Source organism: Atractosteus spatula, chromosome 6 (assembly GCF_055471065.1).
Source record: "Atractosteus spatula isolate fAtrSpa1 chromosome 6, fAtrSpa1.hap1, whole genome shotgun sequence".
NCBI classification, from domain to species: Eukaryota; Metazoa; Chordata; class Actinopteri; order Semionotiformes; family Lepisosteidae; genus Atractosteus; species Atractosteus spatula.
The window spans coordinates 17465028-17537116 of NC_142711.1; positions in this window are offsets into that span (position 1 = coordinate 17465028).

Here is a 72089-nt window from a genome sequence, read left to right on the forward strand (position 1 = left end):
GTGCTTTAGGATGTATTTGCAGTGCAGGAAAAGTGTTGTTTTGCTGTTTCCTCGAAAAACAAATTTGACCCAATTTTGCCGTATTTGCGAAGCCGCGCGGCTATCGAAAATGGTCGAAAATCAAAATTCTCAATCCACACTATGAACATGCTAAACTTTCTTCTTTTCTATTTTTAATACTAGAGGAAAGAACAATTTTGGCCCAACCTTTCTGGTAATTGTAATGCTCACGTGACAACCACTCGATAATGGCATATTTGAAATGTCTTTCCAGCAACAGTTTTGTAAAAAAAGCAATGCCACAGAATTGAAACCCTTTCAGTCTAGATGCATTAAACAATAACTGTGAACTGGTAATTGACATGATTCTGACTAATTGGGAGTTATTTTGGACTGTTTTGAACACAGTTTTTAAAGCAGGGATTTGGAAGTCTGTTCCAAAAGTGTTCGAGGTAGGGTTAGGGTTAGTGTTGGAACAACACGTACAGATTTTCTAATGCATTTGCTGTGCTTTAGGATGTATTTGCAGTGCAGGAAAAGTGTTGTTTTGCTGTTTCCTCGAAAAACAAATTTGACCCAATTTTGCCGTTTTTGCTAAAACGCGCAACTGTCGAAAATGGTCAAAAATCAAAATTCTCAATCCACACTTTGAACTTGCTAAACTTTCGTGTTTTGTATTTGAAAAACTAGAGGAAAGAACAATTTTGGCCCAGCCTTTCTGGTAAGTGTAATGCTCACGTGAAAACCACTCGATAATGGCATATTTGAAATGTCTTTCCAGCAGCAGTTTTGTAAAAAAAGCAATGCCACAGAATTGAAACCCTTTCACTCTAGATGTATTAAACAATAACTGTGAACTGGTAATTGACATGATTCTGACTAATTGGGAGTCATTTTGGACTTTTTTGAACACAGTTTTTAAAGCAGGGATTTTTTAAGTCTGTTCCAAAAGTGTCCGAGGTAGGGTTAGGGTTAGTGTTGGAACAACACCTACACATTTTCTAATTGATTTGCTGTGCTTTAGGATGTATTTGCAGTGCAGGAAAAGTGTTGTTTTGCTGTTTCCTCGAAAAACAAATTTGACCCAATTTTGCCGTTTTTGCTAAGCCGCGCGGCTGTCGAAAATGGTCGAAAATCAAAATTCTCAATCCACACTTTGAACATGCTAAACTTTCTTGTTTTCTATTTGTAAAACTAGAGGAAAGAACAATTTTGGCCCAACCTTTCTGGTAATTGTAATGCTCACGTGAAAACCACTCGATAATGGCATATTTGAAATGTCTTTCCAGCAGCAGTTTTGTAAAAAAAGCAATGCCACAGAATTGAAACCCTTTCACTCTAGATGTATTAAACAATAACTGTGAACTGGTAATTGACATGATTCTGACTAATTGGGAGTCATTTTGGACTTTTTTGAACAAAGTTTTTAAAGCAGGGATTTGGAAGTCTGTTCCAAAAGTGTCCGAGGTAGGGTTAGGGTTAGTGTTGGAACAACACCTACACATTTTCTAATGCATTTGCTGTGCTTTAGGATGTATTTGCAGTGCAGGAAAAGTGTTGTTTTGCTGTTTCCTCGAAAAACAAATTTGACCCAATTTTGCCGTTTTTGCTAAGCCGCGCGGCTGTCGAAAATGGTCGAAAATCAAAATTCTCAATCCACACTATGAACATGCTAAACTTTCTTCTTTTCTATTGTAAAACTAGAGGATAGAACAATTTTGGCCTAGCCTTTCTGGTAAGTGTAATGCTCACGTGAAAACCTCTCGATAATGGCATATTTGAAGTGTCTTTTCAGCAGCAGTTTTTAAAAAAAGCAATGCCACAGAACTGAAACCCTTTCACTCTAGATGCATTAAACAATAACTGTGAACTGGTAATTGACATGATTCTGACTAATTGGGAGTCATTTTGGACTTTTTTGAACACAGTTTTTAAAGCAGGGATTTGGAAGTCTGTTCCAAAAGTGTCCGAGGTAGGGTTAGGGTTAGTGTTGGAACAACACCTACACATTTTCTAATGCATTTGCTGTGCTTTAGGATGTATTTGCAGTGCAGGAAAAGTGTTGTTTTGCTGTTTCCTCGAAAAACAAATTTGACCCAATTTTGCCGTTTTTGCTAAGCCGCGCGGCTGTCGAAAATGGTCGAAAATCAAAATTCTCAATCCACACTTTGAACATGCTAAACTTTCTTCTTTTCTATTTTTAAAACTAGAGGAAAGAACAATTTTGGCCCAACCTTTCTGGTAATTGTAATGCTCACGTGAAAACCACTCGATAATGGCATATTTGAAATGTCTTTCCAGCAGCAGTTTTGTAAAAAAAGCAATGCCACAGAATTGAAACCCTTTCACTCTAGATGCATTAAACACTAACTGTGAACTGGTAATTGACATGATTCTGACTAATTGGGAGTCATTTTGGACTTTTTTGAACACAGTTTTTAAAGCAGGGATTTGGAAGTCTGTTCCAAAAGTGTCCGAGGTAGGGTTAGGGTTAGTGCAGGAACAACACCTACACATTTTTTAATGCATTTGCTGTGCTTTAGGATGTATTTGCAGTGCAGGAAAAGTGTTGTTTTGCTGTTTCCTCGAAAAACAAATTTGACCCAATTTTGCCGTTTTTGCTAAGCCGCGCGGCTGTCGAAAATGGTCGAAAATCAAAATTCTCAATCCACACTTTGAACATGCTAAACTTTCTTGTTTTCTATTGTAAAACTAGAGGAAAGAACAATTTTGGCCTAGCCTTTCTGGTAAGTGTAATGCTCACGTGAAAACCTCTCGATAATGGCATATTTGAAGTGTCTTTTCAGCAGCAGTTTTGTAAAAAAAGCAATGCCACAGAACTGAAACCCTTTCACTCTAGATGCATTAAACAATAACTGTGAACTGGTAATTGACATGATTCTGACTAATTGGGAGTCATTTTGGACTTTTTTGAACACAGTTTTTAAAGCAGGGATTTGGAAGTCTGTTCCAAAAGTGTCCGAGGTAGGGTTAGGGTTAGTGTTGGAACAACACCTACACATTTTCTAATGCATTTGCTGTGCTTTAGGATGTATTTGCAGTGCAGGAAAAGTGTTGTTTTGCTGTTTCCTCGAAAAACAAATTTGACCCAATTTTGCCGTTTTTGCTAAGCCGCGCGGCTGTCGAAAATGGTCGAAAATCAAAATTCTCAATCCACACTTTGAACATGCTAAACTTTCTTGTTTTCTATTTGTAAAACTAGAGGAAAGAACAATTTTGGCCCAACCTTTCTGGTAATTGTAATGCTCACGTGAAAACCACTCGATAATGGCATATTTGAAATGTCTTTCCAGCAGCAGTTTTGTAAAAAAAGCAATGCCACAGAATTGAAACCCTTTCACTCTAGATGCATTAAACAATAACTGTGAACTGGTAATTGACATGATTCTGACTAATTGGGAGTCATTTTGGACTTTCTTGAACACAGTTTTTAAAGCAGGGATTTGGAAGTCTGTTCCAAAAGTGTCCGAGGTAGGGTTAGGGTTAGTGTTGGAACAACACCTACACATTTTCTAATGCATTTGCTGTGCTTTAGGATGTATTTGCAGTGCAGGAAAAGTGTTGTTTTGCTGTTACCTCGAAAAACAAATTTGACCCAATTTTACTGTTTTTGCTAAGCCGCGCGGCTGTCGAAAATGGTCGAAAATCAAAATTCTCAATCCACACTTTGAACATGCTAAACTTTCTTCTTTTCTATTTTTAAAACTAGAGGAAAGAACAATTTCGGCCCAGCCTTTCTGGTAATTGTAATGCTCACGTGAAAACCACTCGATAATGGCATATTTGAAATGTCTTTCCAGCAGCAGTTTTGTAAAAAAAAGCAATGCCACAGAATTGAAACCCTTTCACTCTAGATGCATTAAACAATAACTGTGAACTGGTAATTGACATGATTCTGACTAATTGGGAGTCATTTTGGACTTTTTTGAACACAGTTTTTAAAGCAGGGATTTGGAAGTCTGTTCCAAAAGTGTCCGAGGTAGGGTTAGGGTTAGTGTTGGAACAACACCTACACATTTTCTAATGCATTTGCTGTGCTTTAGGATGTATTTGCAGTGCAGGAAAAGTGTTGTTTTGCTGTTTCCTCGAAAAACAAATTTGACCCAATTTTGCCGTTTTTGCTAAGCCGCGCGGCTGTCGAAAATGGTCGAAAATCAAACTTCTCAATCCACACTATGAACATGCTAAACTTTCTTCTTTTCTATTTGTAAAACTAGAGGAAAGAACAATTTTGGCCCAGCCTTTCTGGTAATTGTAATGCTCACGTGAAAACCACTAGATAATGGCATATTTGAAATGTCTTTCCAGCAGCAGTTTTGTAAAAAAAGCAATGGCACAGAATTGAAACCCTTTCACTCTAGATACATTAAACAATAACTGTGAAGTGGTAATTGACATGATTCTGACTAATTGGGAGTCATTTTGGACTTTTTTGAACACAGTTTTTAAAGCAGGGATTTGGAAGTCTGTTCCAAAAGTGTCCGAGGTAGGGTTAGGGTTAGTGTTGGAACAACACCTACACATTTTCTAATGCATTTGCTGTGCTTTAGGATGTATTTGCAGTGCAGGAAAAGTGTTGTTTTGCTGTTTCCTCGAAAAACAAATTTGACCCAATTTTGCCGTATTTGCGAAGCCGCGCGGCTATCGAAAATGGTCGAAAATCAAAATTCTCAATCCACACTATGAACATGCTAAACTTTCTTCTTTTCTATTTTTAATACTAGAGGAAAGAACAATTTTGGCCCAACCTTTCTGGTAATTGTAATGCTCACGTGACAACCACTCGATAATGGCATATTTGAAATGTCTTTCCAGCAGCAGTTTTGTAAAAAAAGCAATGCCACAGAATTGAAACCCTTTCAGTCTAGATGCATTAAACAATAACTGTGAACTGGTAATTGACATGATTCTGACTAATTGGGAGTCATTTTGGACTTTTTTGAGCACAGTTTTTAAAGCAGGGATTTGGAAGTCTGTTCCAAAAGTGTCCGAGGTAGGGTTAGGGTTAGTGTTAGAACAACACCTACACATTTTCTAATGCATTTGCTGTGTTTTAGGATGTATTTGCAGTGCAGGAAAAGTGTTGTTTTGCTGTTTCCTCGAAAAACAAATTTGACCCAATTTTGCCATTTTTGCTAAGCCGCGCGGCTGTCGAAAATGGTCGAAAATCAAAATTCTCAATCCACACTTTGAACATGCTAAACTTTCTTCTTTTCTATTTTTAAAACTAGAGGAAAGAACAATTTTGGCCCAACCTTTCTGGTAATTGTAATGCTCACGTGACAACCACTCGATAATGGCATATTTGAAATGTCTTTCCAGCAGCAGTTTTGTAAAAAAAGCAATGCCACAGAATTGAAACCCTTTCACTCTAGATGCATTAAACAATAACTGTGAACTGGTAATTGACATGATTCTGACTAATTGGGAGTCATTTTGGACTTTTTTGAACACAGTTTTTAAAGCAGGGATTTGGAAGTCTGTTCCAAAAGTGTCCGAGGTAGGGTTAGGGTTAGTGATGGAACAACACCTACACATTTTCTAATGCATTTGCTGTGCTTTAGGATGTATTTGCAGTGCAGGAAAAGTGTTGTTTTGCTGTTACCTCGAAAAACAAATTTGACCCAATTTTACTGTTTTTGCTAAGCCGCGCGGCTGTCGAAAATGGTCGAAAATCAAAATTCTCAATCCACACTTTGAACATGCTAAACTTTCTTCTTTTCTATTTTTAAAACTAGAGGAAAGAACAATTTCGGCCCAGCCTTTCTGGTAATTGTAATGCTCACGTGAAAACCACTCGATAATGGCATATTTGAAATGTCTTTCCAGCAGCAGTTTTGTAAAAAAAAGCAATGCCACAGAATTGAAACCCTTTCACTCTAGATGCATTAAACAATAACTGTGAACTGGTAATTGACATGATTCTGACTAATTGGGAGTCTTTTTGGACTTTTTTGAACACAGTTTTTAAAGCAGGGATTTGGAAGTCTGTTCCAAAAGTGTCCGAGGTAGGGTTAGGGTTAGTGTTGGAACAACACCTACACATTTTCTAATGCATTTGCTGTGCTTTAGGATGTATTTGCAGTGCAGGAAAAGTGTTGTTTTGCTGTTTCCTCGAAAAACAAATTTGACCCAATTTTGCCGTTTTTGCTAAGCCGCGCGGCTGTCGAAAATGGTCGAAAATCAAACTTCTCAATCCACACTATGAACATGCTAAACTTTCTTCTTTTCTATTTGTAAAACTAGAGGAAAGAACAATTTTGGCCCAGCCTTTCTGGTAATTGTAATGCTCACGTGAAAACCACTAGATAATGGCATATTTGAAATGTCTTTCCAGCAGCAGTTTTGTAAAAAAAGCAATGGCACAGAATTGAAACCCTTTCACTCTAGATACATTAAACAATAACTGTGAAGTGGTAATTGACATGATTCTGACTAATTGGGAGTCATTTTGGACTTTTTTGAACACAGTTTTTAAAGCAGGGATTTGGAAGTCTGTTCCAAAAGTGTCCGAGGTAGGGTTAGGGTTAGTGTTAGAACAACACCTACACATTTTCTAATGCATTTGCTGTGTTTTAGGATGTATTTGCAGTGCAGGAAAAGTGTTGTTTTGCTGTTTCCTCGAAAAACAAATTTGACCCAATTTTGCCATTTTTGCTAAGCCGCGCGGCTGTCGAAAATGGTCGAAAATCAAAATTCTCAATCCACACTTTGAACATGCTAAACTTTCTTCTTTTCTATTTTTAAAACTAGAGGAAAGAACAATTTTGGCCCAACCTTTCTGGTAATTGTAATGCTCACGTGACAACCACTCGATAATGGCATATTTGAAATGTCTTTCCAGCAGCAGTTTTGTAAAAAAAGCAATGCCACAGAATTGAAACCCTTTCACTCTAGATGCATTAAACAATAACTGTGAACTGGTAATTGACATGATTCTGACTAATTGGGAGTCATTTTGGACTTTTTTGAACACAGTTTTTAAAGCAGGGATTTGGAAGTCTGTTCCAAAAGTGTCCGAGGTAGGGTTAGGGTTAGTGTTGGAACAACACCTACACATTTTCTAATGCATTTGCTGTGCTTTAGGATGTATTTGCAGTGCAGGAAAAGTGTTGTTTTGCTGTTTCCTCGAAAAACAAATTTGACCCAATTTTGCCGTTTTTGCTAAGCCGCGCAGCTGTCGAAAATGGTTGAAAATCAAACTTCTCAATCCACACTATGAACATGCTAAACTTTCTTCTTTTCTATTTGTAAAACTAGAGGAAAGAACAATTTTGGCCCAGCCTTTCTGGTAATTGTAATGCTCACGTGAAAACCACTAGATAATGGCATATTTGAAATGTCTTTCCAGCAGCAGTTTTGTAAAAAAAGCAATGGCACAGAATTGAAACCCTTTCACTCTAGATACATTAAACAATAACTGTGAAGTGGTAATTGACATGATTCTGACTAATTGGGAGTCATTTTGGACTTTTTTGAAAACAGTTTTTAAAGCAGGGATTTGGAAGTCTGTTCCAAAAGTGTCCGAGGTAGGGTTAGGGTTAGTGTTGGAACAACACGTACACATTTTCTAATGCATTTGCTGTGCTTTAGGATGTATTTGCAGTGCAGGAAAAGTGTTGTTTTGCTGTTTCCTCGAAAAACAAATTTGACCCAATTTTGCCGTTTTTGCTAAGCCGCGCGGCTGTCGAAAATGGTCGAAAATCAAAATTCTCAATCCATACTATGAACATGCTAAACTTTCTTCTTTTCTATTTGTAATACTAGAGGAAAGAACAATTTTGGCCGAACCTTTCTGGTAATTGTAATGCTCACGTGAAAACCAATCGAAAATGGCATATTTGAAATGTCTTTCCAGCAGCAGTTTTGTAAAAAAGCAATGCCACAGAATTGAAACCCTTTCACTCTAGATGCATTAAACAATAACTGTGAACTGGTAATTGACATGATTCTGACTAATTGGGAGTCATTTTGGACTTTTTTGAACACAGTTTTTAAAGCAGGGATTTGGAAGTCTGTTCCAAAAGTGTCCGAGGTAGGGTTAGGGTTAGTGTTGGAACAACACCTACACATTTTCTAATGCATTTGCTGTGTTTTAGGATGTATTTGCAGTGCAGGAAAAGTGTTGTTTTGCCGTTTCCTCGAAAAACAAATTTGACCCAATTTTGCCGTTTTTGCTAAGCCGCGCGGCTGTCGAAAATGGTCGAAAATCAAACTTCTCAATCCACACTATGAACATGCTAAACTTTCTTCTTTTCTATTTGTAATACTAGAGGAAAGAACAATTTTGGCCGAACCTTTCTGGTAATTGTAATGCTCACGTGAAAACCACTCGAAAATGGCATATTTGAAATGTCTTTCCAGCAGCAGTTTTGTAAAAAAGCAATGCCACAGAATTGAAACCCCTTCACTCTAGATGCATTAAACAATAACTGTGAACTGGTAATTGACATGATTCTGACTAATTGGGAGTCATTTTGGACTTTTTTGAACACAGTTTTTAAAGCAGGGATTTGGAAGTCTGTTCCAAAAGTGTCCGAGGTAGGGTTAGGGTTAGTGTTGGAACAACACCTACACATTTTCTAATGCATTTGCTGTGCTTTAGGATGTATTTGCAGTGCAGGAAAAGTCTTGTTTTCCTGTTTCCTCGAAAAACAAATTTGACCCAATTTTGCCATTTTTGCTAAGCCGCGCGCGGCTGTCGAAAATGGTCGAAAATCAAAATTCTCAATCCACACTTTGAACATGCTAAACTTTCTTCTTTTCTATTTTTAATACTAGAGGAAAGAACAATTTTGGCCCAACCTTTCTGGTAATTGTAATGCTCACGTGACAACCACTCGATAATGGCATATTTGAAATGTCTTTCCAGCAGCAGTTTTGTAAAAAAAGCAATGCCACAGAATTGAAACCCTTTCAGTCTAGATGCATTAAACAATAACTGTGAACTGGTAATTGACATGATTCTGACTAATTGGGAGTCATTTTGGACTTTTTTGAGCACAGTTTTTAAAGCAGGGATTTGGAAGTCTGTTCCAAAAGTGTCCGAGGTAGGGTTAGGGTTAGTGTTAGAACAACACCTACACATTTTCTAATGCATTTGCTGTGTTTTAGGATGTATTTGCAGTGCAGGAAAAGTGTTGTTTTGCTGTTTCCTCGAAAAACAAATTTGACCCAATTTTGCCATTTTTGCTAAGCCGCGCGGCTGTCGAAAATGGTCGAAAATCAAAATTCTCAATCCACACTTTGAACATGCTAAACTTTCTTCTTTTCTATTTTTAATACTAGAGGAAAGAACAATTTTGGCCCAACCTTTCTGGTAATTGTAATGCTCACGTGACAACCACTCGATAATGGCATATTTGAAATGTCTTTCCAGCAGCAGTTTTGTAAAAAAAGCAATGCCACAGAATTGAAACCCTTTCAGTCTAGATGCATTAAACAATAACTGTGAACTGGTAATTGACATGATTCTGACTAATTGGGAGTCATTTTGGACTTTTTTGAGCACAGTTTTTAAAGCAGGGATTTGGAAGTCTGTTCCAAAAGTGTCCGAGGTAGGGTTAGGGTTAGTGTTAGAACAACACCTACACATTTTCTAATGCATTTGCTGTGCTTTAGGATGTATTTGCAGTGCAGGAAAAGTGTTGTTTTGCTGTTTCCTCGAAAAACAAATTTGACCCAATTTTGCCGTTTTTGCTAAGCCGCGCGGCTGTCGAAAATGGTCGAAAATCAAAATTCTCAATCCATACTATGAACATGCTAAACTTTCTTCTTTTCTATTTTTAATACTAGAGGAAAGAACAATTTTGGCCCAACCTTTCTGGTAATTGTAATGCTCACGTGACAACCACTCGATAATGGCATATTTGAAATGTCTTTCCAGCAGCAGTTTTGTAAAAAAAGCAATGCCACAGAATTGAAACCCTTTCAGTCTAGATGCATTAAACAATAACTGTGAACTGGTAATTGACATGATTCTGACTAATTGGGAGTCATTTTGGACATTTTTGAGCACAGTTTTTAAAGCAGGGATTTGGAAGTCTGTTCCAAAAGTGTCCGAGGTAGGGTTAGGGTTAGTGTTAGAACAACACCTACACATTTTCTAATGTATTTGCTGTGTTTTAGGATGTATTTGCAGTGCAGGAAAAGTGTTGTTTTGCTGTTTCCTCGAAAAACAAATTTGACCCAATTTTGCCGTTTTTGCTAATCCGCGCGGCTGTCGAAAATGGTCGAAAATCAAACTTCTCAATCCACACTATGAACATGCTAAATTTTCTCCTTTTCTATTTGTAAAACTAGAGGAAAGAACAATTTTGGCCCAGCGTTTCTGGTAATTGTAATGCTCACGTGAAAACCACTAGATAATGCCATATTTGAAATGTCTTTCCAGCAGCAGTTTTGTAAAAAAAGCAATGGCACAGAATTGAAACCCTTTCACTCTAGATACATTAAACAATAACTGTGAAGTGGTACTTGACATGATTCTGACTAATTGGGAGTCATTTTGGACTTTTTTGAACACAGTTTTTAAAGCAGGGATTTGGAAGTCTGTTCCAAAAGTGTCCGAGGTAGGGTTAGGGTTAGTGTTGGAACAACACGTACACATTTTCTAATACATTTGCTGTGCTTTAGGATGTATTTGCAGTGCAGGAAAAGTGTTGTTTTGCTGTTTCCTCGAAAAACAAATTTGACCCAATTTTGCCATTTTTGCTAAGCCTCGCGGCTGTCGAAAATGGTTGAAAATCAAAATTCTCAATCCACACTTTGAACATGCTAAACTTTCTTCTTTTCTATTTGTAAAACTAGAAGAAAGAACAATTTTGGCCCAACCTTTCTGGTAATTGTAATGCTCACGTGACAACCACTCGATAATGGCATATTTGAAATGTCTTTCCAGCAGCAGTTTTGTAAAAAAAGCAATGCCACAGAATTGAAACCCTTTCACTCTAGATGCATTAAACAATAACTGTGAACTGGTAATTGACATGATTCTGACTAATTGGGAGTCATTTTGGACTTTTTTGAGCACAGTTTTTAAAGCAGGGATTTGGAAGTCTGTTCCAAAAGTGTCCGAGGTAGGGTTAGGGTTAGTGTTGGAACAACACCTACACATTTTCTAATGCATTTGCTGTGCTTTAGGATGTATTTGCAGTAAAGGAAAAGTGTTGTTTTGCTGTTTCCTCGAAAAACAAATTTGACCCAATTTTGCCGTTTTTGCTAAGCCGCACGGCTGTCGAAAATGGTCGAAAATCAAAATTCTCAATCCACACTTTGAACATGCTAAACTTTCTTCTTTTCTATTTGTAAAACTAGAGGAAAGAACAATTTTGGCCCAACCTTTCTGGTAATTGTAATGCTCACGTGACAACCACTCGATAATGGCATATTTGAAATGTCTTTCCAGCAGCAGTTTTGTAAAAAAAGCAATGCCACAGAATTGAAACCCTTTCAGTCTAGATGCATTAAACAATAACTGTGAACTGGTAATTGACATGATTCTGATTAATTGGGAGTCATTTTGGACTTTTTTGAACACAGTTTTTAAAGCAGGGATTTGGAAGTCTGTTCCAAAAGTGTCCGAGGTAGGGTTAGGGTTAGTGCTGGAACAACACCTACACATTTTTTAATGCATTTGCTGTGCTTTAGGATGTATTTGCAGTGCAGGAAAAGTGTTGTTTTGCTGTTACCTCGAAAAACAAATTTGACCCAATTTTGCCGTTTTTGCTAAGCCGCGCGGCTGTCGAAAATGGTCGAAAATCAAAATTCTCAATCCACACTTTGAACATGCTAAACTTTCTTCTTTTCTATTTTTAAAACTAGAGGAAAGAACAATTTGGGCCAGCCTTTCTGGTAATTGTAATGCTCACGTGACAACCACTCGATAATGGCATATTTGAAATGTCTTTCCAGCAGCAGTTTTGTAAAAAAAGCAATGCCACAGAATTGAAACCCTTTCACTCTAGATGCATTAAACAATAACTGTGAACTGGTAATTGACATGATTCTGACTAATTGGGAGTCATTTTGGACTTTTTTGAGCACAGTTTTTAAAGCAGGGATTTGGAAGTCTGTTCCAAAAGTGTCCGAGGTAGGGTTAGGGTTAGTGTTGGAACAACACCTACACATTTTCTAATGCATTTGCTGTGCTTTAGGATGTATTTGCAGTAAAGGAAAAGTGTTGTTTTGCTGTTTCCTCGAAAAACAAATTTGACCCAATTTTGCCGTTTTTGCTAAGCCGCGCGGCTGTCGAAAATGGTCGAAAATCAAAATTCTCAATCCACACTTTGAACATGCTAAACTTTCTTCTTTTCTATTTTTAAAACTAGAGGAAAGAACAATTTTGGCCCAACCTTTCTGTTAATTGTAATGCTCACGTGACAACCACTCGATAATGGCATATTTGAAATGTCTTTCCAGCAGCAGTTTTGTAAAAAAAGCAATGCCACAGAATTGAAACCCTTTCACTCTCGATGCATTAAACAATAACTGTGATCTGGTAATTGACATGATTCTGACTAATTGGGAGTCATTTTGGACTTTTTTGAGCACAGTTTTTAAAGCAGGGATTTGGAAGTCTGTTCCAAAAGTGTCCGAGGTAGGGTAAGGGTTCGTGTTGGAACAACACCTACACATTTTCTAATGCATTTGCTGTGCTTTAGGATGTATTTGCAGTGCAGGAAAAGTGTTGTTTTGCTGTTTCCTCGAAAAACAAATTTGACCCAATTTTGCCGTTTTTGCTAAGCCGCGCGGCTGTCGAAAATGGTCGAAAATCAAAATTCTCAATCCACACTTTGAACATGCTAAACTTTCTTCTTTTCTATTTGTAAAACTAGAGGAAAGAACAATTTTGGCCCAACCTTTCTGGTAATTGTAATGCTCACGTGAAAACCACTCGAAAATGGCATATTTGAAATGTCTTTCCAGCAGCAGTTTTGTAAAAAAAGCAATGCCACAGAATTGAAACCCTTTCACTCTAGATGCATTAAACAATAACTGTGAACTGGTAATTGACATGATTCTGACTAATTGGGAGTCATTTTGGACTTTTTTGAGCACAGTTTTTAAAGCAGGGATTTGGAAGTCTGTTCCAAAAGTGTCCGAGGTAGGGTTAGGGTTAGTGTTGGAACAACACGTACACATTTTCTAATGCATTTGCTGTGCTTTAGGATGTATTTGCAGTGCAGGAAAGTGTTGTTTTGCTGTTTCCTCGAAAAACAAATTTGACCCAATTTTGCCGTTTTTGCTAAGCCGCGCGGCTGTCGAAAATGGTCGAAAATCAAAATTCTCAATCCACACTATGAACATGCTAAACTTTCTTCTTTTCTATTTGTAATACTAGAGGAAAGAACAATTTTGGCCCAACCTTTCTGGTAATTGTAATGCTCACGTGAAAACCACTCGAAAATGGCATATTTGAAATGTCTTTCCAGCAGCAGTTTTGTAAAAAAGAAATGCCACAGAATTGAAACCCTTTCACTCTAGATGCATTAAACAATAACTGTGAACTGGTAATTGACATGATTCTGACTAATTGGGAGTCATTTTGGACATTTTTGAGCACAGTTTTTAAAGCAGGGATTTGGAAGTCTGTTCCAAAAGTGTCCGAGGTAGGGTTAGGGTTAGTGCTGGAACAATACCTACACATTTTTTAATGCATTTGCTGTGCTTTAGGATGTATTTGCAGTGCAGGAAAAGTGTTGTTTTGCTGTTACCTCGAAAAACAAATTTGACCCAATTTTGCCGTTTTTGCTAAGCCGCGCGGCTGTCGAAAATGGTCGAAAATCAAAATTCTCAATCCACACTTTGAACATGCTAAACTTTCTTCTTTTCTATTTTTAAAACTAGAGGAAAGAACAATTTTGGCCCAACCTTTCTGGTAATTGTAATGCTCACGTGACAACCACTCGATAATGGCATATTTGAAATGTCTTTCCAGCAGCAGTTTTGTAAAAAAAGCAATACCACAGAATTGAAACCCTTTCACTCTCGATGCATTAAACAATAACTGTGAACTGGTAATTGACATGATTCTGACTAATTGGGAGTCATTTTGGACTTTTTTGAGCACAGTTTTTAAAGCAGGGATTTGGAAGTCTGTTCCAAAAGTGTCCGAGGTAGGGTTAGGGTTCGTGTTGGAACAACACCTACACATTTTCTAATGCATTTGCTGTGCTTTAGGATGTATTTGCAGTGCAGGAAAAGTGTTGTTTTGCTGTTTCTTCGAAAAACAAATTTGACCCAATTTTGCCGTTTTTGCTAAGCCGCGCGGCTGTCGAAAATGGTCGAAAATCAAAATTCTCAATCCACACTATGGACATGCTAAACTTTCTTCTTTTCTATTTTTAATACTAGAGGAAAGAACAATTTTGGCCCAACCTTTCTGGTAATTGTAATGCTCACGTGACAACCACTCGATAATGGCATATTTGAAATGTCTTTCCAGCAGCAGTTTTGTAAAAAAAGCAATGCCACAGAATTGAAACCCTTTCAGTCTAGATGCATTAAACAATAACTGTGAACTGGTAATTGACATGATTCTGACTAATTGGGAGTCATTTTGGACTTTTTTGAGCACAGTTTTTAAAGCAGGGATTTGGAAGTCTGTTCCAAAAGTGTCCGAGGTAGGGTTAGGGTTAGTGTTAGAACAACACCTACACATTTTCTAATGCATTTGCTGTGTTTTAGGATGTATTTGCAGTGCAGGAAAAGTGTTGTTTTGCTGTTTCCTCAAAAAACAAATTTGACCCAATTTTGCCATTTTTGCTAAGCCGCGCGGCTGTCGAAAATGGTCGAAAATCAAAATTCTCAATCCACACTTTGAACATGCTAAACTTTCTTCTTTTCTATTTTTAATACTAGAGGAAAGAACAATTTTGGCCCAACCTTTCTGGTAATTGTAATGCTCACGTGACAACCACTCGATAATGGCATATTTGAAATGTCTTTCCAGCAGCAGTTTTTTAAAAAAGCAATGCCACAGAATTGAAACCCTTTCAGTCTAGATGCATTAAACAATAACTGTGAACTGGTAATTGACATAATTCTGACTAATTGGGAGTCATTTTGGACTTTTTTGAGCACAGTTTTTAAAGCAGGGATTTGGAAGTCTGTTCCAAAAGTGTCCGAGGTAGGGTTAGGGTTAGTGTTGGAACAACACCTACACATTTTCTAATGCATTTGCTGTGCTTTAGGATGTATTTGCAGTGCAGGAAAAGTGTTGTTTTGCTGTTACCTCGAAAAACAAATTTGACCCAATTTTGCCGTTTTTGCTAAGCCGCGCGGCTGTCGAAAATGGTCGAAAATCAAAATTCTCAATCCACACTTTGAACATGCTAAACTTTCTTCTTTTCTATTTTTAATACTAGAGGAAAGAACAATTTCGGCCCAACCTTTCTGGTAATTGTAATGCTCACGTGAAAACCACTCGAAAATGGCATATTTGAAATGTCTTTCCAGCAGCAGTTTTGTAAAAAAGCAATGCCACAGAATTGAAACCCTTTCACTCTAGATGCATTAAACAATAACTGTGAACTGGTAATTGACATGATTCTGACTAATTGGGAGTCATTTTGGACTTTTTTGAACACAGTTTATAAAGCAGGGATTTGGAAGTCTGTTCCAAAAGTGTCCGAGGTAGGATTAGGGTTAGTGTTGGAACAACACGTACACATTTTCTAATGCATTTGCTGTGCTTTAGGATGTATTTGCAGTGCAGGAAAAGTGTTGTTTTGCTGTTTCCTCGAAAAACAAATTTGACCCAATTTTGCCATTTTTGCTAAGCCGCGCGGCTGTCGAAAATGGTCGAAAATCAAAATTCTCAATCCACACTTTGAACATGCTAAACTTTCTTCTTTTCTATTTTTAAAACTAGAGGAAAGAACAATTTTGGCCCAACCTTTCTGGTAATTGTAATGCTCACGTGACAACCACTCGATAATGGGATATTTGAAATGTCTTTCCAGCAGCAGTTTTGTAAAAAAAGCAATGCCACAGAATTGAAACCCTTTCACTCTAGATGCATTAAACAATAACTGTGAACTGGTAATTGACATAATTCTGACTAATTGGGAGTCATTTTGGACTTTTTTGAGCACAGTTTTTAAAGCAGGGATTTGGAAGTCTGTTCCAAAAGTGTCCGAGGTAGGGTTAGGGTTAGTGTTGGAACAACACCTACACATTTTCTAATGCATTTGCTGTGCTTTAGGATGTATTTGCAGTGCAGGAAAAGTGTTGTTTTGCTGTTTCCTCGAAAAACAAATTTGACCCAATTTTGCCATTTTTGCTAAGCCGCGCGGCTGTCGAAAATGGTCGAAAATCAAAATTCTAAATCCACACTTTGAACATGCTAAACTTTCTTCTTTTCTATTTTTAAAACTAGAGGAAAGAACAATTTTGGCCCAACCTTTCTGGTAATTGTAATGCTCACGTGACAACCACTCGATAATGGCATATTTGAAATGTCTTTCCAGCAGCAGTTTTGTAAAAAAAGCAATGGCACAGAATTGAAACCCTTTCACTCTAGATACATTAAACAATAACTGTGAAGTGGTAATTGACATGATTCTGACTAATTGGGAGTCATTTTGGACTTTTTTGAACACAGTTTTTAAAGCAGGGATTTGGAAGTCTGTTCCAAAAGTGTCCGAGGTAGGGTTAGGGTTAGTGTTGGAACAACACGTACACATTTTCTAATGCATTTGCTGTGCTTTAGGATGTATTTGCAGTGCAGGAAAAGTGTTGTTTTGCTGTTTCCTCGAAAAACAAATTTGACCCAATTTTGCCGTTTTTGCTAAGCCGCGCGGCTGTCGAAAATGGTCGAAAATCAAACTTCTCAATCCACACTATGAACATGCTAAACTTTCTTCTTTTCTATTTGTAAAACTAGAGGAAAGAAAAATTTTGGCCCAGCCTTTCTGGTAATTGTAATGCTCACGTGAAAACCACTCGACAATGGCATATTTGAAATGTCTTTCCAGCAGCAGTTTTGTAAAAAAGCAATGCCACAGAATTGAAACCCTTTCACTCTAGATGCATTAAACAATAACTGTGAACTGGTAATTGACATGATTCTGACTAATTGGGAGTCATTTTGGACTTTTTTGAACACAGTTTTTAAAGCAGGGATTTGGAAGTCTGTTCCAAAAGTGTCCGAGGTAGGATTAGGGTTAGTGTTGGAACAACACCTACACATTTTCTAATGCATTTGCTGTGCTTTAGGATGTATTTGCAGTGCAGGAAAAGTGTTGTTTTGCTGTTTCCTCGAAAAACAAATTTGACCCAATTATGCCATTTTTGCTAAGCCGCGCGGCTGTCGAAAATGGTCGAAAATCAAAATTCTCAATCCACACTTTGAACATGCTAAACTTTCTTCTTTTCTATTTTTAAAACTAGAGGAAAGAACAATTTTGGCCCAACCTTTCTGGTAATTGTAATGCTCACGTGACAACCACTCGATAATGGCATATTTGAAATGTCTTTCCAGCAGCAGTTTTGTAAAAAAAGCAATGCCACAGAATTGAAACCCTTTCACTCTAGATGCATTAAACAATAACTGTGAACTGGTAATTGACATGATTCTGACTAATTGGGAGTCATTTTGGACTTTTTTGAACACAGTTTATAAAGCAGGGATTTGGAAGTCTGTTCCAAAAGTGTCCGAGGTAGGATTAGGGTTAGTGTTGGAACAACACCTACACATTTTCTAATGCATTTGCTCTGCTTTAGGATGTATTTGCAGTGCAGGAAAAGTGTTGTTTTGCTGTTTCCTCGAAAAACAAATTTGACCCAATTTTGCCGTTTTTGCTAAGCCGCGCGGCTGTCGAAAATGGTCGAAAATCAAAATTCTCAATCCACACTTTGAACATGCTAAACTTTCTTCTTTTCTATTTTTAAAACTAGAGGAAAGAACAATTTTGGCCCAACCTTTCTGGTAATTGTAATGCTCACGTCACAACCACTCGATAATGGCATATTTGAAATGTCTTTCCAGCAGCAGTTTTGTAAAAAAAGCAATGCCACAGAATTGAAACCCTTTCAGTCTAGATGCATTAAACAATAACTGTGAACTGGTAATTGACATAATTCTGACTAATTGGGAGTCATTTTGGACTTTTTTGAGCACAGTTTTTAAAGCAGGGATTTGGAAGTCTGTTCCAAAAGTGTCCGAGGTAGGGTTAGGGTTAGTGTTGGAACAACACCTACACATTTTCTAATGCATTTGCTGTGCTTTAGGATGTATTTGCAGTGCAGGAAAAGTGTTGTTTTGCTGTTACCTCGAAAAACAAATTTGACCCAATTTTGCCGTTTTTGCTAAGCCGCGCGGCTGTCGAAAATGGTCGAAAATCAAAATTCTCAATCCACACTTTGAACATGCTAAACTTTCTTCTTTTCTATTTTTAAAACTAGAGGAAAGAACAATTTCGGCCCAACCTTTCTGGTAATTGTAATGCTCACGTGACAACCACTCGATAATGGCATATTTGAAATGTCTTTCCAGCAGCAGTTTTGTAAAAAAAGCAATGGCACAGAATTGAAACCCTTTCACTCTAGATACATTAAACAATAACTGTGAAGTGGTAATTGACATGATTCTGACTAATTGGGAGTCATTTTGGACTTTTTTGAACACAGTTTTTAAAGCAGGGATTTGGAAGTCTGTTCCAAAAGTGTCCGAGGTAGGGTTAGGGTTAGTGTTGGAACAACACGTACACATTTTCTAATGCATTTGCTGTGCTTTAGGATGTATTTGCAGTGCAGGAAAAGTGTTGTTTTGCTGTTTCCTCGAAAAACAAATTTGACCCAATTTTGCCGTTTTTGCTAAGCCGCGCGGCTGTCGAAAATGGTCGAAAATCAAACTTCTCAATCCACACTATGAACATGCTAAACTTTCTTCTTTTCTATTTGTAAAACTAGAGGAAAGAAAAATTTTGGCCCAGCCTTTCTGGTAATTGTAATGCTCACGTGAAAACCACTCGACAATGGCATATTTGAAATGTCTTTCCAGCAGCAGTTTTGTAAAAAAGCAATGCCACAGAATTGAAACCCTTTCACTCTAGATGCATTAAACAATAACTGTGAACTGGTAATTGACATGATTCTGACTAATTGGGAGTCATTTTGGACTTTTTTGAACACAGTTTTTAAAGCAGGGATTTGGAAGTCTGTTCCAAAAGTGTCCGAGGTAGGATTAGGGTTAGTGTTGGAACAACACGTACACATTTTCTAATGCATTTGCTGTGCTTTAGGATGTATTTGCAGTGCAGGAAAAGTGTTGTTTTGCTGTTTCCTCGAAAAACAAATTTGACCCAATTATGCCATTTTTGCTAAGCCGCGCGGCTGTCGAAAATGGTCGAAAATCAAAATTCTCAATCCACACTTTGAACATGCTAAACTTTCTTCTTTTCTATTTTTAAAACTAGAGGAAAGAACAATTTTGGCCCAACCTTTCTGGTAATTGTAATGCTCACGTGACAACCATTCGATAATGGCATATTTGAAATGTCTTTCCAGCAGCAGTTTTGTAAAAAAAGCAATGCCACAGAATTGAAACCCTTTCACTCTAGATGCATTAAACAATAACTGTGAACTGGTAATTGACATGATTCTGACTAATTGGGAGTCATTTTGGACTTTTTTGAACACAGTTTATAAAGCAGGGATTTGGAAGTCTGTTCCAAAAGTGTCCGAGGTAGGATTAGGGTTAGTGTTGGAACAACACGTACACATTTTCTAATGCATTTGCTGTGCTTTAGGATGTATTTGCAGTGCAGGAAAAGTGTTGTTTTGCTGTTTCCTCGAAAAACAAATTTGACCCAATTTTGCCATTTTTGCTAAGCCGCGCGGCTGTCGAAAATGGTCGAAAATCAAAATTCTCAATCCACACTTTGAACATGCTAAACTTTCTTCTTTTCTATTTTTAAAACTAGAGGAAAGAACAATTTTGGCCCAACCTTTCTGGTAATTGTAATGCTCACGTGACAACCACTCGATAATGGCATATTTGAAATGTCTTTCCAGCAGCAGTTTTGTAAAAAAGCAATGCCACAGAATTGAAACCCTTTCACTCTAGATGCATTAAACAATAACTGTGAACTGGTAATTGACATGATTCTGACTAATTGGGAGTCATTTTGGACTTTTTTGAACACAGTTTATAAAGCAGGGATTTGGAAGTCTGTTCCAAAAGTGTCCGAGGTAGGATTAGGGTTAGTGTTGGAACAACACCTACACATTTTCTAATGCATTTGCTCTGCTTTAGGATGTATTTGCAGTGCAGGAAAAGTGTTGTTTTGCTGTTTCCTCGAAAAACAAATTTGACCCAATTTTGCCGTTTTTGCTAAGCCGCGCGGCTGTCGAAAATGGTCGAAAATCAAAATTCTCAATCCACACTTTGAACATGCTAAACTTTCTTCTTTTCTATTTTTAAAACTAGAGGAAAGAACAATTTTGGCCCAACCTTTCTGGTAATTGTAATGCTCACGTCACAACCACTCGATAATGGCATATTTGAAATGTCTTTCCAGCAGCAGTTTTGTAAAAAAAGCAATGCCACAGAATTGAAACCCTTTCAGTCTAGATGCATTAAACAATAACTGTGAACTGGTAATTGACATAATTCTGACTAATTGGGAGTCATTTTGGACTTTTTTGAGCACAGTTTTTAAAGCAGGGATTTGGAAGTCTGTTCCAAAAGTGTCCGAGGTAGGGTTAGGGTTAGTGTTGGAAAAACACCTACACATTTTCTAATGCATTTGCTGTGCTTTAGGATGTATTTGCAGTGCAGGAAAAGTGTTGTTTTGCTGTTACATCGAAAAACAAATTTGACCCAATTTTGCCGTTTTTGCTAAGCCGCGCGGCTGTCGAAAATGGTCGAAAATCAAAATTCTCAATCCACACTTTGAACATGCTAAACTTTCTTCTTTTCTATTTTTAATACTAGAGGAAAGAACAATTTCGGCCCAACCTTTCTGGTAATTGTAATGCTCACGTGAAAACCACTCGAAAATGGCATATTTGAAATGTCTTTCCAGCAGCAGTTTTGTAAAAAAGCAATGCCACAGAATTGAAACCCTTTCACTCTAGATGCATTAAACAATAACTGTGAACTGGTAATTGACATGATTCTGACTAATTGGGAGTCATTTTGGACTTTTTTGAACACAGTTTATAAAGCAGGGATTTGGAAGTCTGTTCCAAAAGTGTCCGAGGTAGGATTAGGGTTAGTGTTGGAACAACACGTACACATTTTCTAATGCATTTGCTGTGCTTTAGGATGTATTTGCAGTGCAGGAAAAGTGTTGTTTTGCTGTTTCCTCGAAAAACAAATTTGACCCAATTTTGCCATTTTTGCTAAGCCGCGCGGCTGTCGAAAATGGTCGAAAATCAAAATTCTCAATCCACACTTTGAACATGCTAAACTTTCTTCTTTTCTATTTTTAAAACTAGAGGAAAGAACAATTTTGGCCCAACCTTTCTGGTAATTGTAATGCTCACGTGACAACCACTCGATAATGGGATATTTGAAATGTCTTTCCAGCAGCAGTTTTGTAAAAAAAGCAATGCCACAGAATTGAAACCCTTTCACTCTAGATGCATTAAACAATAACTGTGAACTGGTAATTGACATAATTCTGACTAATTGGGAGTCATTTTGGACTTTTTTGAGCACAGTTTTTAAAGCAGGGATTTGGAAGTCTGTTCCAAAAGTGTCCGAGGTAGGGTTAGGGTTAGTGTTGGAACAACACCTACACATTTTCTAATGCATTTGCTGTGCTTTAGGATGTATTTGCAGTGCAGGAAAAGTGTTGTTTTGCTGTTTCCTCGAAAAACAAATTTGACCCAATTTTGCCATTTTTGCTAAGCCGCGCGGCTGTCGAAAATGGTCGAAAATCAAAATTCTCAATCCACACTTTGAACATGCTAAACTTTCTTCTTTTCTATTTTTAAAACTAGAGGAAAGAACAATTTTGGCCCAGCCTTTCTGGTAATTGTAATGCTCACGTGAAAACCACTAGACAATGGCATATTTGAAATGTCTTTCCAGCAGCAGTTTTGTAAAAAAGCAATGCCACAGAATTGAAACCCTTTCACTCTAGATGCATTAAACAATAACTGTGAACTGGTAATTGACATGATTCTGACTAATTGGGAGTCATTTTGGACTTTTTTGAACACAGTTTTTAAAGCAGGGATTTGGAAGTCTGTTCCAAAAGTGTCCGAGGTAGGATTAGGGTTAGTGTTGGAACAACACCTACACATTTTCTAATGCATTTGCTGTGCTTTAGGATGTATTTGCAGTGCAGGAAAAGTGTTGTTTTGCTGTTTCCTCGAAAAACAAATTTGACCCAATTATGCCATTTTTGCTAAGCCGCGCGGCTGTCGAAAATGGTCGAAAATCAAAATTCTCAATCCACACTTTGAACATGCTAAACTTTCTTCTTTTCTATTTTTAAAACTAGAGGAAAGAACAATTTTGGCCCAACCTTTCTGGTAATTGTAATGCTCACGTGACAACCACTCGATAATGGCATATTTGAAATGTCTTTCCAGCAGCAGTTTTGTAAAAAAAGCAATGCCACAGAATTGAAACCCTTTCACTCTAGATGCATTAAACAATAACTGTGAACTGATAATTGACATGATTCTGACTAATTGGGAGTCATTTTGGACTTTTTTGAGCACAGTTTTTAAAGCAGGGATTTGGAAGTCTGTTCCAAAAGTGTCCGAGGTAGGATTAGGGTTAGTGTTGGAACAACACCTACACATTTTCTAATGCATTTGCTGTGCTTTAGGATGTATTTGCAGTGCAGGAAAAGTGTTGTTTTGCTGTTTCCTCGAAAAACAAATTTGACCCAATTTTGCCGTTTTTGCTAAGCCGCGCGGCTGTCGAAAATGGTCGAAAATCAAACTTCTCAATCCACACTATGAACATGCTAAACTTTCTTCTTTTCTATTTGTAAAACTAGAGGAAAGAACAATTTTGGCCCAGCCTTTCTGGTAATTGTAATGCTCACGTGAAAACCACTCGAAAATGGCATATTTGAAATGTCTTTCCAGCAGCAGTTTTGTAAAAAAGCAATGCCACAGAATTGAAACCCTTTCACTCTAGATGCATTAAACAATAACTGTGAACTGGTAATTGACATGATTCTGACTAATTGGGAGTCATTTTGGACTTTTTTGAACACAGTTTTTAAAGCAGGGATTTGGAAGTCTGTTCCAAAAGTGTCCGAGGTAGGATTAGGGTTAGTGTTGGAACAACACCTACACATTTTCTAATGCATTTGCTGTGCTTTAGGATGTATTTGCAGTGCAGGAAAAGTGTTGTTTTGCTGTTACCTCGAAAAACAAATTTGACCCAATTTTGCCGTTTTTGCTAAGCCGCGCGGCTGTCGAAAATGGTCGAAAATCAAAATTCTCAATCCACACTTTGAACATGCTAAACTTTCTTCTTTTCTATTTTTAATACTAGAGGAAAGAACAATTTCGGCCCAACCATTCTGGTAATTGTAATGCTCACGTGAAAACCACTCGAAAATGGCATATTTGAAATGTCTTTCCAGCAGCAGTTTTGTAAAAAAGCAATGCCACAGAATTGAAACCCTTTCACTCTAGATGCATTAAACAATAACTGTGAACTGGTAATTGACATGATTCTGACTAATTGGGAGTCATTTTGGACTTTTTTGAACACAGTTTATAAAGCAGGGATTTGGAAGTCTGTTCCAAAAGTGTCCGAGGTAGGATTAGGGTTAGTGTTGGAACAACACCTACACATTTTCTAATGCATTTGCTGTACTTTAGGATGTATTTGCAGTGCAGGAAAAGTGTTGTTTTGCTGTTTCCTCGAAAAACAAATTTGACCCAATTTTGCCATTTTTGCTAAGCCGCGCGGCTGTCGAAAATGGTCGAAAATCAAAATTCTCAATCCACACTTTGAACATGCTAAACTTTCCTCTTTTCTATTTTTAAAACTAGAGGAAAGAACAATTTTGGCCCAACCTTTCTGGTAATTGTAATGCTCACGTGACAACCACTCGATAATGGCATATTTGAAATGTCTTTCCAGCAGCAGTTTTGTAAAAAAAGCAATGGCACAGAATTGAAACCCTTTCACTCTAGATACATTAAACAATAACTGTGAAGTGGTAATTGACATGATTCTGACTAATTGGGAGTCATTTTGGACTTTTTTGAACACAGTTTTTAAAGCAGGGATTTGGAAGTCTGTTCCAAAAGTGTCCGAGGTAGGGTTAGGGTTAGTGTTGGAACAACACGTACACATTTTCTAATGCATTTGCTGTGCTTTAGGATGTATTTGCAGTGCAGGAAAAGTGTTGTTTTGCTGTTTCCTCGAAAAACAAATTTGACCCAATTTTGCCGTTTTTGCTAAGCCGCGCGGCTGTCGAAAATGGTCGAAAATCAAAATTCTCAATCCACACTATGAACATACTAAACTTTCTTCTTTTCTATTTGTAAAACTAGAGGAAAGAACAATTTTGGCCCAGCCTTTCTGGTAATTGTAATGCTCACGTCACAACCACTCGATAATGGCATATTTGAAATGTCTTTCCAGCAGCAGTTTTGTAAAAAAAGCAATGCCACAGAATTGAAACCCTTTCAGTCTAGATGCATTAAACAATAACTGTGAACTGGTAATTGACATAATTCTGACTAATTGGGAGTCATTTGGGACTTTTTTGAGCACAGTTTTTAAAGCAGGGATTTGGAAGTCTGTTCCAAAAGTGTCCGAGGTAGGGTTAGGGTTAGTGTTGGAACAACACCTACACATTTTCTAATGCATTTGCTGTGCTTTAGGATGTATTTGCAGTGCAGGAAAAGTGTTGTTTTGCTGTTTCCTCGAAAAACAAATCTGACCCAATTTTGCCGTTTTTGCTAAGCCGCGCGGCTGTCGAAAATGGTCGAAAATCAAACTTCTCAATCCACACTATGAACATGCTAAACTTTCTTCTTTTCTATTTGTAAAACTAGAGGAAAGAACAATTTTGGCCCAGCCTTTCTGGTAATTGTAATGCTCACGTGAAAACCACTCGAAAATGGCATATTTGAAATGTCTTTCCAGCAGCAGTTTTGTAAAAAAGCAATGCCACAGAATTGAAACCCTTTCACTCTAGATGCATTAAACAATAACTGTGAACTGGTAATTGACATGATTCTGACTAATTGGGAGTCATTTTGGACTTTTTTGAACACAGTTTTTAAAGCAGGGATTTGGAAGTCTGTTCCAAAAGTGTCCGAGGTAGGATTAGGGTTAGTGTTGGAACAACACCTACACATTTTCTAATGCATTTGCTGTGCTTTAGGATGTATTTGCAGTGCAGGAAAAGTGTTGTTTTGCTGTTACCTCGAAAAACAAATTTGACCCAATTTTGCCGTTTTTGCTAAGCCGCGCGGCTGTCGAAAATGGTCGAAAATCAAAATTCTCAATCCACACTTTGAACATGCTAAACTTTCTTCTTTTCTATTTTTAATACTAGAGGAAAGAACAATTTCGGCCCAACCATTCTGGTAATTGTAATGCTCACGTGAAAACCACTCGAAAATGGCATATTTGAAATGTCTTTCCAGCAGCAGTTTTGTAAAAAAGCAATGCCACAGAATTGAAACCCTTTCACTCTAGATGCATTAAACAATAACTGTGAACTGGTAATTGACATGATTCTGACTAATTGGGAGTCATTTTGGACTTTTTTGAACACAGTTTATAAAGCAGGGATTTGGAAGTCTGTTCCAAAAGTGTCCGAGGTAGGATTAGGGTTAGTGTTGGAACAACACCTACACATTTTCTAATGCATTTGCTGTGCTTTAGGATGTATTTGCAGTGCAGGAAAAGTGTTGTTTTGCTGTTTCCTCGAAAAACAAATTTGACCCAATTTTGCCATTTTTGCTAAGCCGCGCGGCTGTCGAAAATGGTCGAAAATCAAAATTCTCAATCCACACTTTGAACATGCTAAACTTTCCTCTTTTCTATTTTTAAAACTAGAGGAAAGAACAATTTTGGCCCAACCTTTCTGGTAATTGTAATGCTCACGTGACAACCACTCGATAATGGCATATTTGAAATGTCTTTCCAGCAGCAGTTTTGTAAAAAAAGCAATGGCACAGAATTGAAACCCTTTCACTCTAGATACATTAAACAATAACTGTGAAGTGGTAATTGACATGATTCTGACTAATTGGGAGTCATTTTGGACTTTTATGAACACAGTTTTTAAAGCAGGGATTTGGAAGTCTGTTCCAAAAGTGTCCGAGGTAGGGTTAGGGTTAGTGTTGGAACAACACGTACACATTTTCTAATGCATTTGCTGTGCTTTAGGATGTATTTGCAGTGCAGGAAAAGTGTTGTTTTGCTGTTTCCTCGAAAAACAAATTTGACCCAATTTTGCCGTTTTTGCTAAGCCGCGCGGCTGTCGAAAATGGTCGAAAATCAAAATTCTCAATCCACACTATGAACATACTAAACTTTCTTCTTTTCTATTTGTAAAACTAGAGGAAAGAACAATTTTGGCCCAGCCTTTCTGGTAATTGTAATGCTCACGTGAAAACCTCTCGATATTGGCATATTTGAAATGTCTTTCCAGCAGCAGTTTTGTAAAAAAAGCAATGCCACAGAATTGAAACCCTTTCACTCTAGATGCATTAAACAATAACTGTGAACTGGTAATTGACATGATTCTGACTAATTGGGAGTCATTTTGGACTTTTTTGAACACAGTTTTTAAAGCAGGGATTTGGAAGTCTGTTCCAAAAGTGTCCGAGGTAGGGTTAGGGTTAGTGTTGGAACAACACCTACACATTTTCTAATGCATTTGCTGTGCTTTAGGATGTATTTGCAGTGCAGGAAAAGTGTTGTTTTGCTGTTTCCTCGAAAAACAAATTTGACCCAATTATGCCATTTTTGCTAAGCCGCGCGGCTGTCGAAAATGGTCGAAAATCAAAATTCTCAATCCACACTTTGAACATGCTAAACTTTCTTCTTTTCTATTTTTAAAACTAGAGGAAAGAACAATTTTGGCCCAACCTTTCTGGTAATTGTAATGCTCACGTGACAACCACTCGATAATGGCATATTTGAAATGTCTTTCCAGCAGCAGTTTTGTAAAAAAAGCAATGCCACAGAATTGAAACCCTTTCACTCTAGATGCATTAAACAATAACTGTGAACTGATAATTGACATGATTCTGACTAATTGGGAGTCATTTTGGACTTTTTTGAGCACAGTTTTTAAAGCAGGGATTTGGAAGTCTGTTCCAAAAGTGTCCGAGGTAGGATTAGGGTTAGTGTTGGAACAACACCTACACATTTTCTAATGCATTTGCTGTGCTTTAGGATGTATTTGCAGTGCAGGAAAAGTGTTGTTTTGCTGTTTCCTCGAAAAACAAATTTGACCCAATTTTGCCGTTTTTGCTAAGCCGCGCGGCTGTCGAAAAAGGTCGAAAATCAAAATTCTCAATCCACACTTTGAACATGCTAAACTTTCTTCTTTTCTATTTTTAAAACTAGAGGAAAGAACAATTTTGGCCCAACCTTTCTGGTAATTGTAATGCTCACGTCACAACCACTCGATAATGGCATATTTGAAATGTCTTTCCAGCAGCAGTTTTGTAAAAAAAGCAATGCCACAGAATTGAAACCCTTTCAGTCTAGATGCATTAAACAATAACTGTGAACTGGTAATTGACATAATTCTGACTAATTGGGAGTCATTTGGGACTTTTTTGAGCACAGTTTTTAAAGCAGGGATTTGGAAGTCTGTTCCAAAAGTGTCCGAGGTAGGGTTAGTGTTGGAACAACACCTACACATTTTCTAATGCATTTGCTGTGCTTTAGGATGTATTTGCAGTGCAGGAAAAGTGTTGTTTTGCTGTTTCCTCGAAAAACAAATCTGACCCAATTTTGCCGTTTTTGCTAAGCCGCGCGGCTGTCGAAAATGGTCGAAAATCAAACTTCTCAATCCACACTATGAACATGCTAAACTTTCTTCTTTTCTATTTGTAAAACTAGAGGAAAGAACAATTTTGGCCCAGCCTTTCTGGTAATTGTAATGCTCACGTGAAAACCACTCGAAAATGGCATATTTGAAATGTCTTTCCAGCAGCAGTTTTGTAAAAAAGCAATGCCACAGAATTGAAACCCTTTCACTCTAGATGCATTAAACAATAACTGTGAACTGGTAATTGACATGATTCTGACTAATTGGGAGTCATTTTGGACTTTTTTGAACACAGTTTATAAAGCAGGGATTTGGAAGTCTGTTCCAAAAGTGTCCGAGGTAGGATTAGGGTTAGTGTTGGAACAACACCTACACATTTTCTAATGCATTTGCTGTGCTTTAGGATGTATTTGCAGTGCAGGAAAAGTGTTGTTTTGCTGTTTCCTCGAAAAACAAATTTGACCCAATTTTGCCATTTTTGCTAAGCCGCGCGGCTGTCGAAAATGGTCGAAAATCAAAATTCTCAATCCACACTTTGAACATGCTAAACTTTCCTCTTTTCTATTTTTAAAACTAGAGGAAAGAACAATTTTGGCCCAACCTTTCTGGTAATTGTAATGCTCACGTGACAACCACTCGATAATGGCATATTTGAAATGTCTTTCCAGCAGCAGTTTTGTAAAAAAAGCAATGCCACAGAATTGAAACCCTTTCACTCTAGATGCATTAAACAATAACTGTGAACTGGTAATTGACATGATTCTGACTAATTGGGAGTCATTTTGGACTTTTTTGAACACAGTTTTTAAAGCAGGGATTTCGAAGTCTGTTCCAAAAGTGTCCGAGGTAGGGTTAGGGTTAGTGTTGGAACAACACCTACACATTTTCTAATGCATTTGCTGTGCTTTAGGATGTATTTGCAGTGCAGGAAAAGTGTTGTTTTGCTGTTTCCTCGAAAAACAAATTTGACCCAATTTTGCCGTTTTTGCTAAGCCGCGCGGCTGTCGAAAAAGGTCGAAAATCAAAATTCTCAATCCACACTTTGAACATGCTAAACTTTCTTCTTTTCTATTTTTAAAACTAGAGGAAAGAACAATTTTGGCCCAACCTTTCTGGTAATTGTAATGCTCACGTCACAACCACTCGATAATGGCATATTTGAAATGTCTTTCCAGCAGCAGTTTTGTAAAAAAAGCAATGCCACAGAATTGAAACCCTTTCAGTCTAGATGCATTAAACAATAACTGTGAACTTTTAATTGACATAATTCTGACTAATTGGGAGTCATTTGGGACTTTTTTGAGCACAGTTTTTAAAGCAGGGATTTGGAAGTCTGTTCCAAAAGTGTCCGAGGTAGGGTTAGGGTTAGTGTTGGAACAACACCTACACATTTTCTAATGCATTTGCTGTGCTTTAGGATGTATTTGCAGTGCAGGAAAAGTGTTGTTTTGCTGTTTCCTCGAAAAACAAATTTGACCCAATTATGCCATTTTTGCTAAGCCGCGCGGCTGTCGAAAATGGTCGAAAATCAAAATTCTCAATCCACACTTTGAACATGCTAAACTTTCTTCTTTTCTATTTTTAAAACTAGAGGAAAGAACAATTTTGGCCCAACCTTTCTGGTAATTGTAATGCTCACGTGACAACCACTCGATAATGGCATATTTGAAATGTCTTTCCAGCAGCAGTTTTGTAAAAAAAGCAATGCCACAGAATTGAAACCCTTTCACTCTAGATGCATTAAACAATAACTGTGAACTGATAATTGACATGATTCTGACTAATTGGGAGTCATTTTGGACTTTTTTGAGCACAGTTTTTAAAGCAGGGATTTGGAAGTCTGTTCCAAAAGTGTCCGAGGTAGGATTAGGGTTAGTGTTGGAACAACACCTACACATTTTCTAATGCATTTGCTGTGCTTTAGGATGTATTTGCAGTGCAGGAAAAGTGTTGTTTTGCTGTTTCCTCGAAAAACAAATTTGACCCAATTTTGCCGTTTTTGCTAAGCCGCGCGGCTGTCGAAAAAGGTCGAAAATCAAAATTCTCAATCCACACTTTGAACATGCTAAACTTTCTTCTTTTCTATTTTTAAAACTAGAGGAAAGAACAATTTTGGCCCAACCTTTCTGGTAATTGTAATGCTCACGTCACAACCACTCGATAATGGCATATTTGAAATGTCTTTCCAGCAGCAGTTTTGTAAAAAAAGCAATGCCACAGAATTGAAACCCTTTCAGTCTAGATGCATTAAACAATAACTGTGAACTGGTAATTGACATAATTCTGACTAATTGGGAGTCATTTGGGACTTTTTTGAGCACAGTTTTTAAAGCAGGGATTTGGAAGTCTGTTCCAAAAGTGTCCGAGGTAGGGTTAGTGTTGGAACAACACCTACACATTTTCTAATGCATTTGCTGTGCTTTAGGATGTATTTGCAGTGCAGGAAAAGTGTTGTTTTGCTGTTTCCTCGAAAAACAAATCTGACCCAATTTTGCCGTTTTTGCTAAGCCGCGCGGCTGTCGAAAATGGTCGAAAATCAAACTTCTCAATCCACACTATGAACATGCTAAACTTTCTTCTTTTCTATTTGTAAAACTAGAGGAAAGAACAATTTTGGCCCAGCCTTTCTGGTAATTGTAATGCTCACGTGAAAACCACTCGAAAATGGCATATTTGAAATGTCTTTCCAGCAGCAGTTTTGTAAAAAAGCAATGCCACAGAATTGAAACCCTTTCACTCTAGATGCATTAAACAATAACTGTGAACTGGTAATTGACATGATTCTGACTAATTGGGAGTCATTTTGGACTTTTTTGAACACAGTTTTTAAAGCAGGGATTTGGAAGTCTGTTCCAAAAGTGTCCGAGGTAGGGTTAGGGTTAGTGTTGGAACAACACGTACACATTTTCTAATGCATTTGCTGTGCTTTAGGATGTATTTGCAGTGCAGGAAAAGTGTTGTTTTGCTGTTTCCTCGAAAAACAAATTTGACCCAATTTTGCCGTTTTTGCTAAGCCGCGCGGCTGTCGAAAATGGTCGAAAATCAAAATTCTCAATCCACACTATGAACATACTAAACTTTCTTCTTTTCTATTTGTAAAACTAGAGGAAAGAACAATTTTGGCCCAGCCTTTCTGGTAATTTTAATGCTCACGTGAAAACCTCTCGATATTGGCATATTTGAAATGTCTTTCCAGCAGCAGTTTTGTAAAAAAAGCAATGCCACAGAATTGAAACCCTTTCACTCTAGATGCATTAAACAATAACTGTGAACTGGTAATTGACATGATTCTGACTAATTGGGAGTCATTTTGGACTTTTTTGAACACAGTTTTTAAAGCAGGGATTTCGAAGTCTGTTCCAAAAGTGTCCGAGGTAGGGTTAGGGTTAGTGTTGGAACAACACCTACACATTTTCTAATGCATTTGCTGTGCTTTAGGATGTATTTGCAGTGCAGGAAAAGTGTTGTTTTGCTGTTTCCTCGAAAAACAAATTTGACCCAATTTTGCCGTTTTTGCTAAGCCGCGCGGCTGTCGAAAAAGGTCGAAAATCAAAATTCTCAATCCACACTTTGAACATGCTAAACTTTCTTCTTTTCTATTTTTAAAACTAGAGGAAAGAACAATTTTGGCCCAACCTTTCTGGTAATTGTAATGCTCACGTCACAACCACTCGATAATGGCATATTTGAAATGTCTTTCCAGCAGCAGTTTTGTAAAAAAAGCAATGCCACAGAATTGAAACCCTATCAGTCTAGATGCATTAAACAATAACTGTGAACTTTTAATTGACATAATTCTGACTAATTGGGAGTCATTTGGGACTTTTTTGAGCACAGTTTTTAAAGCAGGGATTTGGAAGTCTGTTCCAAAAGTGTCCGAGGTAGGGTTAGGGTTAGTGTTGGAACAACACCTACACATTTTCTAATGCATTTGCTGTGCTTTAGGATGTATTTGCAGTGCAGGAAAAGTGTTGTTTTGCTGTTTCCTCGAAAAACAAATTTGACCCAATTTTGCCGTTTTTGCTAAGCCGCGCGGCTGTCGAAAATGGTCGAAAATCAAACTTCTCAATCCACACTATGAACATGCTAAACTTTCTTCTTTTCTATTTGTAAAACTAGAGGAAAGAACAATTTTGGCCCAGCCTTTCTGGTAATTGTAATGCTCACGTGAAAACCACTCGAAAATGGCATATTTGAAATGTCTTTCCAGCAGCAGTTTTGTAAAAAAGCAATGCCACAGAATTGAAACCCTTTCACTCTAGATGCATTAAACAATAACTGTGAACTGGTAATTGACATGATTCTGACTAATTGGGAGTCATTTTGGACTTTTTTGAACACAGTTTTTAAAGCAGGGATTTGGAAGTCTGTTCCAAAAGTGTCCGAGGTAGGGTTAGGGTTAGTGTTGGAACAACACGTACACATTTTCTAATGCATTTGCTGTGCTTTAGGATGTATTTGCAGTGCAGGAAAAGTGTTGTTTTGCTGTTTCCTCGAAAAACAAATTTGACCCAATTTTGCCGTTTTTGCTAAGCCGCGCGGCTGTCGAAAATGGTCGAAAATCAAAATTCTCAATCCACACTATGAACATACTAAACTTTCTTCTTTTCTATTTGTAAAACTAGAGGAAAGAACAATTTTGGCCCAGCCTTTCTGGTAATTTTAATGCTCACGTGAAAACCTCTCGATATTGGCATATTTGAAATGTCTTTCCAGCAGCAGTTTTGTAAAAAAAGCAATGCCACAGAATTGAAACCCTTTCACTCTAGATGCATTAAACAATAACTGTGAACTGGTAATTGACATGATTCTGACTAATTGGGAGTCATTTTGGACTTTTTTGAACACAGTTTTTAAAGCAGGGATTTCGAAGTCTGTTCCAAAAGTGTCCGAGGTAGGGTTAGGGTTAGTGTTGGAACAACACCTACACATTTTCTAATGCATTTGCTGTGCTTTAGGATGTATTTGCAGTGCAGGAAAAGTGTTGTTTTGCTGTTTCCTCGAAAAACAAATTTGACCCAATTTTGCCGTTTTTGCTAAGCCGCGCGGCTGTCGAAAAAGGTCGAAAATCAAAATTCTCAATCCACACTTTGAACATGCTAAACTTTCTTCTTTTCTATTTTTAAAACTAGAGGAAAGAACAATTTTGGCCCAACCTTTCTGGTAATTGTAATGCTCACGTGAAAACCACTCGAAAATGGCATATTTGAAATGTCTTTCCAGCAGCAGTTTTGTAAAAAAGCAATGCCACAGAATTGAAACCCTTTCACTCTAGATGCATTAAACAATAACTGTGAAGTGGTAATTGACATGATTCTGACTAATTGGGAGTCATTTTGGACTTTTTTGAACACAGTTTATAAAGCAGGGATTTGGAAGTCTGTTCCAAAAGTGTCCGAGGTAGGATTAGGGTTAGTGTTGGAACAACACCTACACATTTTCTAATGCATTTGCTGTGCTTTAGGATGTATTTGCAGTGCAGGAAAAGTGTTGTTTTGCTGTTTCCTCGAAAAACAAACTTGACCCAATTTTGCCGTTTTTGCTAAGCCGCGCGGCTGTCGAAAATGGTCGAAAATCAAACTTCTCAATCCACACTATGAACATGCTAAACTTTCTTCTTTTCTATTTGTAAAACTAGAGGAAAGAACAATTTTGGCCCAGCCTTTCTGGTAATTGTAATGCTCACGTGAAAACCACTCGAAAATGGCATATTTGAAATGTCTTTCCAGCAGCAGTTTTGTAAAAAAGCAATGCCACAGAATTGAAACCCTTTCACTCTAGATGCATTAAACAATAACTGTGAAGTGGTAATTGACATGATTCTGACTAATTGGGAGTCATTTTGGACTTTTTTGAACACAGTTTATAAAGCAGGGATTTGGAAGTCTGTTCCAAAAGTGTCCGAGGTAGGATTAGGGTTAGTGTTGGAACAACACCTACACATTTTCTAATGCATTTGCTGTGCTTTAGGATGTATTTGCAGTGCAGGAAAAGTGTTGTTTTGCTGTTTCCTCGAAAAACAAATTTGACCCAATTTTGCCGTTTTTGCTAAGCCGCGCTGCTGTCGAAAATGGTCGAAAATCAAAATTCTCAATCCACACTTTGAACATGCTAAACTTTCTTCTTTTCTATTTTTAAAACTAGAGGAAAGAACAATTTTGGCCCAACCTTTCTGGTAATTGTAATGCTCACGTGACAACCACTCGATAATGGCATATTTGAAATGTCTTTCCAGCAGCAGTTTTGTAAAAAAAGCAATGCCACAGAATTGAAACCCTTTCACTCTAGATGCATTAAGCAATAACTGTGAACTGATAATTGACATGATTCTGACTAATTGGGAGTCATTTTGGACTTTTTTGAGCACAGTTTTTAAAGCAGGGATTTGGAAGTCTGTTCCAAAAGTGTCCGAGGTAGGGTTAGGGTTAGTGTTGGAACAACACCTACACATTTTCTAATGCATTTGCTGTGCTTTAGGATGTATTTGCAGTGCAGGAAAAGTGTTGTTTTGCTGTTTCCTCGAAAAACAAATTTGACCCAATTTTGCCGTTTTTGCTAAGCCGCGCTGCTGTCGAAAATGGTCGAAAATCAAAATTCTCAATCCACACTTTGAACATGCTAAATTTCTTCTTTTCTATTTTTAAAACTAGATGAAAGAACAATTTTGGCCCAACCTTTCTGGTAATTGTAATGCTCACGTGACAACCACTCGATAATGGCATATTTGAAATGTCTTTCCAGCAGCAGTTTTGTAAAAAAAGCAATGCCACAGAATTGAAACCCTTTCACTCTAGATGCATTAAACAATAACTGTGAACTGGTAATTGACATGATTCTGACTAATTGGGAGTCATTTTGGACTTTTCTGAACACAGTTTTTAAAGCAGGGATTTGGAAGTCTGTTCCAAAAGTGTCCGAGGTAGGGTTAGGGTTAGTGTTGGAACAACACCTACACATTTTCTAATGCATTTGCTGTGCTTTAGGATGTATTTGCAGTGCAGGAAAAGTGTTGTTTTGCTGTTTCCTCGAAAAACAAATTTGACCCAATTTTGCCGTTTTTGCTAAGCCGCGCGGCTGTCGAAAATGGTCGAAAATCAAAATTCTCAATCCACACTTTGAACATGCTAAACTTTCTTCTTTTCTATTTTTAAAACTAGAGGAAAGAACAATTTTGGCCCAACCTTTCTGGTAATTGTAATGCTCACGTGACAACCACTCGATAATGGCATATTTGAAATGTCTTTCCAGCAGCAGTTTTGTAAAAAAAGCAATGCCACAGAATTGAAACCCTTTCACTCTAGATGCATTAAACAATAACTGTGAACTGGTAATTGACATGATTCTGACTAATTGGGAGTCATTTTGGACTTTTCTGAACACAGTTTTTAAAGCAGGGATTTGGAAGTCTTTTCCAAAAGTGTCCGAGGTAGGGTTAGGGTTAGTACTGGAACAACACCTACACATTTTCTAATGCATTTGCTCTGCTTTAGGATGTATTTGCAGTGCAGGAAAAGTGTTGTTTTGCTGTTTCGTCGAAAAACAAATTTGACCCAATTTTGCCGTTTTTGCTAAGCCGCGCGGCTGTAGAAAATGGTCGAAAATCAAAATTCTCAATCCACACTTTGAACATGCTAAACTTTCTTCTTTTCTATTTTTAAAACTAGAGGAAAGAACAATTTTGGCCCAACCTTTCTGGTAATTGTAATGCTCACGTGAAAACCACTCGAAAATGGCATATTTGAAATGTCTTTCCAGCAGCAGTTTTGTAAAAAAGCAATGCCACAGAATTGAAACCCTTTCAGTCTAGATGCATTAAACAATAACTGTGAACTGGTAATTGACATAATTCTGACTAATTGGGAGTCATTTGGGACTTTTTTGAACACAGTTTTTAAAGCAGGGATTTGGAAGTCTGTTCCAAAAGTGTCCGAGGTAGGGTTAGGGTTAGTGTTGGAACAACACCTACACATTTTCTAATGCATTTGCTGTGCTTTAGGATGTATTTGCAGTGCAGGAAAAGTGTTGTTTTGCTGTTTCCTCGAAAAACAAATTTGACCCAATTTTGCCATTTTTGCTAAGCCGCGCGGCTGTCGAAAATGGTCGATAATCAAAATTCTCAATCCACACTTTGAACATGCTAAATTTCTTCTTTTCTATTTTTAAAACTAGAGGAAAGAACAATTTTGGCCCAACCTTTCTGGTAATTGTAATGCTCACGTGACAACCACTCGATAATGGCATATTTGAAATGTCTTTCCAGCAGCAGTTTTGTAAAAAAAGCAATGCCACAGAATTGAAACCCTTTCACTCTAGATGCATTAAGCAATAACTGTGAACTGATAATTGACATGATTCTGACTAATTGGGAGTCATTTTGGACTTTTTTGAGCACAGTTTTTAAAGCAGGGATTTGGAAGTCTGTTCCAAAAGTGTCCGAGGTAGGGTTAGGGTTAGTGTTGGAACAACACCTACACATTTTCTAATGCATTTGCTGTGCTTTAGGATGTATTTGCAGTGCAGGAAAAGTGCTGTTTTGCTGTTTCCTCGAAAAACAAATTTGACCCAATTTTGCCGTTTTTGCTAAGCCGCGCTGCTGTCGAAAATGGTCGAAAATCAAAATTCTCAATCCACACTTTGAACATGCTAAATTTCTTCTTTTCTATTTTTAAAACTAGATGAAAGAACAATTTTGGCCCAACCTTTCTGGTAATTGTAATGCTCACGTGACAACCACTCGATAATGGCATATTTGAAATGTCTTTCCAGCAGCAGTTTTGTAAAAAAAGCAATGCCACAGAATTGAAACCCTTTCACTCTAGATGCATTAAACAATAACTGTGAACTGATAATTGACATGATTCTGACTAATTGGGAGTCATTTTGGACTTTTTTGAGCACAGTTTTTAAAGCAGGGATTTGGAAGTCTGTTCCAAAAGTGTCCGAGGTAGGGTTAGGGTTAGTGCTGGAACAACACCTACACATTTTTTAATGCATTTGCTGTGCTTTAGGATGTATTTGCAGTGCAGGAAAAGTGATGTTTTGCTGTTTCCTCGAAAAACAAATTTGACCCAATTTTGCCGTTTTTGCTAAGCCGCGCGGCTGTCGAAAATGGTCGAAAATCAAAATTCTCAATCCACACTTTGAACATGCTAAACTTTCTTCTTTTCTATTTTTAAAACTAGAGGAAAGAACAATTTTGGCCCAACCTTTTTGGTAATTGTAATGCTCACGTCACAACCACTCGATAATGGCATATTTGAAATGTCTTTCCAGCAGCAGTTTTGTAAAAAAAGCAATGCCACAGAATTGAAACCCTTTCACTCTAGATGCATTAAACAATAACTGTGAACTGGTAATTGACATGATTCTGACTAATTGGGAGTCATTTTGGACTTTTTTGAGCACAGTTTTTAAAGCAGGGATTTGGAAGTCTGTTCCAAAAGTGTCCGAGGTAGGGTTAGGGTTAGTGTTGGAACAACACCTACACATTTTCTAATGCATTTGCTGTGCTTTAGGATGTATTTGCAGTGCAGGAAAAGTGTTGTTTTGCTGTTTCCTCGAAAAACAAATTTGACCCAATTTTGCCGTTTTTGCTAAGCCGCGCGGCTGTCGAAAATGGTCGAAAATCAAAATTCTCAATCCACACTATGAACATACTAAACTTTCTTCTGTTCTATTTGTAAAACTAGAGGAAAGAACAATTTTGGCCCAGCCTTTCTGTTAATTGTAATGCTCACGTGAAAACCACTCGATAATGGCATATTTGAAATGTCTTTCCAGCAGCAGTTTTGTAAAAAAAGCAATGCCACAGAATTGAAACCCTTTCACTCTAGATGCATTAAACAATAACTGTGAACTGGTAATTGACATGATTCTGACTAATTGGGAGTCATTTTGGACTTTTTTGATCACAGTTTTTAAAGCAGGGATTTCGAAGTCTGTTGCAAAAGTGTCCGAGGTAGGGTTAGGGTTGGAACAACACCTACACATTTTCTAATGCATTTGCTGTGCTTTAGGATGTATTTGCAGTGGAGGAAAAGTGTTGTTTTGCTGTTTCCTCGAAAAACAAATTTGACCCAATTTTGCCATTTTTGCTAAGCCACGCGGCTGTCGAAAATGGTCGAAAATCAAAATTCTCAATCCACACTTTGAACATGCTAAACTTTCTTCTTTTCTATTTTTAAAACTAGAGGAAAGAACAATTTTGGCCCAACATTTCTGGTAATTGTAATGCTCACGTGAAAACCTCTCGATATTGGCATATTTGAAATGTCTTTCCAGCAGCAGTTTTGTAAAAAAAGCAATGCCACAGAATTGAAACCCTTTCACTCTAGATGCATTAAACAATAACTGTGAACTGGTAATTGACATGATTCTGACTAATTGGGAGTCATTTTGGACTTTTTTGAACACAGTTTTTAAAGCAGGGATTTCGAAGTCTGTTCCAAAAGTGTCCGAGGCAGGGTTAGGGTTAGTGTTGGAACAACACCTACACATTTTCTAATGCATTTGCTGTGCTTTAGGATGTATTTGCAGTGCAGGAAAAGTGTTGTTTTGCTGTTTCCTCGAAAAACAAATTTGACCCAATTTTGCCGTTTTTGCTAACCCGCGCGGCTGTCGAAAATGGTCGAAAATCAAAATTCTCAATCCACACTATGAACATGCTAAACTTTCTTCTTTTCTATTTGTAAAACTAGAGGAAAGAACAATTTTGGCCCAGCCTTTCTGGTAATTGTAATGCTCACGTGAAAACCACTCGATAATGGCATATTTGAAATGTCTTTCCAGCAGCAGTTTTGTAAAAAAAGCAATGCCACAGAATTGAAACCCTTTCACTCTAGATGCATTAAACAATAACTGTGAACTGGTAATTGACATGATTCTGACTAATTGGGAGTCATTTTGGACTTTTTTGAGCACAGTTTTTAAAGCAGGGATTTGGAAGTCTGTTCCAAAAGTGTCCGAGGTAGGGTTAGGGTTAGTGTTGGAACAACACCTACACATTTTCTAATGCATTTGCTGTGCTTTAGGATGTATTTGCAGTGCAGGAAAAGTGTTGTTTTGCTGTTTCCTCGAAAAACAAATTTGACCCAATTTTGCCGTTTTTGCTAAGCCGCGCGGCTGTCGAAAATGGTCGAAAATCAAAATTCTCAATCCACACTATGAACATACTAAACTTTCTTCTGTTCTATTTGTAAAACTAGAGGAAAGAACAATTTTGGCCCAGCCTTTCTGTTAATTGTAATGCTCACGTGAAAACCACTCGATAATGGCATATTTGAAATGTCTTTCCAGCAGCAGTTTTGTAAAAAAAGCAATGCCACAGAATTGAAACCCTTTCACTCTAGATGCATTAAACAATAACTGTGAACTGGTAATTGACATGATTCTGACTAATTGGGAGTCATTTTGGACTTTTTTGATCACAGTTTTTAAAGCAGGGATTTCGAAGTCTGTTGCAAAAGTGTCCGAGGTAGGGTTAGGGTTGGAACAACACCTACACATTTTCTAATGCATTTGCTGTGCTTTAGGATGTATTTGCAGTGGAGGAAAAGTGTTGTTTTGCTGTTTCCTCGAAAAACAAATTTGACCCAATTTTGCCATTTTTGCTAAGCCGCGCGGCTGTCGAAAATGGTCGAAAATCAAACTTCTCAATCCACACTATGAACATGCTAAACGTTCTTCTTTTCTATTTGTAAAACTAGAGGACAGAACAATTTTGGCCCAGCCTTTCTGGTAATTGTAATGCTCACGTGAAAACCACTCGATAATGGCATATTTGAAATGTGTTTTCAGCAGCAGTTTTGTAAAAAAAGCAATGCCACAGAATTGAAACCCTTTCACTCTAGATGCATTAAACAATAACTGTGAACTGGTAATTGACATGATTCTGACTAATTCAAAAAGTTCAAAAAAGTCATTTTAGAGTTTTTTGAACACAGTTTTTAAAGCAGGGATTTGGAAGTCTGTTCCAAAAGTGTCTGAGGTAGGGTTAGGGTTAGTGTTGGAACAACACCTACACATTTTCTAATGCATTTGCTGTGCTTTAGGATGCATTTGCAGTGCAGGAAAAGTGTTGTTTTGCTGTTTCCTCGAAAAACAAATTTGACCCAATTTTGCCGTTTTTGCTAAGCCGCGCTGCTGTCGAAAATGGTCGAAAATCAAAATTCTCAATCCACACTTTGAACATGCTAAATTTCTTCTTTTCTATTTTTAAAACTAGAGGAAAGAACAATTTTGGCCCAGCCTTTCTGGTAATTGTAATGCTCACGTGAAAACCTCTCGATATTGGCATATTTGAAATGTCTTTCCAGCAGCAGTTTTGTAAAAAAAGCAATGCCACAGAATTGAAACCCTTTCACTCTAGATGCATTAAACAATAACTGTGAACTGGTAATTGACATGATTCTGACTAATTGGGAGTCATTTTGGACTTTTTTGAACACAGTTTTTAAAGCAGGGATTTCAAAGTCTGTTCCAAAAGTGTCCGAGGCAGGGTTAGGGTTAGTGTTGGAACAACACCTACACATTTTCTAATGCATTTGCTGTGCTTTAGGATGTATTTGCAGTGCAGGAAAAGTGTTGTTTTGCTGTTTCCTCGAAAAACAAATTTGACCCAATTTTGCCGTTTTTGCTAAGCCGCGCGGCTGTCGAAAATGGTCGAAAATCAAAATTCTCAATCCACACTTTGAACATACTAAACTTTCTTCTTTTCTATTTCTAAAACTAGAGGAAAGAACAATTTTGGCCCAGCCTTTCTGGTAATTGTAATGCTCACGTGAAAACCACTCGATAATGGCATATTTGAAATGTCTTTCCAGCAGCAGTTTTGTAAAAAAAGCAATGCCACAGAATTGAAACCCTTTCACTCTAGATGCATTAAACAATAACTGTGAACTGGTAATTGACATGATTCTGACTAATTGGGATTCATTTTGGACTTTTTTGAACACAGTTTTTAAAGCAGGGATTTGGAAGTCTGTTCCAAAAGTGTCCGAGGTAGGGTTAGGGTTAGTGTTGGAACAACACCTACACATTTTCTAATGCATTTGCTGTGCTTTAGGATGCATTTGCAGTGCAGGAAAAGTGTTGTTTTGCTGTTTCCTCGAAAAACACATTTGACCCAATTTTGCCGTTTTTGCTAAGCCGCGCGGCTGTCGAAAATGGTCGAAAATCAAAATTCTCAATCCACACTTTGAACATGCTAAACTTTCTTCTTTTCTATTTGTAAAACTAGAGGAAAGAACAATTTTGGCCCAGCCTTTCTGGTAAGTGTAATGCTCACGTGACAACCACTCGATAATGGCATATTTGAAATGTCTTTCCAGCAGCAGTTTTGTAAAAAAAGCAATGCCACAGAATTGAAAACCTTTCACTCTAGATGCATTAAACAATAACTGTGAACTGGTAATTGACATGATTCTGACTAATTGGGAGTCATTTTGGACTTTTTTGAACACAGTTTTTAAAGCAGGGATTTGGAAGTCTGTTCCAAAAGTGTCCGAGGTAGGATTAGGGTTAGTGTTGAAACAACACCTACACATTTTCTAATGCATTTGCTGTGCTTTAGGATGCATTTGCAGTGCAGGAAAAGTGTTGTTTTGCTGTTTACTCGAAAAACAAATTTGACCCAATTTTGCCGTTTTTGCTAAGCCGCGAAGCTGTCGGAAATGGTCGAAAATCAAAATTCTCAATCCACACTACGAAAATACTAAACTTTCTTCTTTTCTATTTGTAAAACTAGAGGAAAGAACAATTTTAGCCCAGTCTTTCTGTTAATTGTAATGCTCACGTGAAAACCTCTCGATAATGGCATATTTGAAGTGTCTTTTCAGCAGCAGTTTTGTAAAAAAAGCAATGCCACAGAATTGAAACCCTTTCACTCTAGATGCATTAAACAATAACTGTGAACTGGTAATTGACATGATTCTGACTACTTGGGAGTCATTTTGGACTTTTTTGAACACCGTTTTTAAAGCAGGGATTTGGAAGTCTGTTCCAAAAGTGTCCGAGGTAGGGTTAGGGTTAGTGTTGGAACAACACCTACACATTTTCTAATGCATTTGCTGTGCTTTAGGATGCATTTGCAGTGCAGGAAAAGTGTTGTTTTGCTGTTTCCTCGAAAAACAAATTTGACCCAATTTTGCCGTTTTTGCTAAGCCGCGCTGCTGTCGAAAATGGTCGAAAATCAAAATTCTCAATCCACACTTTGAACATGCTAAATTTCTTCTTTTCTATTTTTAAAACTAGAGGAAAGAACAATTTTGGCCCAGCCTTTCTGGTAATTGTAATGCTCACGTGAAAACCTCTCGATATTGGCATATTTGAAATGTCTTTCCAGCAGCAGTTTTGTAAAAAAAGCAATGCCACAGAATTGAAACCCTTTCACTCTAGATGCATTAAACAATAACTGTGAACTGGTAATTGACATGATTCTGACTAATTGGGAGTCATTTTGGACTTTTTTGAACACAGTTTTTAAAGCAGGGATTTCGAAGTCTGTTCCAAAAGTGTCCGAGGCAGGGTTAGGGTTAGTGTTGGAACAACACCTACACATTTTCTAATGCATTTGCTGTGCTTTAGGATGTATTTGCAGTGCAGAAAAAGTGTTGTTTTGCTGTTTCCTCGAAAAACAAATTTGACCCAATTTTGCCGTTTTTGCTAAGCCGCGCGTCTGTCGAAAATGGTCGAAAATCAAACTTCTCAATCCACACTATGAACATGCTAAACTGTCTTCTTTTCTATTTGTAAAACTAGAGGATAGAACAATTTTGGCCCAGCCTTTCTGGTAATTGTAATGCTCACGTGAAAACCACTCGATAATGGCATATTTGAAATGTCTTTCCAGCAGCAGTTTTGTAAAAAAAGCAATGCCACAGAATTGAAACCCTTTCACTCTAGATGCATTAAAGAATAACTGTGAACTGGTAATTGACATGATTCTGACTAATTGGGAGTCATTTTGGACTTTTTTGATCACAGTTTTTAAAGCAGGGATTTGGAAGTCTGTTGCAAAAGTGTCCGAGGTAGGGTTAGGGTTGGAACAACACCTACACATTTTCTAATGCATTTGCTGTGCTTTAGGATGTATTTGCAGTGGAGGAAAAGTGTTGTTTTGCTGTTTCCTCGAAAAACAAATTTGACCCAATTTTGCCATTTTTGCTAAGCCGCGCGGCTGTCGAAAATGGTCGAAAATCAAAATTCTCAATCCACACTTTGAACATGCTAAACTTTCTTCTTTTCTATTTTTAAAACTAGAGGAAAGAACAATTTTGGCCCAGCCTTTCTGGTAATTGTAATGCTCACGTGACAACCACTCGATAATGGCATATTTGAAATGTCTTTCCAGCAGCAGTTTTGTAAAAAAAGCAATGCCACAGAATTGAAACCCTTTCACTCTAGATGCATTAAACAATAACTGTGAACTGGTAATTGACATGATTCTGACTAATTGGGAGTCATTTTGGACTTTTTTGAACACAGTTTTTAAAGCAGGGATTTGGAAGTCTGTTCCAAAAGTGTCCGAGGTAGGGTTAGGGTTAGTGTTGGAACAACACCTACACATTTTCTAATGCATTTGCTGTGCTTTAGGATGTATTTGCAGTGCAGGAAAAGTGTTGTTTTGCTGTTTCCTCGAAAAACAAATTTGACCCAATTTTGCCGTTTTTGCTAAGCCGCGCGGCTGTCGAAAATGGTCGAAAATCAAAATTCTCAATCCACACTTTGAACATACTAAACTTTCTTCTTTTCTATTTCTAAAACTAGAGGAAAGAACAATTTTGGCCCAGTCTTTCTGGTAATTGTAATGCTCACGTGAAAACCACTCGATAATGGCATATTTGAAATGTCTTTCCAGCAGCAGTTTTGTAAAAAAAGCAATGCCACAGAATTGAAACCCTTTCACTCTAGATGCATTAAACAATAACTGTGAACTGGTAATTGACATGATTCTGACTAATTGGGATTCATTTTGGACTTTTTTGAACACAGTTTTTAAAGCAGGGATTTGGAAGTCTGTTCCAAAAGTGTCCGAGGTAGGGCTAGGGTTAGTGTTGGAACAACACCTACACATTTTCTAATGCATTTGCTGTGCTTTAGGATGCATTTGCAGTGCAGGAAAAGTGTTGTTTTGCTGTTTCCTCGAAAAACACATTTGACCCAATTTTGCCGTTTTTGCTAAGCCGCGCGGCTGTCGAAAATGGTCGAAAATCAAAATTCTCAATCCACACTTTGAACATACTAAACTTTCTTCTTTTCTATTTCTAAAACTAGAGGAAAGAACAATTTTGGCCCAGCCTTTCTGGTAATTGTAATGCTCACGTGAAAACCACTCGATAATGGCATATTTGAAATGTCTTTCCAGCAGCAGTTTTGTAAAAAAAGCAATGCCACAGAATTGAAACCCTTTCACTCTAGATGCATTAAACAATAACTGTGAACTGGTAATTGACATGATTCTGACTAATTGGGATTCATTTTGGACTTTTTTGAACACAGTTTTTAAAGCAGGGATTTGGAAGTCTGTTCCAAAAGTGTCCGAGGTAGGGCTAGGGTTAGTGTTGGAACAACACCTACACATTTTCTAATGCATTTGCTGTGCTTTAGGATGCATTTGCAGTGCAGGAAAAGTGTTGTTTTGCTGTTTCCTCGAAAAACACATTTGACCCAATTTTGCCGTTTTTGCTAAGCCGCGCGGCTGTCGAAAATGGTCGAAAATCAAAATTCTCAATCCACACTTTGAACATGCTAAATTTCTTCTTTTCTATTTTTAAAACTAGAGGAAAGAACAATTTTGGCCCAACCTTTCTGGTAATTGTAATGCTCACGTGAAAACCACTCGAAAATGGCATATTTGAAATGTCTTTCCAGCAGCAGTTTTGTAAAAAAGCAATGCCACAGAATTGAAACCCTTTCACTCTAGATGCATTAAACAATAACTGTGAACTGGTAATTGACATGATTCTGACTAATTGGGAGTCATTTTGGACTTTTTTGAATACAGTTTATAAAGCAGGGATTTGGAAGTCTGTTCCAAAAGTGTCCGAGGTAGGATTAGGGTTAGTGTTGGAACAACACCTACACATTTTCTAATGCATTTGCTGTGCTTTAGGATGTATTTGCAGTGCAGGAAAAGTGTTGTTTTGCTGTTTCCTCGAAAAACAAATTTGACCCAATTTTGCCATTTTTGCTAACCCGCGCTGCTGTCGACAATGGTCGAAAATCAAAATTCTCAATCCACACTTTGAACATGCTAAACTTTCTTCTTTTCTATTTGTAAAACTAGAGGAAAGAACAATTTTGGCCCAGCCTTTCTGGTAATTGTAATGCTCACGTGAAAACCTCTCGATATTGGCATATTTGAAATGTCTTTCCAGCAGCAGTTTTGTAAAAAAAGCAATGCCACAGAATTGAAACCCTTTCACTCTAGATGCATTAAACAATAACTGTGAACTGGTAATTGACATGATTCTGACTAATTGGGAGTCATTTTGGACTTTTTTGAACACAGTTTTTAAAGCAGGGATTTGGAAATCTGTTCCAAAAGTGTCTGAGGTAGGGTTAGGGTTAGTGTTGGAACAACACCTACACATTTTCTAATGCATTTGCTGTGCTTTAGGATGCATTTGCAGTGCAGGAAAAGTGTTGTTTTGCTGTTTACTCGAAAAACAAATTTGACCCAATTTTGCCGTTTTTGCTAAGCCGCGAAGCTGTCGGAAATGGTCGAAAATCAAAATTCTCAATCCACACTACGAAAATACTAAACTTTCTTCTTTTCTATTTGTAAAACTAGAGGAAAGAACAATTTTAGCCCAGTCTTTCTGTTAATTGTAATGCTCACGTGAAAACCTCTCGATAATGGCATATTTGAAGTGTCTTTTCAGCAGCAGTTTTGTAAAAAAAGCAATGCCACAGAATTGAAACCCTTTCACTCTAGATGCATTAAACAATAACTGTGAACTGGTAATTGACATGATTCTGACTACTTGGGAGTCATTTTGGACTTTTTTGAACACCGTTTTTAAAGCAGGGATTTGGAAGTCTGTTCCAAAAGTGTCCGAGGTAGGGTTAGGGTTAGTGTTGGAACAACACGTACACATTTTCTAATGCATTTGCTGTGCTTTAGGATGTATTTGCAGTGCAGGAAAAGTGTTGTTTTGCTGTTTCCTCGAAAAACAAATTTGACCCAATTTTGCCGTTTTTCCTAAGCCGCGCGGTTGTCGAAAATGGTCGAAAATCAAAATTCTCAATCCACACTTTGAACATGCTAAACTTTCCTCTTTTCTTTTTGTAAAACTAGAGGAAAGAACAATTTTGGCCCAACCTTTCTGGTAATTGTAATGCTCACGTGACAACCACTCGATAATGGCATATTTGAAACGTCTTTCCAGCAGCAGTTCTGTAAAAAATGCAATGCCACAGAATTGAAACCCTTTCACTCTAGATGCATTAAACAATAACTGTGAACTGGTAATTGACATGATTCTGACTAATTGGGAGTCATTTTGGACTTTTTTGAACACAGTTTTTAAAGCAGGGATTTTTTAAGTCTGTTCCAAAAGTGTCCGAGGTAGGGTTAGGGTTAGTGTTGGAACAACACCTACACATTTTCTAATGCATTTGCTATGCTTTAGGATGTATTTGCAGTGCAGGAAAAGTGTTGTTTTGCTGTTTCCTCGAAAAACAAATTTGACCCAATTTTGCCGGTTTTGCTTAGCCGCGCGGTTGTCGAAAATGGTCGACAATCAAAATTCACAATCCACACTTTGAACATGCTAAACTTTCTTCTTTTCTATTTGTAAAACTAGAGGAAAGAACAATTTTGGCCCAACCTTTCTGGTAATTGTAATGCTCACGTGAAAACCACTCGATAATGGCATATTTGAAATGACTTTCCAGCAGCAGTTTTGTAAAAAAAGCAATGCCACAGAATTGAAACCCTTTCACTCTAGATGCATTAAACAATAACTGTGAACTGGTAATTGACATGATTCTGACTAATTGGGAGTCATTTTGGACTTTTTTGAACACAGTTTTTAAAGCAGGGATTTGGAAGTCTGTTCCAAAAGTGTCCGAGGTAGGGTTAGGGTTAGTGTTGGAACAACACCCACACATTTTCTAATGCATTTGCTGTGCTTTAGGATGTATTTGCAGTGCAGGAAAAGTGTTGTTTTGCTGTTTCCTCGAAAAACAAATTTGACCCAATTTTGCCGTTTTTGCTAAGCCGCGCGGTTGTCGAAAATGGTCGAAAATCAAAATTCTCAATCCACACTTTGAACATGCTAAACTTTCTTCGTTTCTTTTTGTAAAACTAGAGGAAAGAACAATTTTGGCCCAACCTTTCTGGTAATTGTAATGCTCACGTGACAACCACTCGATAATGGCATATTTGAAATGTCTTTCCAGCAGCAGTTTTGTAAAAAAAGCAATGCCACAGAATTGAAACCCTTTCTCTCTAGATGCATTAAACAATAACTGTGAACTGGTAATTGACATGATTCTGACTAATTGGGAGTCATTTTGGACTTTCTTGAACACAGTTTTTAAAGCAGGGATTTGGAAGTCTGTTCCAAAAGTGTCCGAGGTAGGGTTAGGGTTAGTGTTGGAACAACACCTACACATTTTCTAATGCATTTGCTGTGCTTTAGGATGTATTTGCAGTGCAGGAAAAGTGTTGTTTTGCTGTTTCCTCGAAAAACAAATTTGACCCAATTTTGCCGTTTTTGCTAAGCCGCGCGGCTGTCGAAAATGGTCAAAAATCAAAATTCTCAATCCACACTTTGAACATGCTAAACTTTCTTTTTTCTATTTTTAAAACTAGAGGAAAGAACAATTTCGGCCCAGCCTTTCTGGTAATTGTAATGCTCACGTGAAAACCACTCGATAATGGCATATTTGAAATGTCTTTCCAGCAGCAGTTTTGTAAAAAAAGCAATGCCACAGAATTGAAACCCTTTCACTCTAGATGCATTAAACAATAACTGTGAACTGGTAATTGACATGATTCAGACTAATTGGGAGTCATTTTGGACTTTCTTGAACACAGTTTTTAAAGCAGGGATTTGGAAGTCTGTTCCAAAACTGTCCGAGGTTGGGTTAGGGTTAGTGTTGGAACAACACCTACACATTTTCTAATGCATTTGCTGTGCTTTAGGATGTATTTGCAGTGCAGGAAAAGTGTTGTTTTGCTGTTTCCTCGAAAAACAAATTTGACCCAATTTTGCCATTTTTGCTGAGCCACGCGGCTGTCGAAAAGTGTCGAAAATCAAAATTCTCAATCCACACTTTGAACATGCTAAACTTTCTTCTTTTCTATTTTTAAAACTAGAGGAAAGAACAATTTCGGCCTAACCTTTCTGGTAATTGTAATGCTCACGTGAAAACCACTTGATAAAGGCATATTTGAAATGTCTTTCCTACAGCACTTTTGTAAAAAAAAGCAATGCCACAGAATTGAAACCCTTTCACTCTAGATGCATTAAACAATAACTGTGAACTGGTAATTGACATGATTCTGACTAATTGGGAGTCATTTTGGACTTTTTTGAACACAGTTTTTAAAGCAGGGATTTGGAAGTCTGTTCCAAAAGTGTCCGAGGTAGGGTTAGGGTTAGTGTTGGAACAACACCTACACATTTTCTAATGCATTTGCTGTGCTTTAGGATGCATTTGCAGTGCAGGAAAAGTGTTGTTTTGCTGTTTCCTCGAAAAACAAATTTGACCCAATTTTGCCGTTTTTGCTTAGCCGCGCGGTTGTCGAAAATGGTCGAAAATCAAAATTCACAATCCACACTTTGAACATGCTAAACTTTCTTCTTTTCTATTTGTAAAACTAGAGGAAAGAACAATTTTGGCCCAACCTTTCTGGTAATTGTAATGCTCACGTGAAAACCACTCGATAATGGCATATTTGAAATGTCATTCCAGCAGCAGTTTTGTAAAAAAAGCAATGCCACAGAATTGAAACCCTTTCACTCTAGATGCATTAAACAATAACTGTGAACTGGTAATTGACATGATTCTGACTAATTGGGAGTCATTTTGGACTTTTTTGAACACAGTATTTAAAGCAGGGATTTGGAAGTCTGTTCCAAAAGTGTCCGAGGTAGGGTTAGGGTTAGTGTTGGAACAACACCCACACATTTTCTAATGCATTTGCTGTGCTTTAGGATGTATTTGCAGTGCAGGAAAAGTGTTGTTTTGCTGTTTCCTCGAAAAACAAATTTGACCCAATTTTGCCGTTTTTGCTAAGCCGCGCGGCTGTCGAAAATGGTCAAAAATCAAAATTCTCAATCCACACTTTGAACATGCTAAACTTTCTTTTTTCTATTTTTAAAACTAGAGGAAAGAACAATTTCGGCCCAGCCTTTCTGGTAATTGTAATGCTCACGTGAAAACCACTCGATAATGGCATATTTGAAATGTCTTTCCAGCAGCAGTTTTGTAAAAAAAGCAATGCCACAGAATTGAAACCCTTTCACTCTAGATGCATTAAACAATAACTGTGAACTGGTAATTGACATGATTCAGACTAATTGGGAGTCATTTTGGACTTTCTTGAACACAGTTTTTAAAGCAGGGATTTGGAAGTCTGTTCCAAAACTGTCCGAGGTTGGGTTAGGGTTAGTGTTGGAACAACACCTACACATTTTCTAATGCATTTGCTGTGCTTTAGGATGTATTTGCAGTGCAGGAAAAGTGTTGTTTTGCTGTTTCCTCGAAAAACAAATTTGACCCAATTTTGCCATTTTTGCTGAGCCACGCGGCTGTCGAAAAGTGTCGAAAATCAAAATTCTCAATCCACACTTTGAACATGCTAAACTTAATTCTTTTCTATTTTTAAAACTAGAGGAAAGAACAATTTCGGCCTAACCTTTCTGGTAATTGTAATGCTCACGTGAAAACCACTTGATAAAGGCATATTTGAAATGTCTTTCCTACAGCACTTTTGTAAAAAAAAGCAATGCCACAGAATTGAAACCCTTTCACTCTAGATGCATTAAACAATAACTGTGAACTGGTAATTGACATGATTCTGACTAATTGGGAGTCATTTTGGACTTTTTTGAACACAGTTTATAAAGCAGGGATTTGGAAGTCTGTTCCAAAAGTGTCCGAGGTAGGGTTAGGGTTAGTGTTGGAACAACACCTACACATTTTCTAATGTTTTTGTTGTGCTTTAGGATGTATTTGCAGTGCAGGAAAAGTGTTGTTTTGCTGTTTCCTCGAAAAACAAATTTGACCCAATTTTGCCATTTTTGCTAAGCCGCGCGGCTGTCGAAAATGGTTGAAAATCAAAATTCTCAATCCACACTTTGAACATGCTAAACTTTCTTGTTTTCTATTTTTAAAACTAGAGGAAAGAACAATTTTGGCCCAGCCTTTCTGGTAATTGTAATGCTCACGTGAAAACCACTCGATAATGGCATATTTGAAATGTCGTTCCAGCAGCAGTTTTGTAAAAAAAGCAATGCCACAGAATTGAAACCCTTTCACTCTAGATGCATTAAACAATAACTGTGAACTGGTAATTGACATGATTCTGACTAATTGGGAGTCATTTTGGACTTTTTTGAACACAGTTTATAAAGCAGGGATTTGGAAGTCTGTTCCAAAAGTGTCCGAGGTAGGGTTAGGGTTAGTGTTGGAACAACACCTACACATTTTCTAATGCATTTGCTGTGCTTTAGGATGTATTTGCAGTGCAGGAAAAGTGTTGTTTTGCTGTTTCCTCGAAAAACAAATTTGACCCAATTTTGCCGTTTTTGCTAAGCCGCGCGGCTGTCGAAAATGGTTGAAAATCAAAATTCTCAATCCACACTTTGAACGTGCTAAACTTTCTTGTTTTCTATTTTTAAAACTAGAGGAAAGAACAATTTCGGCCTAACCTTTCTGGTAATTGTAATGCTCACGTGAAAACCACTTGATAAAGGCATATTTGAAATGTCTTTCCTACAGCACTTTTGTAAAAAAAAGCAATGCCACAGAATTGAAACCCTTTCACTCTAGATGCATTAAACAATAACTGTGAACTGGTAATTGACATGATTCTGACTAATTGGGAGTCATTTTGGACTTTTTTGAACACAGTTTATAAAGCAGGGATTTGGAAGTCTGTTCCAAAAGTGTCCGAGGTAGGGTTAGGGTTAGTGTTGGAACAACACCTACACATTTTCTAATGCATTTGCTGTGCTTTAGGATGTATTTGCAGTGCAGGAAAAGTGTTGTTTTGCTGTTTCCTCGAAAAACAAATTTGACCTAATTTTGCCGTTTTTGCTAAGCCGCGCGGCTGTCGAAAATGGTCAAAAATCAAAATTCTCAATCCACACTTTGAACATGCTAAACTTTCTTTTTTCTATTTTTAAAACTAGAGGAAAGAACAATTTCGGCCCAGCCTTTCTGGTAATTGTAATGCTCACGTGAAAACCACTCGATAATGGCATATTTGAAATGTCTTTCCAGCAGCAGTTTTGTAAAAAAAGCAATGCCACAGAATTGAAACCCTTTCACTCTAGATGCATTAAACAATAACTGTGAACTGGTAATTGACATGATTCTGACTAATTGGGAGTCATTTTGGACTTTTTTGAACACAGTTTTTAAAGCAGGGATTTGGAAGTCTGTTCCAAAAGTGTCCGAGGTAGGGTTAGGGTTAGTGTTGGAACAACTCCTACACATTTTCTAATGCATTTGCTGTGCTTTAGGATGTATTTGCAGTGCAGGAAAAGTGTTGTTTTGCTGTTTCCTCGAAAAACAAATTTGACCCAATTTTGCCGTTTTTGCTAAGCCGCGCGGCTGTCGAAAATGGTCGAAAATCAAAATTCTCAATCCACACTTTGAACATGCTAAACTTTCTTCTTTTCTATTTTTAAAACTAGAGGAAAGAACAATTTTGGCCCAACCTTTCTGGTAATTGTAATGCTCACGTGAAAACCACTCGATAATGGCATATTTGAAATGTATTTCCAGCAGCAGTTTTGTAAAAAAGCAATGCCACAGAATTGAAACCCTTTCACTCTAGATGCATTAAACAATAACTGTGAACTGGTAATTGACATGATTCTGACTAATTGGGAGTCATTTTGGACTTTTTGAACACAGTTTTTAAAGCAGGGATTTGGAAGTCTTTTCCAAAAGTGTCCGAGGTAGGGTTAGGGTTAGTGTTGGAACAACACGTACACATTTTCTAATGCATTTGCTGTGCTTTAGGATGTATTTGCACTGCAGGAAAAGTGTTGTTTTGCTGTTTCCTTGAAAAACAAATTTGACCCAATTTTGCCATTTTTGCTAAGGCTGTCGAAAATGGTCAAAAATCAAAATTCTCAATCCACACTATGAACATGCTAAACGTTCTTCTTTTCTATTTGTAAAACTAGAGGAAAGAACAATTTCGGCCCAGCCTTTCTGGTAATTGTAATGCTCACGTGAAAACCACTCGATAATGGCATATTTGAAATGTCTTTCCAGCAGCAGTTTTGTAAAAAAGCAATGCCACAGAATTGAAACCCTTTCACTCTAGATGCATTAAACAATAACTGTGAACTGGTAATTGACATCATTCTGACTAATTGGGAGTCATTTTGGACTTTTTTGAACACAGTTTTTAAAGCAGGGATTTGGAAGTCTGTTCCAAAAGTGTCTGAGGTAGGGTTAGGGTTAGTGTTGGAACAACACCTACACATTTTCTAATGCATTTGCTGTGCTTTAGGATGCATTTGCAGTGCAGGAAAAGTGTTGTTTTGCTGTTTCCTCGAAAAACAAATTTGACCCAATTTTGCCGTTTTTGCTAAGCCGCGCGGCTGTCGAAAATGGTCGAAAATCAAAATTCTCAATCCACACTTTGAACATGCTAAATTTCTTGTTTTCTATTTTTAAAACTAGAGGAAAGAACAATTTCGGCCCAACCTTTCTGGTAATTGTAATGCTCACGTGACAACCACTCGATAATGGCATATTTGAAATGTCTTTCCAGCAGCAGTTTTGTAAAAAAAGCAATGCCACAGAATTGAAACCCTTTCACTCTAGATGCATTAAGCAATAACTGTGAACTGGTAATTGACATGATTCTGACTAATTGGGAGTCATTTTGGACTTTTTTGAGCACAGTTTTTAAAGCAGGGATTTGGAAGTCTGTTCCAAAAGTGTCCGAGGTAGGGTTAGGGTTAGTGTTGGAACAACACCTACACATTTTCTAATGCATTTGCTGTGCTTTAGGATGTGTTTGCAGTGCAGGAAAAGTGTTGATTTACTGTTTCCTCGAAAAACAAATTTGACCCAATTTTGCCGTATTTGCTAAGCCGCGCGGCTGTCGAAAATGGTCGAAAATCAAAATTCTCAATCCACACTTTGAACATGCTAAACGTTCTTCTTTTCTATTTTTAAAACTAGAGGAAAGAACAATTTTGGCCCAACCTTTCTGGTAATTGTAATGCTCACGTGACAACCACTCGATAATGGCATATTTGAAATGTCTTTCCAGCAGCAGTTTTGTAAAAAAAGCAATGCCACAGAATTGAAACCCTTTCACTCTAGAGGCATTAAGCAATAACTGTGAACTGATAATTGACATGATTCTGACTAATTGGGAGTCATTTTGGACTTTTTTGAACACAGTTTTAAAAGCGGGGATTTGGAAGTCTGTTCCAAAAGTGTCCGAGGTAGGGTTAGGGTTAGTGTTGGAACAACACCTACACATTTTCTAATGCATTTGCTGTATGTATTTGCAGTGCAGGAAAAGTGTTGTTTTGCTGTTTCCTCGAAAAACAAATTTGACCCAATTTTGCCGTATTTGCGAAGCCGCGCGGCTGTCGAAAATGGTCGAAAATCAAAATTCTCAATCCACACTTAGAACATGCTAAACTTTCTTCTTTTCTATTTTTAAAACTAGAGGAAAGAACAATTTCGGCCCAACCCTTCTGGTAATTGTAATGCTCACGTGAAAACCACTCGAAAATGGCATATTTGAAATGTCTTTCCAGCAGCAGTTTTGTAAAAAATCAATGCCACAGAATTGAAACCCTTTCACTCTAGATGCATTAAACACTAACTGTGAACTGGTAATTGACATGATTCTGACTAATTGGGAGTCATTTTGGACTTTTTTGAACACAGTTTTTAAAGCAGGGATTTGGAAGTCTGTTGCAAAAGTGTCCGAGGTAGGGTTAGGGTTAGTGTTGGAACAACACCTACACATTTTCTAATGCAGTTGCTGTGCTTTAGGATGTATTTGCAGTCCAGGAAAAGTGTTGTTTTGCTGTTTCCTCGAAAAACAAATTTGACCCAATTTTGCCGTTTTTGCTTAGCCGCGCGGTTGTCGAAAATGGTCGAAAATCAAAATTCACAATCCACACTTTGAACATGCTAAACTTTCTTCTTTTCTATTTGTAAAACTAGAGGAAAGAACAATTTTGGCCCAACCTTTCTGGTAATTGTAATGCTCACGTGAAAACCACTCGATAATGGCATATTTGAAATGTCATTCCAGCAGCAGTTTTGTAAAAAAAGCAATGCCACAGAATTGAAACCCTTTCACTCTAGATGCATTAAACAATAACTGTGAACTGGTAATTGACATGATTCTGACTAATTGGGAGTCATTTTGGACTTTTTTGAACACAGTATTTAAAGCAGGGATTTGGAAGTCTGTTCCAAAAGTGTCCGAGGTAGGGTTAGGGTTAGTGTTGGAACAACACCCACACATTTTCTAATGCATTTGCTGTGCTTTAGGATGTATTTGCAGTGCAGGAAAAGTGTTGTTTTGCTGTTTCCTCGAAAAACAAATTTGACCCAATTTTGCCGTTTTTGCTAAGCCGCGCGGTTGTCGAAAATGGTCGAAAATCAAAATTCTCAATCCACACTTTGAACATGCTAAACTTTCTTCGTTTCTTTTTGTAAAACTAGAGGAAAGAACAATTTTGGCCCAACCTTTCTGGTAATTGTAATGCTCACGTGACAACCACTCGATAATGGCATATTTGAAATGTCTTTCCAGCAGCAGTTTTGTAAAAAAAGCAATGCCACAGAATTGAAACCCTTTCTCTCTAGATGCATTAAACAATAACTGTGAACTGGTAATTGACATGATTCTGACTAATTGGGAGTCATTTTGGACTTTCTTGAACACAGTTTTTAAAGCAGGGATTTGGAAGTCTGTTCCAAAAGTGTCCGAGGTAGGGTTAGGGTTAGTGTTGGAACACCACCTACACATTTTCTAATGCATTTGCTGTGCTTTAGGATGTATTTGCAGTGCAGGAAAAGTGTTGTTTTGCTGTTTCCTCGAAAAACAAATTTGACCCAATTTTGCCGTTTTTGCTAAGCCGCGCGGCTGTCGAAAATGGTCAAAAATCAAAATTCTCAATCCACACTTTGAACATGCTAAACTTTCTTTTTTCTATTTTTAAAACTAGAGGAAAGAACAATTTCGGCCCAGCCTTTCTGGTAATTGTAATGCTCACGTGAAAACCACTCGATAATGGCATATTTGAAATGTCTTTCCAGCAGCAGTTTTGTAAAAAAAGCAATGCCACAGAATTGAAACCCTTTCACTCTAGATGCATTAAACAATAACTGTGAACTGGTAATTGACATGATTCAGACTAATTGGGAGTCATTTTGGACTTTCTTGAACACAGTTTTTAAAGCAGGGATTTGGAAGTCTGTTCCAAAACTGTCCGAGGTTGGGTTAGGGTTAGTGTTGGAACAACACCTACACATTTTCTAATGCATTTGCTGTGCTTTAGGATGTATTTGCAGTGCAGGAAAAGTGTTGTTTTGCTGTTTCCTCGAAAAACAAATTTGACCCAATTTTGCCATTTTTGCTGAGCCACGCGGCTGTCGAAAAGTGTCGAAAATCAAAATTCTCAATCCACACTTTGAACATGCTAAACTTTCTTCTTTTCTATTTTTAAAACTAGAGGAAAGAACAATTTCGGCCTAACCTTTCTGGTAATTGTAATGCTCACGTGAAAACCACTTGATAAAGGCATATTTGAAATGTCTTTCCTACAGCACTTTTGTAAAAAAAAGCAATGCCACAGAATTGAAACCCTTTCACTCTAGATGCATTAAACAATAACTGTGAACTGGTAATTGACATGATTCTGACTAATTGGGAGTCATTTTGGACTTTTTTGAACACAGTTTATAAAGCAGGGATTTGGAAGTCTGTTCCTAAAGTGTCCGAGGTAGGGTTAGGGTTAGTGTTGGAACAACACCTACACATTTTCTAATGTTTTTGTTGTGCTTTAGGATGTATTTGCAGTGCAGGAAAAGTGTTGTTTTGCTGTTTCCTCGAAAAACAAATTTGACCCAATTTTGCCATTTTTGCTAAGCCGCGCGGCTGTCGAAAATGGTTGAAAATCAAAATTCTCAATCCACACTTTGAACATGCTAAACTTTCTTGTTTTCTATTTTTAAAACTAGAGGAAAGAACAATTTTGGCCCAGCCTTTCTGGTAATTGTAATGCTCACGTGAAAACCACTCGATAATGGCATATTTGAAATGTCTTTCCAGCAGCAGTTTTGTAAAAAAAGCAATGCCACAGAATTGAAACCCTTTCACTCTAGATGCATTAAACAATAACTGTGAACTGGTAATTGACATGATTCTGACTAATTGGGAGTCATTTTGGACTTTTTTGAACACAGTTTATAAAGCAGGGATTTGGAAGTCTGTTCCAAAAGTGTCCGAGGTAGGGTTAGGGTTAGTGTTGGAACAACACCTACACATTTTCTAATGCATTTGCTGTGCTTTAGGATGTATTTGCAGTGCAGGAAAAGTGTTGTTTTGCTGTTTCCTCGAAAAACAAATTTGACCCAATTTTGCCGTTTTTGCTAAGCCGCGCGGCTGTCGAAAATCAAAATTCTCAATCCACACTTTGAACATGCTAAACATTCTTCTTTTCTAGTTTTAAAACTAGAGGAAAGAACAATTTCGGCCCATCCTTTCTGGTAATTGTAATGCTCACGTGAAAACCACTCGATAATGGCATATTTGAAATGTCTTTCCAGCAGCAGTTTTGTAAAAAAGCAATGCCACAGAATTGAAACCCTTTCACTCTAGATGCATTAAACAATAACTGTTAAGTGGTAATTGACATGATTCTGACTAATTGGGAGTCATTTTGGACTTCTTTGAACACAGTTTTTAAAGCAGGGATTTGGAAGTCTGTTCCAAAAGTGTCCGAGGTAGGGTTAGGGTTAGTGTTGGAACAACACCTACACATTTTCTAATGCATTTGCTGTGTTTTAGGATGTATTTGCAGTGCAGGAAAAGTGTTGTTTTGCTGTTTCCTCGAAAAACAAATTTGACCCAATTTTGCCATTTTTGCTGAGCCACGCGGCTGTCGAAAAGTGTCGAAAATCAAAATTCTCAATCCACACTTTGAACATGCTAAACTTTCTTCTTTTCTATTTTTAAAACTAGAGGAAAGAACAATTTCGGCCTAACCTTTCTGGTAATTGTAATGCTCACGTGAAAACCACTTGATAAAGGCATATTTGAAATGTCTTTCCTACAGCACTTTTGTAAAAAAAAGCAATGCCACAGAATTGAAACCCTTTCACTCTAGATGCATTAAACAATAACTGTGAACTGGTAATTGACATGATTCTGACTAATTGGGAGTCATTTTGGACTTTTTTGAACACAGTTTATAAAGCAGGGATTTGGAAGTCTGTTCCTAAAGTGTCCGAGGTAGGGTTAGGGTTAGTGTTGGAACAACACCTACACATTTTCTAATGTTTTTGTTGTGCTTTAGGATGTATTTGCAGTGCAGGAAAAGTGTTGTTTTGCTGTTTCCTCGAAAAACAAATTTGACCCAATTTTGCCATTTTTGCTAAGCCGCGCGGCTGTCGAAAATGGTTGAAAATCAAAATTCTCAATCCACACTTTGAACATGCTAAACTTTCTTGTTTTCTATTTTTAAAACTAGAGGAAAGAACAATTTTGGCCCAGCCTTTCTGGTAATTGTAATGCTCACGTGAAAACCACTCGATAATGGCATATTTGAAATGTCTTTCCAGCAGCAGTTTTGTAAAAAAAGCAATGCCACAGAATTGAAACCCTTTCACTCTAGATGCATTAAACAATAACTGTGAACTGGTAATTGACATGATTCTGACTAATTGGGAGTCATTTTGGACTTTTTTGAACACAGTTTATAAAGCAGGGATTTGGAAGTCTGTTCCAAAAGTGTCCGAGGTAGGGTTAGGGTTAGTGTTGGAACAACACCTACACATTTTCTAATGCATTTGCTGTGCTTTAGGATGTATTTGCAGTGCAGGAAAAGTGTTGTTTTGCTGTTTCCTCGAAAAACAAATTTGACCCAATTTTGCCGTTTTTGCTAAGCCGCGCGGCTGTCGAAAATCAAAATTCTCAATCCACACTTTGAACATGCTAAACATTCTTCTTTTCTAGTTTTAAAACTAGAGGAAAGAACAATTTCGGCCCATCCTTTCTGGTAATTGTAATGCTCACGTGAAAACCACTCGATAATGGCATATTTGAAATGTCTTTCCAGCAGCAGTTTTGTAAAAAAGCAATGCCACAGAATTGAAACCCTTTCACTCTAGATGCATTAAACAATAACTGTTAAGTGGTAATTGACATGATTCTGACTAATTGGGAGTCATTTTGGACTTCTTTGAACACAGTTTTTAAAGCAGGGATTTGGAAGTCTGTTCCAAAAGTGTCCGAGGTAGGGTTAGGGTTAGTGTTGGAACAACACCTACACATTTTCTAATGCATTTGCTGTGTTTTAGGATGTATTTGCAGTGCAGGAAAAGTGTTGTTTTGCTGTTTCCTCGAAAAACAAATTTGACCCAATTTTGCCGTTTTTGCGAAGCCGCGCGGCTGTCGAAAATGGTCGAAAATCAAAATTCTCAATCCACACTATGAACATGCTAAACTTTCTTGTTTTCTATTTGTAAAACTAGAGGAAAGAACAATTTTGGCCCAACCTTTCTGGTAATTGTAATGCTCACATGAAAACCACTCGAAAATGGCATATTTGAAATGTCTTTCCAGCAGCAGTTTTGTAAAAAAGCAATGCCACAGAATTGAAACCCTTTCACTCTAGATGCATTAAACAATAACTGTGAACTGGTAATTGACATGATTCTGACTAATTGGGAGTCATTTTGGACTTTTTTGAACACAGTTTATAAAGCAGGGATTTGGAAGTCTGTTCCAAAAGTGTCCGAGGTAGGGTTAGGGTTAGTGTTGGAACAACACCTACACATTTTCTAATGCATTTGCTGTGCTTTAGGATGTATTTGCAGTGCAGGAAAAGTGTTGTTTTGCTGTTTCCTCGAAAAACAAATTTGACCCAATTTTGCCGTTTTTGCGAAGCCGCGCGGCAGTCGAAAATGGTCGAAAATCAAAATTCTCAATCCACACTTTGAACATGCTAAACTTTCTTCTTTTCTATTTTTAAAACTAGAGGAAAGAACAATTTCGGCCCAACCCTTCTGGTAATTGTAATGCTCACGTGAAAACCACTCGAAAATGGCATATTTGAAATGTCTTTCCAGCAGCAGTTTTGTAAAAAAAGCAATGCCACAGAATTGAAACCCTTTCACTCTAGATGCATTAAACAATAACTGTGAAGTGGTAATTGACATGATTCTGACTAATTGGGAGTCATTTTGGACTTTTTTGAACACAGTTTTTAAAGCAGGGATTTGGAAGTCTGTTCCAAAAGTGTCCGAGGTAGGGTTAGGGTTAGTGTTGGAACAACACCTACACATTTTCTAATGGATTTGCAGTGCTTTAGGATGTATTTGCAGTGCAGGAAAAGTGTTGTTTTGCTGTTTCCTCGAAAAACAAATTTGACCCAATTTTGCCGTTTTTGCTAAACCGCGCAGCTGTCGAAAATGGTCGAAAATCAAAATTCTCAATCCACACTTTAACATGCTAAACTTTCTTCTTTTCTATTTGTAAAACTAGAGGAAAGAACAATTTTTGCCCAGCCTTTCTGGTAAGTGTAATGCTCACGTGAAAACCACTCGATAATGGCATATTTGAAATGTCTTTCCAGCAGCAGTTTTGTAAAAAAAGCAATGCCACAGAATTGAAACCCTTTCACTCTAGATGCAATAAATAATAACTGTGAACTGGTAATTGACATGATTCTGACTAATTGGGAGTCATTTTGGACTTTTTTGAACTCAGTTTTTAAAGCAGGGATTTGGAAGTCTGTTCCAAAAGTGTCCGAGGTAGGGTTAGGGTTAGTGTTGGAACAACACCTACACATTTTCTAATGGATTTGCTGGGCTTTAGGATGTATTTGCAGTGCAGGAAAAGTGTTGTTTTGCTGTTTCCTCGAAAAACAAATTTGACCCAATTTTGCCGTTTTTGCTAAACCGCGCAGCTGTCGAAAATGGTCAAAAAGCAAAATTCTCAATCCACACTTTGAACTTGCTAAACTTTATTGTTTTCTATTTGTAAAACTAGAGGAAAGAACAATTTTGGCCCAACCTTTCTGGTAATTGTAATGCTCACGTGAAAACCACTCGATAATGGCATATTTGAAATGTCTTTCCAGCAGCAGGTTTGTAAAAAAAGCAATGCCACAGAATTGAAACCCTTTCACTCTAGATGCATTAAACAATAACTGTGAACTGGTAATTGACATGATTCTGACTAATTGGGAGTCATTTTGGACTTTTTTGAACTCAGTTTTTAAAGCACGGATTTGGAAGTCTGTTCCAAAAGTGTCCGAGGTAGGGTTAGGGTTAGTGTTGGAACAACACCTACACATTTTATAATGCATTTGCTGTGCTTTAGGATGTATTTGCAGTCCAGGAAAAGTGTTGTTTTGCTGTTTCCTCGAAAAACAAATTTGACCCAATTTTGCCGTTTTTGCTAAACCGCGCGGCTGTCGAAAATGGTCGAAAATCAAAATTCTCAATCCACACTTTGAACATGCTAAACTTTCTTCTTTTCTATTTGTAAAACTAGAGAAAAGAACAATTTTGGCCCAGCCTTTCTGGTAAGTGTAATGCTCACGTGAAAACCACTCGATAATGGCATATTTGAAATGTCTTTCCAGCAGCAGTTTTGTAAAAAAAGCAATGCCACAGAATTGAAACCCTTTCACTCTAGATGCAATAAATAATAACTGTGAACTGGTAATTGACATGATTCTGACTAATTGGGAGTCATTTTGGACTTTTTTGAACTCAGTTTTTAAAGCAGGGATTTGGAAGTCTGTTCCAAAAGTGTCCGAGGTAGGGTTAGGGTTAGTGTTGGAACAACACCTACACATTTTCTAATGGATTTGCTGGGCTTTAGGATGTATTTGCAGTGCAGGAAAAGTGTTGTTTTGCTGTTTCCTCGAAAAACAAATTTGACCCAATTTTGCCGTTTTTGCTAAACCGCGCAGCTGTCGAAAATGGTCAAAAAGCAAAATTCTCAATCCACACTTTGAACATGCTAAACTTTCTTCTTTTCTATTTGTAAAACTAGAGGAAAGAACAATTTTGGCCCAGCCTTTCTGGTAAGTGTAATGCTCACGTGAAAACCACTCGATAATGGCATATTTGAAATGTCTTTCCAGTAGCAGTTTTGTAAAAAAAGCAATGCCACAGAATTAAAACCCTTTCACTCTAGATGCATTAAACAATAACTGTGAACTGGTAATTGACATGATTCTGACTAATTGGGAGTCATTTTGGACTTTTTTGAACACAGTTTTTAAAGCAGGGATTTGGAAGTCTGTTCCAAAAGTGTCCGAGGTAGGGTTAGGGTTAGTGTTGGAACAACACCTACACATTTTCTAATGGATTTGCTGTGCTTTAGGATGTATTTGCAGTGCAGGAAAAGTGTTGTTTTGCTGTTTCCTCGAAAAACAAATTTGACCCAATTTTGCCGTTTTTGCTAAACAGCGCAGCTGTCGAAAATGGTCAAAAATCAACATTCTCAATCCACACTTTGAACTTGCTAAACTTTCTTGTTTTCTATTTTTAAAAATAGAGGAAAGAACAATTTTGGCCCAACCTTTCTGGTAATTGTAATGCTCACGTGAAAACCACTCGATAATGGCATATTTGAAATGTCTTTCCAGCAGCAGTTTTGTAAAAAAAGCAATGCCACAGAATTGAAACCCTTTCACTCTAGATGCATTAAACAATAACTGTGAATTGGTAATTGACATGATTCTGACTAATTGGGAGTCATTTTGGACTTTTTTGAACACAGTTTTTAAAGCAGGGATTTGGAAGTCTGTTCCAAAAGTGTCCGAGGTAGGGTTAGGGTTAGTGTTGGAACACCACCTACACATTTTCTAATGCATTTGCTGTGCTTTAGGATGTATTTGCAGTGCAGGAAAAGTGTTGTTTTGCTGTTTCCTCGAAAAACAAATTTGACCCAATTTTGCCGTTTTTGCTAAGCCGCGCGGCTGTCGAAAATGGTCGAAAATCAAAATTCTCAATCCACACTTTGAACATGCTAAACTTTCTTCTTTTCTATTTGTAAACCTAGAGGAAAGAACAATTTTGGCCCAGCCTTTCTGGTAAGTGTAATGCTCACGTGAAAACCACTCGATAATGGCATATTTGAAATGTCTTTCCAGCAGCAGTTTTGTAAAAAAAGCAATGCCACAGAATTGAAACCCTTTCACTCTAGATGTATTAAACAATAACTGTGAACTGGTAATTGACATGATTCTGACTAATTGGGAGTCATTTTGGACTTTTTTGAACACAGTTTTTAAAGCAGGGATTTGGAAGTCTGTTCCAAAAGTGTCCGAGGTAGGGTTAGGGTTAGTGTTGGAACAACACCTACACATTTTCTAATGCATTTGCTGTGTTTTAGGATGTATTTGCAGTGCAGGAAAAGTGTTGTTTTGCTGTTTCATCGAAAAACAAATTTGACCCAATTTTGCCGTTTTTGCTAAACCGCGCAGCTGTCGAAAATGGTCAAAAATCAACATTCTCAATCCACACTTTGAACTTGCTAAACTTTCTTGTTTTCTATTTTTAAAAATAGAGTAAAGAACAATTTTGGCCCAACCTTTCTGGTAATTTTAATGCTCACGTGAAAACCTCTCGATAATGGCATATTTGAAGTGTCTTTTCAGCAGCAGTTTTGTAAAAAAAGTAATGCCACAGAATTGAAACCCTTTCACTCTAGATGCATTAAACAATAACTGTGAACTGGTAATTGACATGATTCTGACTAATTGGGAGTCATTTTGGACTTTTTTGAACTCAGTTTTTAAAGCAGGGATTTGGAAGTCTGTTCCAAAAGTGTCCGAGGTAGGGTTAGGGTTAGTGTTGGAACAACACCTACACATTTTATAATGCATTTGCTGTGCTTTAGGATGTATTTGCAGTGCAGGAAAAGTGTTGTTTTGCTGTTTCATCGAAAAACAAATTTGACCCAATTTTGCCGTTTTTGCTAAACCGCGCGGCTGTCGAAAATGGTCGAAAATCAAAATTCTCAATCCACACTTTGAACATGCTAAACTTTCTTCTTTTCTATTTGTAAAACTAGAGGAAAGAACAATTTTGGCCCAGCCTTTCTGGTAAGTGTAATGCTCACGTGAAAACCACTCGATAATGGCATATTTGAAATGTCTTTCCAGTAGCAGTTTTGTAAAAAAAGCAATGCCACAGAATTAAAACCCTTTCACTCTAGATGCATTAAACAATAACTGTGAACTGGTAATTGACATGATTCTGACTAATTGGGAGTCATTTTGGACTTTTTTGAACACAGTTTTTAAAGCAGGGATTTGGAAGTCTGTTCCAAAAGTGTCCGAGGTAGGGTTAGGGTTAGTGTTGGAACAACACCTACACATTTTCTAATGGATTTGCTGTGCTTTAGGATGTATTTGCAGTGCAGGAAAAGTGTTGTTTTGCTGTTTCCTCGAAAAACAAATTTGACCCAATTTTGCCGTTTTTGCTAAACAGCGCAGCTGTCGAAAATGGTCAAAAATCAACATTCTCAATCCACACTTTGAACTTGCTAAACTTTCGTGTTTTCTATTTTTAAAAATAGAGGAAAGAACAATTTTGGCCCAACCTTTCTGGTAATTGTAATGCTCACGTGAAAACCACTCGATAATGGCATATTTGAAATGTCTTTCCAGCAGCAGTTTTGTAAAAAAAGCAATGCCACAGAATTGAAACCCTTTCACTCTAGATGCATTAAACAATAACTGTGAATTGGTAATTGACATGATTCTGACTAATTGGGAGTCATTTTGGACTTTTTTGAACACAGTTTTTAAAGCAGGGATTTGGAAGTCTGTTCCAAAAGTGTCCGAGGTAGGGTTAGGGTTAGTGTTGGAACAACACCTACACATTTTCTAATGCATTTGCTGTGCTTTAGGATGTATTTGCAGTGCAGGAAAAGTGTTGTTTTGCTGTTTCCTCGAAAAACAAATTTGACCCAATTTTGCCGTTTTTGCTAAGCCGCGCGGCTGTCGAAAATGGTCGAAAATCAAAATTCTCAATCCACACTTTGAACATGCTAAACTTTCTTCTTTTCTATTTGTAAACCTAGAGGAAAGAACAATTTTGGCCCAGCCTTTCTGGTAAGTGTAATGCTCACGTGAAAACCACTCGATAATGGCATATTTGAAATGTCTTTCCAGCAGCAGTTTTGTAAAAAAAGCAATGCCACAGAATTGAAACCCTTTCACTCTAGATGTATTAAACAATAACTGTGAACTGGTAATTGACATGATTCTGACTAATTGGGAGTCATTTTGGACTTTTTTGAACACAGTTTTTAAAGCAGGGATTTGGAAGTCTGTTCCAAAAGTGTCCGAGGTAGGGTTAGGGTTAGTGTTGGAACAACACCTACACATTTTCTAATGCATTTGCTGGGCTTTAGGATGTATTTGCAGTGCAGGAAAAGTGTTGTTTTGCTGTTTCCTCGAAAAACAAATTTGACCCAATTTTGCCGTTTTTGCTAAACCGCGCAGCTGTCGAAAATGGTCAAAAAGCAAAATTCTCAATCCACACTTTGAACTTGCTAAACTTTCTTGTTTTCTATTTGTAAAACTAGAGGAAAGAACAATTTTGGCCCAACCTTTCTGGTAATTGTAATGCTCACGTGAAAACCACTCGAAAATGGCATATTTGATATGTCTTTCCAGCAGCAGGTTTGTAAAAAAAGCAATGCCACAGAATTGAAACCCTTTCACTCTAGATGCATTAAACAATAACTGTGAACTGGTAATTGACATGATTCTGACTAATTGGGAGTCATTTTGGACTTTTTTGAACTCAGTTTTTAAAGCAGGGATTTGGAAGTCTGTTCCAAAAGTGTCCGAGGTAGGGTTAGGGTTAGTGTTGGAACAACACCTACACATTTTATAATGCATTTGCTGTGCTTTAGGATGTATTTGCAGTCCAGGAAAAGTGTTGTTTTGCTGTTTCCTCGAAAAACAAATTTGACCCAATTTTGCCGTTTTTGCTAAACCGCGCGGCTGTCGAAAATGGTCGAAAATCAAAATTCTCAATCCACACTTTGAACATGCTAAACTTTCTTCTTTTCTATTTGTAAAACTAGAGGAAAGAACAATTTTGGCCCAGCCTTTCTGGTAAGTGTAATGCTCACGTGAAAACCACTCGATAATGGCATATTTGAAATGTCTTTCCAGCAGCAGTTTTGTAAAAAAAGCAATGCCACAGAATTGAAACCCTTTCACTCTAGATGTATTAAACAATAACTGTGAACTGGTAATTGACATGATTCTGACTAATTGGGAGTCATTTTGGACTTTTTTGAACACAGTTTTTAAAGCAGGGATTTGGAAGTCTGTTCCAAAAGTGTCCGAGGTAGGGTTAGGGTTAGTGTTGGAACAACACCTACACATTTTCTAATGCATTTGCTGTGTTTTAGGATGTATTTGCAGTGCAGGAAAAGTGTTGTTTTGCTGTTTCATCGAAAAACAAATTTGACCCAATTTTGCCGTTTTTGCTAAACCGCGCAGCTGTCGAAAATGGTCAAAAATCAACATTCTCAATCCACACTTTGAACTTGCTAAACTTTCTTGTTTTCTATTTTTAAAACTAGAGGAAAGAACAATTTTGGCCCAACCTTTCTGGTAATTTTAATGCTCACGTGAAAACCTCTCGATAATGGCATATTTGAAGTGTCTTTTCAGCAGCAGTTTTGTAAAAAAAGTAATGCCACAGAATTGAAACCCTTTCACTCTAGATGCATTAAACAATAACTGTGAACTGGTAATTGACATGATTCTGACTAATTGGGAGTCATTTTGGACTTTTTTGAACAGTTTTTAAAGCAGGGATTTGGAAGTCTGTTCCAGAAGTGTCCGAGGTAGGGTTATGGTTAGTGTTGGAACAACACCTACACATTTTCTAATGCATTTGCTGTGCTTTAGGATGTATTTGCAGTGCAGGAAAAGTGTTGTTTTGCTGTTTCCTCGAAAAACAAATTTGACCCAATTTTGCCGTTTTTGCTAAGCCGCGCAGCTGTCGAAAATGGTCAAAAATCAAAATTCTCAATCCACACTTTGAACTTCCTAAACTTTCTTGTTTTCTATTTTTAAAAATAGAGGAAATAACAATTTTGGCCTAGCCTTTCTGGTAATTTTAATGCTCACGTGAAAACCACTCGATAATGGCATATTTGAAATGTCTTTCCAGCAGCAGTTTTGTAAAAAAAGCAATGCCACAGAATTGAAACCCTTTCACTCTAGATGCATTAAACAATAACTGTGAACTGGTAATTGACATGATTCTGACTACTTGGGAGTCATTTTGGACTTTTTTGAACACAGTTTTTAAAGCAGGGATTTGGAAGTCTGTTCCAAAAGTGTCCGAGGTAGGGTTAGGGTTAGTTTTGGAACAACACCTACACATTTTCTAATGCATTTGCTGTGCTTTAGGATGTATTTGCAGTGTAGGAAAAGTGTTGTTTTGCTGTTTCCTCGAAAAACAAATTTGACCCAATTTTACCGTTTTTGCTAAGCCACGCGGCTGTCGAAAATGGTCGAAAATCAAAATTCTCAATCCACACTATGAAAATGCTAAACTTTCATCTTTTCTGTTTTTAAAATTAGAGGAAAGAACAATTTTGGCCCAACCTTTCTAGTAGTTGTAATGCTCACGTGAAAACCACTCGATAATGGCATATTTGAAATGTCTTTCCAGCAGCAATTTTGTAAAAAAAGCAATGCCACAGAATTGAAACCCTTTCATTCTAGATGCATTAAACAATAACTGTGAACTGGTAATTGACATGATTCTGACTAATTGGGAGTCATTTTGGACTTTTTTGAACACAGTTTTTAAAGCAGGGATTTGGAAGTCTGTACCAAAAGTGTCCGAGGTAGGGTTAGGGTTAGTGTTGGAACAACACCTACACATTTTCTAATGCATTTGCTGTGCTTTTGGATGTATTTGCAGTGCAGGAAAAGTGTTGTTTTGCTGTTTCCTCGAAAAACAAATTTGACCCAATTTTGCCGTTTTTGCTAAGCCGCGCAGCTGTCGAAAATGGTCAAAAATCAAAATTCTCAATCCACAGTTTAAACATGCTAAACGTTCTTCTTTTCTGTTTTTAAAACTAGAGGAAAGAACAATTTTGGCCCAACCTTTCTGGTAATTGTAATGCTCACGTGAAAACCACTCGATAATGGCATATTTGAAATGTCTTTCCAGCAGCAGTTTTGTAAAAAAAGCAGTGCCACAGAATTGAAACCCTTTCACTCTAGATGTATTAAACAATAACTGTGAACTAGTAATTGACATGATTCTAACTAATTGGGAGTCATTTTGGACTTTTTTGAACAGTTTTTAAAGCAGGGATTTGGAAGTCTGTTCCAGAAGTGTCCGAGGTAGGGTTATGGTTAGTGTTGGAACAACACCTACACATTTTCTAATGCATTTGCTGTGCTTTAGGATGTATTTGCAGTGCAGGAAAAGTGTTGTTTTGCTGTTTCCTCGAAAAACAAATTTGACCCAATTTTGCAGTTTTTGCTAAGCCGCGCGGCTGTCGAAAATGGTCGAAAATCAAAATTCTCAATCCACACTATGAACATGCTAAACTTTCTTGTTTTCTATTTGTAAAACTAGAGGAAAGAACAATTTTGGCCCAGCCTTTCTGGTAAGTGTAATGCTCACGTGAAAACCACTCGGTAATGGCATATTTGAAATGTCTTTCCAGCAGCAGTTTTGTAAAAAAAGCAATGCCACAGAATTGAAACCCTTTCACTCTAGATGCATTAAACAATAACTGTGAACTGGTAATTGACATGATTCTGACTAATTGGGAGTCATTTTGGACTTTTTTGAACACAGTTTTTAAAGCAGGGATTTGGAAGTCTGTTCCAAAAGTGTCCGAGGTAGGGTTAGGGTTAGTGTTGGAACAACACCTACACATTTTCTAATGCATTTGCTGTGCTTTAGGATTTATTCGCAGTGCAGGAAAAGTGTTGTTTTGCTGTTTCCTCGAAAAACAATTTTGACCCAATTTTACCGTTTTTGCTAAGCCGCGCGGCTGTCGAAAATGGTCGAAAATCAAAATTCTCAATCCACACTATGTACATGCTAAACTTTGTTCTTTTCTATTTGTAAAACTAGAGGAAAGAACAATTTTGGCCCAGCCTTTCTGGTAAGTGTAATGCTCACGTGAAAACCACTCGATAATGGCATATTTGAAATGTCTTTCCAGCAGCAATTTTGTAAAAAAAGCAATGCCAGAGAAATGAAACCCTTTCACTCTAGATGCATTAAACAATAACTGTGAACTGGTAATTGACATGATTCTGACTAATTGGGAGTCATTTTGGACTTTTTTGAACACAGTTTTTAAAGCAGGGATTTGGAAGTCTGTTCCAAAAGTGTCCGAGGTAGGGTTAGGGTTAGTGTTGGAACAACACCTACACATTTTCTAATGCATTTGCTGTGCTTTAGCATGTATTTGCAGTGCAGGAAAAGTGTTGTTTTGCTGTTTCCTCGAAAAACAAATTTGACCCAATTTTGCCGTTTTTGCTAAGCCGCGCGGCTGTCGAAAATGGTCGAAAATCAAAATTCTCAATCCACAGTTTAAACATGCTAAACTTTCTTCTTTTCTGTTTTTAAAACTAGAGGAAAGAACAATTTTGGCCCAACCTTTCTGGTAATTGTAATGCTCACGTGAAAACCACGCGATAATGGCATATTTGAAATGTCTTTCCAGCAGCAGTTTTGTAAAAAACGCAATGCCACAGAATTGAAACCCTTTCACTCTAGATGTATTAAACAATAACTGTGAACTAGTAATTGACATGATTCTGACTAATTGGGAGTCATTTTGGACTTTTTTGAACAGTTTTTAAAGCAGGGATTTGGAAGTCTGGTCCGGAAGTGTCCGAGGTAGGGTTATGGTTAGTGTTGGAACAACACCTACACATTTTCTAATGCATTTGCTGTGCTTTAGGATGTATTTGCAGTGCAGGAAAAGTGTTGTTTTGCTGTTTCCTCGAAAAACAAATTTGACCCAATTTTGCCGTTTTTGCTAAGCCGCGCAGCTGTCGAAAATGGTCAAAAATCAAAATTCTCAATCCACAGTTTAAACATGCTAAACGTTCTTCTTTTCTGTTTTTAAAACTAGAGGAAAGAACAATTTTGGCCCAACCTTTCTGGTAATTGTAATGCTCACGTGAAAACCACTCGATAATGGCATATTTGAAATGTCTTTCCAGCAGCAGTTTTGTAAAAAAAGCAATGCCACAGAATTGAAACCCTTTCACTCTAGATGCATTAAACAATAACTGTGAACTGGTAATTGACATGATTCTGACTACTTGGGAGTCATTTTGGACTTTTTTGAACACAGTTTTTAAAGCAGGGATTTGGAAGTCTGTTCCAAAAGTGTCCGAGGTAGGGTTAGGGTTAGTGTTGGAACAACACCTACACATTTTCTAATGCATTTCCTGTGCTTTAGGATGTATTTGCAGTGCAGGAAAAGTGTTGTTTCGCTGTTTGCTCGAAAAACAAATTTGACCCAATTTTGCCGTTTTTGCTAAGCCGCGCGGCTGTCGAAAATGGTCGAAAATCAAAATTCTCAATCCACACTATGAAAATGCTAAACTTTCATCTTTTCTGTTTTTAAAACTAGAGGAAAGAACAATTTTGGCCCAACCTTTCTGGTAATTGTAATGCTCACGTGAAAACCACTCGATAATGGCATATTTGAAATGTCTTTCCAGCAGCAGTTTTGTAAAAAAAGCAATGCCACAGAATTGAAACCCTTTCACTCTAGATGCATTAAACAATAACTGTGAAGTGGTAATTGACGTGATTCTGACTAATTGGGAGTCATTTTGGACTTTTTTGAACACAGTTTTTAAAGCAGGGATTTGGAAGTCTGTTCCAAAAGTGTCCGAGGTAGGGTTAGGGTTAGTGTTGGAACAACACCTACACATTTTCTAATGCATTTGCTGTGCTTTAGGATGTATTTGCAGTGCAGGAAAAGTGTTGTTTTGCTGTTTCCTCGAAAAACAAATTTGACCCAATATTGCCGTTTTTGCTAAGCCGCGCAGCTGTCGAAAATGGTCAAAAATCAAAATTCTCAATCCACACTTTGAACTTCCTAAACTTTCTTGTTTTCTATTTTTAAAAATAGAGGAAAGCACAATTTTGGCCCAGCCTTTCTGGTAATATTAATGCTCACGTGAAAACCACTCGATAATGGCATATTTGAAATGTCTTTCCAGCAGCAGTTTTGTAAAAAAAGCAATGCCACAGAATTGAAACCCTTTCACTCTAGATGCATTAAACAATAACTGTGAACTGGTAATTGACATGATTCTGACTACTTGGGAGTCATTTTGGACTTTTTTGAACACAGTTTTTAAAGCAGGGATTTGGAAGTCTGTTCCAAAAGTGTCCGAGGTAGGGTTAGGGTTAGTGTTGGAACAACACCTACACATTTTCTAATGCATTTGCTGTGCTTTAGGATGTATTTGCAGTGCAGGAAAAGTGTTGTTTTGCTGTTTCCTCGAAAAACAAATTTGACCCAATTTTGCAGTTTTTGCTAAGCCGCGCGGCTGTCGAAAATGGTCGAAAATCAAAATTCTCAATCCACACTATGAACATGCTAAACTTTCTTGTTTTCTATTTGTAAAACTAGAGGAAAGAACAATTTTGGCCCAGCCTTTCTGGTAAGTGTAATGCTCACGTGAAAACCACTCGGTAATGGCATATTTGAAATGTCTTTCCAGCAGCAGTTTTGTAAAAAAAGCAATGCCACAGAATTGAAACCCTTTCACTCTAGATGCATTAAACAATAACTGTGAACTGGTAATTGACATGATTCTGACTAATTGGGAGTCATTTTGGACTTTTTTGAACACAGTTTTTAAAGCAGGGATTTGGAAGTCTGTTCCAAAAGTGTCCGAGGTAGGGTTAGGGTTAGTGTTGGAACAACACCTACACATTTTCTAATGCATTTGCTGTGCTTTAGGATTTATTCGCAGTGCAGGAAAAGTGTTGTTTTGCTGTTTCCTCGAAAAACAAATTTGACCCAATTTTACCGTTTTTGCTAAGCCGCGCGGCTGTCGAAAATGGTCGAAAATCAAAATTCTCAATCCACACTATGTACATGCTAAACTTTGTTCTTTTCTATTTGTAAAACTAGAGGAAAGAACAATTTTGGCCCAGCCTTTCTGGTAAGTGTAATGCTCACGTGAAAACCACTCGATAATGGCATATTTGAAATGTCTTTCCAGCAGCAATTTTGTAAAAAAAGCAATGCCAGAGAAATGAAACCCTTTCACTCTAGATGCATTAAACAATAACTGTGAACTGGTAATTGACATGATTCTGACTAATTGGGAGTCATTTTGGACTTTTTTGAACTCAGTTTTTAAAGCACGGATTTGGAAGTCTGTTCCAAAAGTGTCCGAGGTAGGGTTAGGGTTAGTGTTGGAACAACACCTACACATTTTATAATGCATTTGCTGTGCTTTAGGATGTATTTGCAGTGCAGGAAAAGGGTTGTTTTGCTGTTTCCTCGAAAAACAAATTTGACCCAATTTTGCCGTTTTTGCTAAACCGCGCAGCTGTCGAAAATGGTCAAAAAGCAAAATTCTCAATCCACACTTTGAACTTGCTAAACTTTCTTCTTTTCTATTTGTAAAACTAGAGGAA